Consider the following 72,089-nt stretch of genomic DNA (forward strand, 5'->3'; position numbering starts at 1 on the left):
TGAAATCAATGGTAATTAATGCAATAATTCATTGGTAGGATAGTATTCATTGCCCTACACCACTGACCCAGTTGACCCAAGAGCAAATCCTATCTGGGGTTGACCTTAAAAAAAATGGCTGACCTCCACCTGAGGTGAGTGTGACTTAGTGGAGAGGTCAAAGCCACAAAATACTCAGCTGCCCAAGAACCATTCATGTGACAGATGCACATTTGGGGATTCCTGATTACGCTTCACAGGTGCTTGTATTCCGCAGAGCGTGGTTGATACTGGGATAGTAAATAATTTCATTATCATAGGAAGATGGCCACACATCCAAATCATGTACCGGTAGTCCCAAACATGGAATGTGGTTTCTATGGCAACTGCACTATGCAATTGACACATAAAATTATCAGAAAAGACAACAGTGACATTTAATATCAGACACTGTCGTCTGGCACAAAAATATTTAAAAATTTTTTTAATAATGTTACAATTTGAATTCAAAAAAGTCCTTTTTTCTTCTTCTTTTTTGACTGTAGTTTGTGCTCTTCATCTGCAAGTCTTTTTTCTAGCGCTTGTCTCCTTAGCTGTTCACTGTCCTGTTATATAAACAGAAAATTTCAACATATAGGCTACGGTCTTGTCAAATTTTTGTTGAATCCATTTTGATAAACAATGACACTCACACATGTTGTACATACCGTACTCAACCGCTTTAGCGCCCAGGGGCCTCAACTCAGAAAATCACGATTTTGTAGGGGTGGGCGCTTACCCGAGCACCCCCCTCGAAAAAGAGTGCAAATGAAAAATTTGATTCATCAAGTGACTGATTACGCCTTTGAGGGAAAATCAAATTACGAAATTAGTTGAGTCGTCATTGATTTTCACAATGAAGAAACAGAAATGATCACCAAAAATATGCACATTTTATTACAATATTAATTACATACCACCAGAATTTACGAAATTAAAAACATTTGAGTCTGTTGGAACACAGTCGAAGTCAAAATTGTCATATTATCTCCACTGACGAAGGTGTTGGATCGTACGCAAACTCTCGAGGAAAATCACTTTCCGCCATGATGCATTTGAAGATTTTACCTGCAGCAGTGTCCTTTGACCTAATGGGTCAAGTTGGTTATTAACCAATCAGAATGCTGTGTTGTACTGATGCAATTCTTCGGAAATTCCCGAAGACTTTCCGGTAACGCAATGCGGAAGTGAATAATCGATGTTGAAGTACGATCTGTTGGAATTGATTTCAGCGAATAAACGACATGGTTTTTCCAAAAAAAGTAACTAGCCATTTTTGAGAGGTAAACTGAATATGGTATGAAATATATACCGCATCTTACTTGTATTAACAGGTCATTGTCGAAGCGTAGTTTACACACGGTTACCGTGTTCTACGCATTCACAACATGTTCACAGCGGTCTATATACACGCTGTATCATAAAAACGATTACCAAGATTTGTTACGCAAGACCAAGTTTTAAATTAGTTGCATTTTGAAGGGGTGAGCGCTTTGCCGAATGTCACCCCAAATATAAAAATTGCGCAAAAGTGGGGGGTGGGCGCTTGCCCGGGCATGGGCGCTAACGCGGTCGAGTACGGTACTATAGATACATAAACAAACCCAGTTGTAGTGTATTGAGTTTATAGAGGTCATGCCTTTTGACTCCACCACCCATGATGCAATGGGACATGTAGAGTTGTAATGGCTGCCACTAAATAGACATCCAGCGTTTGAATTAGAGTGTGATTGTGTGTATCAAGGAGAGTTTAGCAGTATATCATGACAGCCTCCCCTACACACTAGGTAGAAATGATGTAAAAAAGCTGGCAAAACACCAAGTTCAAGCCCCTTATCATCAAAACTTAACACGCACAATAATATGTACTTTTAAAGTAGTCTGTATAAGTGGCTTGACTTAATTTAGCAAATCAGATGACAAAGGGCGAGATGCAAATGAGGAAATGTGGGCATCCTGTCATGTGATCAGGCCATCTTGGAGGTGGCGAAATTTAAATCTTGTGTGGCCATTGTGTTCGGAGACTGTGTCAGGAAATAAATGTATATAACGCTGTAGAAATATTATGGTATTGATTTTGAAGGCCAGTAACTATGACGATTTGACATAACGTTAAACTTGTTGAGAGTGTATTTTCCTCTTACGAGCATTTACCTTGGGAGGGGATGGATTGAGTGATGTAACTTTAGATGGAGAAGGTTTTGGTTTCCTTGGTGATGATGCTGGAGTGGATTTTCTGGATGTTGCAGCACTGTCTTTATCGCTTTCTAGAAAAACAAACAAAATGTATCTCAACACCATTGTTGTTGCCATGACAACACCTGTCATTAAATTGTCTGAATCAAGTACATTGCACTGTTGCTCCTATGGCAAAAACTCTGATTTTGTAGTGAGTCAAATGAAATAAAAAACGAGATGAATTAGTTTGTAGACAACTCTTCAAAATCGAGAATAACTGAAGGACTGTAGAGAACTGATTATATGACCTTTGACTTCCTTTAACGCTTATTTTGTCTATAAACCATTTCCAAATAACAAATTTCATAACTATACAGTAAGATGTTTTTATTAAGATCATTAGTCAGTGTATGATTTTCAGTTGCACTAGGTAATTAGCATAATTAGTTGCATCACAAAAAATCTCTGTGGGTCTCTGACATGTTAAATCGGCTTGGCCTTATAAAACAAATCAGAAATCAGATATCTGAAGAGAGAAATCAGGGAAGCCAGTTTGTATGGCTGCCTTAATTTTATCTGATAAGATTAATCTTGATGTGTGAGTATAAGAAACTAGAAATATCAAATACCGTAAAATCTGTATTAAAAGCTACATTCTTAATAGAAGTCGCACCAATCGTTTTTGAATAATAACCAACAATTCATCATGTGTAGATGCACTAATAGAAGCCGCATCCCCTCTGTTGCATTGTACTATTTCAATAGAAGCCGCGGCTTCTAATACTGATTTTACAGTAGTTTTTATTTTACAACTATGTGAAACACATACAATATTTTCTTTATTAGTAGCGCATATAATTACCAGTACCTAAATGACAGACTTGTTTTTATGGTTATTAACTTTTTCACCACCAGCCTTCCATGCCCAAATTTTTCTGCACTTTTTTCTTACATTCTTCAATATTTCTGGAATAGAACCTTAAGTTTGAAGCCAACAGACAAAATTTGAATAAATTTTTAGTTTTTACTCAAAAATTTGGCTATTTTTGTCTCAATCTTCTGAAGGAAAGTGCAGACTATAAACGGAACTATTTTGTGATGAGAAGAGGGAACTGGTGGTGAAAGGATAAATGTTCTAGGATACAATAGGTTTTTTAAGACGTGATTCTAGTAAAGTAAATAAAGTACAAATATTTTAACAAACGTATTGATAATTTACCTTGTCCATCATTTTCTTCTAAGTGAGCCTGTTTTATCATAATACTTTTATACAAAGTCTGACCATACTTATTAAAGGCTGATCCACCTTGAGCTTTCACTTCGCTTACAAACTCCTATAATATCAAAGAACAGTTCATTTTTACAATAAACCATAAATGCAAATACTGTAAAACATGTTGAAAAAAGCGACATACAATTTTAGCGAATTGTGGTTAAATGACGTAATAGCGAAATGTTGATTTAGCGAATCTCTCTTGTCATTGATGATTTTCTGTTTTCACAATACTTGTCTGTCGCTTGCCAAAAAAACCTCCATAAAAACAAAGAAAACCTGTCAAGTGTAATATGGAAGCACCCCAGATTTTCATGTTTCAGATTAATGTATACAAATCCCGAGGCCTTGGTCGTTTTTAATTTATAATAAAGTCATTAGCGACATCTTGAATTGGTGAATCAGTTCTCTCGCTAAATTAGCTAAAAAGACATGTTCGCGAAAACGACATGTTTTACAGTAGTCACTGAGGTTTCAATTACAGCGAGACAGTCACATGACTTGTTGTTACCCCTAAAATTGCATTCTCTTGATTGGTAAGTGAAAAAACAGTGGATGCCATAACCGGGGAGCTAAAATAATTTACGATCACAGCTCAAGTTGATAGAAGTTTTGCATTACAAACTACTGTGCATTTGTAAGTGTCACTGAAATGTAAGTGTCAACATCGATTTGTACACATCACACAAAACCTAGCCTGACAAGTTGGCGTAGGTGGCGCCCTGGACTGCTGCGATCCCCACCAACAAGTTGGCGTAGGTGGCGCCCTGGACTGGTGGGGATCGCAGCAGTCCAGGGCTCCACCTATGCCAACTTGTTGGTGGGGATCGCAGCAGTCCAGGACGCCACCTACGCCAACTTGTTAGGCTACACAAAACCAAGTTCAATTGCTGTATAGTCACTATGCTATGAAGTCGACAAAAGATGACAACTTCGTAAACAAGCAATATAGTTCCATTGTCTTCGTAAAGTGGCTTCTTCAAAACAAATTTGATAATGTTCTGTACAATAAGATATTAACTATTTTCCATCTTACAATATCACAACCATTTAGCTGGTATATGAACACTTCTCAAAGCTTTGAACATATCACTACATACCTTGCATTTAGTCATGTCTTTGAAAAATGTCTTGGCATCAAACGGAACTGTTTCTAAATGTTCTGAAAACGCATATCAAGATTCATATATTAAAATGCAAACTCTTTCATAATTATTCAAAGAATTCAATCGCATAATTAATTTCCAGTAATTCAATCAGACTTTTCAATTGAAATTAAAATTGCATATTTTTAAAAACCTAAAATTTTTTTGATTATTGATTGATTAAACTTGAGAAAAAAAAAATGTTGACTAGAAAGTTTGTTTTGTAATGAAAAACAAGTTGTTACATGGACTTACTTCTAGATACTCTAGCGCCACCAAGTTTATAATCTTCAATCTCGCTATCCTTTGTTTTTATTATTCTTTGTAGTTGTTCTGTTCTCCTTTGTAACTCTGTTACCATGGTGAGTAAAGGAATGGTGACGTGAGACGCTAACTAGGAAGAAGTAATTTATTGTATAAGCATTTACAGTAAAACTGTTTTTTTTTATATTTTTAACATGTAAATTTAAAACAGTTGAGTTGTCACCTGCGCATGAGTCAGATGGCTATAGTGTTATTGTTTACAAACAAGCATCTACCCATGAGCCTTTGTGTTTTTAGCATGTGATGTTATCATCGCTTGGAACTCAATTCCCGTGCGTGCGCAAGTGACGACCCTCCCGCTTTAATACGTTTCTCCATTAAGTTGTGCTTAATTCTGTCAGAGAATGTGCATTTCGCTTTGCACATACATACATGGATATGAGTGGAAGCACCTGCAAAACATACATCCAATCAGAGTTGGTGTAGATTATGACAATGAACATAAAAAATGAAAAAGAATATTCAATTAAAATAAACTGATGATGTCATCATGAATGGAACAAATCTGATAAAGGTCCACCCAAGGCATTTATCAGAGTCAGAGAGTTTTTAAAAATATAATTTTTTTACCAAAAATGACAAAAATATTTGTTTGAAACAGAGAATTATTGATATCGCTATGAAATGAACAAATCTGACAGAGGTCTACCTGAGGTATCTACGTAAACATATCAAAACAATCAGGTTTGTAGTTTTCAAGAAGAACAGCTTGCACGCATGATGACAGCAGAGCTAAGAAAAACGGTAAATTGCATTCTTCTACATTTATGGAGATCTTTCTTCTGGGAGAGTTATGCTAATAGTCTAGACTTAACTTCAAGCTTACCATTGCATTAGCTGTTTGACACTGAAATTGCCATGTAAATGGAACACCCTTTGTTAAATCAGAATCCATGGATACCACTAGTTTATCATCATCAGTTTTCTGGACAGTATACTTTACTGTATCCTGTTGTGATTCTATTGTACTCTCCAAGTGAGTCAGTAACCTTGGTAATGGCATTTCAACTGATGGGTTTAATTTCTAGAAAGGAATATCAATATAATTTATAAAGATCAACTTTTTTTCATGTTGCTGTCATTTTCATAAAATGTTTTTTTAGCATAAATCTGTTTCCTTCACACACACACTTATAAATGTATTCAAAATTTACCTTAAACATGCAAACCAGTTTTAACTAGTACCAATCAGTATCAAATAGATCTAATCAGTTTAACTAGTACCAGTTAGCATATGATAGCATTATTAGTATCAAATGGTACCAATCAGGTTCAACTACTGGGTAGTACCAATTAGTATTAAATAGTAACAAGTACTAATCAGTTTCAACTAGTACCAAATAGTACCATTCAGTTTTTTAACTAGTACCAATTAGTGTCAACTAACTAGTACCAAATTGTAACAAACAGTACCAATCAGTTTCAACTAGTAACAATTAGTGTAAAATACTGAGTGTCAAATTAGTTTAGTACCAATTACATAAGAACTAGAACCAACTATTATCAGCTAGTAATAACTAGTATGAAATAGTATAATTTAGATTAAACTATTGGGTTGTACCAATTAATATCAACTAGCTAGTACATAATAGTAGCAATTAGTATCAAAAAGCACCAATCAGTTTCAGCTAGAACAAATTATTATTGCCAAACATGATATCACCATTCTTCTATTGTTTTGAATTCTGTGATACTCTATGATATTCAATTTATACTATGTTGTATCTTCTGACCTTGTGTCATTAAAAGACATCAATATTAAAAAATATTAAAGAAGCAACTGCAACATTAATCTTTCCTGTGAAACAGAGAATAGGTTATATCCATTCAATCCATGCTGACATCCCCCTACATCAATTAGCATAGATGCCATACCATGTGACCACCCCATTATTTATGACATACTGTAGAATACTTTATTTTCACTGGAATTCATTTTCGCTGAAAAGGCTTGTTGGGCGTTTTGTATGGAATTTATTTTCACTGATTTTTGATGAGTTTAATGTGAAATATAGGAAAAAAAGTATATTCGCTGGATCTTATTTTCACTGAAATAATCATCCCTTCAGCGAAAATAGCGAAAATAAATTCCAAGTGAAAATAAAGTATTCTACAGTAGTTAATAAGCATAGTCTTTGCGTCAAGAGCAGACGCTTTCCAGAATTACCCTAGACTGACAAACTGAGTGTATTTAAAGACTTTACTGGTTGACATACCTTGGTAATTTTTTTTAGATTCTTCATATCACACTTTTCATACCACAATGTGGTCATATCATAACATAATATCTCATAACTATCTTCAGTGAAAGCGCTTTTCAGCAGATAGTTGTGGTTGTCAATTTCAAATGGTTGCCATGGTTTCCTTCTCAAATCATCACCAGCCATCTTGTTTCTTGAAATAAACACAAATCAGGTGGTCAGATTAGAATAAAAACTGCTTGCCAGAATTAAAGAGCAGTGGTCGTCGCACAGCGAGTGATCAATTTCATGTAAGCAAACAATGTATTTTTAGATAAGCGTTGTATACATCGCTATGAGTTTCATGTCCCGACGATCACTGCCCTCTAATTTAAAGTGTTTTTTTCTGAACATGGCAGAATCAGGAGGTGATATTAAAAAACTATCACCTGGTCTTATTTGACCAACAACATTTGTCGGTTCCCCTTGAGTTAGGTTACCTCCCCCAAAATATTTTTTAAACATTCTTGGTAAAATATATTTTAGTGACCTTCAGCCCTTCAATGAAAGATGCATGTCATTAGAATATATTGTGAATAGATGCAATGATGAATTTAATCTAATGTCACCAGGACAAGGCAATCGATATTCCTGATATATTTATGCTTGTTGTGGGCTTTATTTTTAGAGTGACAAGCGAGACTTTTTTGTGAAATCACGGTTACCCAGTACTTGTTTAGTAACCGTGGTGAAATTGACATGCAAACATCAACAGCCACCGTGACTCCTTCGCCTGTGTACTCAGTCACTTGGCATAAAAGGCGAGTGTGATTCAATTCATTTCGATTCTGACATGGTGGATTATATTAGTAGAGCATGATGTGTAATGGGAATACTGTCTCATAAGCAAGGTAAATCAATCATTATCGTGATTGATGTAAATACTACACTTACCAAACGGTGCCAACTTTAAAACGCGATCCCTTTCTGTTGTTTATACTTCCGGGTTAACATTTGACACTATGGCCAGTGGCGGCGCTTTTTGCTATCCTTGAGAATTCATGCCCGGATTCGCACATATAAAAACTACTCGAGCTTGAACAACATAAAACAGATGGTTTGAACTGAATATTTTTAAAATGAAGGTGGTAGACAAATTTGCGCATTATTTTCTTTTTCGTAGTTTTGAGCTAGACTTTTTTTCCCTATGTAATTGTATTTCTTATTAAGCTAACTAATAACTTTATTAAACAACCAAAATTATCAGAGGGTTTGGTAAATAACAAAAGACTGAAATATATAAAACTAACTAAATACCGGTAAAAGTAAAACATTGGTAGGACAAAATAGAAAAAAGTATAAAATACTAGAACTGACATTGCATAGAAAAACATTGGTTCTCTCATGGATTAGATCAATCTGATTAAAGAAATAAGATCCTAGTTTGTTTGTTTTTTTCCTTTTTTGTTTGTTAATAAATATCATTCATATTTTTTTCATATATTTTATTATTATTTATTTCAATTTATTTGCTGGTATTTTTTTCAACTTAAAACAATACCAGCAAATAAATTGAAAATAAATAAATAAATAAAATATATGAAAATATATATTAACAAAAAAAACGGAAAAAAAAAGCCCAAACTAGGATCTTATTTTAATCAGATTGGGATTAGATGCATATTTATATAATTAAGTATTTCCATTGAATAATGTATTTTTCAAAAAATTTAGAGAGGGCAAGGTCATGCTTCATTATTTTAGGAAAATTTATTATTTATTAAAGGGTGGTGATAGTCACGCCGTGTCCTGTTCGATATGGGGGCTCATATGACGCACACATCGTGTGTGAAATAATTGTTTGTTTACAGTAAATTCGAACTCTCTCTGCGCGTCGACCACCACGCTCTAGGGGCGAACCCTACTCACAAATGCAAATACCCAGAATATTTTCATTTTGCAATAAATTGTACTCTAAGGCAATTTGAGGATAGTGACAACATAAAAAGTTGGGGTAACCAGCCTAATTTTCGAGAAAAATGATTTGTGTTTCTCAAAATTATGCTATTTCATGGCAACTTGTTGCAAATTGTCTTTATTGTTTATTCATATTTGTTTTTGATTTGTTTTATATTTTTAAAATAGTTTTTAAATTTCCTTTTGTAAGACCCTTTTTATCCTTTCTTGTGTCTAATAAATATTATTATACATCTGTCACCGTAACGCTATAAGTTACAGTGTGATGTATTTTTGCGGTATTTTACGGGGTATTTTCATCTTAGCATATTAGGAAATGCGAATTCCAAATATGGAAAGATTACGCGCGTAAGCGTCCTTTAATAATAAAAATAAACATGGCTGCCATCAAGGTTTTGCCGGACTCCATACAAAGAAGTTTGCTGATTCTGTTCTAAACTTTTTAGATTTCGGCATTCCCATGATGTATCCTTGGTAGGAAAAGATGTATAATAATAAGGTTATTGCGAAGATACCTCAAAGTATGCACGAAGACAGTACAGCGGCAGTATCGACCGATGCGACAGCGTGCTGTCTGATATTATTATTATTATTGTGCCATGGGACAATAGCTCCGTGATTTTATATAATAAACTAATGAACATTGTCATGGAATTTATGACCAACATCCTTCAAAACTATGAGTAGACTTCTACCTCAAATAGTGCCAAAAATTATATAGCAACAGCTCATAGTAGAAATATAATTATAGATACAGTCAGAGGTACATTACTTGGGGTTTGTAACTACGGTGACATGATACCAAGATCCCGTCACAATCTCGCTCTCGCATAAGCGTTCCAACTCAGAAAAAATGCGAATGCGCATGCCCGAGGTAACTAGGATACTGGGATGTCCAGGTGGATCAAAATAGCTGCCCACGATATGACGGATTACGAGAACTATATTTTCTGTACATTTTCGATGTATTACATTTTTCACTATGATAGTGACAAGAAAAGTTTATTTTTTTCATTACAAACCTTGAACATTGATATGCGTCATGTCAGAAGGTCGTAGCCTCAGTCTCGCTATCTACGAGAAGAGACTTGAATGGGATCTTGACATGATGTCACCATACAGTACTATTGCGAGTTGCAAACCCCAAGTAATGTACCTCTGATACAGTATAATGTATTTTCATATGTTGCCAGTGAATCCTTGTAAATGCAATCCTGTTATTTGTGTACTTTTTATCTTTCACTGTTAATCATTGTTTTTATTGTCTTGTAGTTTTAAGTGACCCTACTTCTGTACTTTTCAAAGTCATTGTTGTGTCAATAAATAAAATAAATCTGATTTTTGTTTATTCAAACTGAAATGATTGGTTTCTATTGGATGATTGAAATAACGCCAACATTTTTTAAATGATCTTGTTGCGCACAATATTTTTATTGGCTTGTTTGTTTTAACTGTTATTAAAATTTATAAATATTTATAAAGATGAAGGGGGAGATCTAGCGTGAAATTCAACATGAAAACAGGACAAACAATTGTCTTCAAAACATCAAGGGGATTCAAATAATGTGCCATACAAATTAGATGACAATTTTAATATGGTGAAGATATGTCAACGCCATACTCCTCTCTGATAAATTAGCATGGAATACTGAAGAGAAATTAAAGTTCAAAATATATTTTTTGATTTTTGCAGCAGATGTTCGATGCACATCTTTCCTGTATTACACAAAATCTCGCAGCAAGGGGAAATTCATCTACTGCATAAGCTTAAAGGTAATTTTGCATAAACAATGCATTTTATACATGTTATGTACATCATTATGGACATGAGATAGGATGTGACATATAAACCATCACACTTTAAACTCCTACGAGTATAACCTCAAAATAGCAGTCAGTTTTGTAATTACTAATCTGTGGTATTTTAAAACCATTTATTTTCACTGACACTTAATTTCACTATTTTGATCATATTCACTGTGTTTTAATTTCACGAATTTGTCTAGGAAGCAGCAAGTTTTATCGTTATTCTACATGTACACGTAGATTTATTTTAGCGGATTTTACTTATCAGCAATAATAGCGAAGTTAAAACCCAGTGAATAATTAATACATCTACAGTATATGTTAGGGGTAATGTGCATATTCAAATTGTTTGATTTACTGTAACTCAAGAAAAAAATGTTACATCAGAGCCAACGATGAGATGAAAAAAACAGACAATTTTCAAAATTACTACCGGTAATCTACATAAATGAGATAAAAAACCAAATGTGGAGTTGGAGAAATAATCACATGATCAGGATAATGGGTCACCTGATTAAGACCGATGTAAGAACAACAAATAACACTCAAATGATAAAATCCACAAAATGATATTTATTATTAAATTCACAATTTCAACTTTTAAAAATAAGAGATCAGTACAATACTTTGTTCATGTATATACAAAATTTTCATTAAAATAAAAATTGCAAATATGAAATTCAAAGACATTTTTGAAAACAAAATAGTTGATAAAACTGGTATCACATACTACACTAACGTATTGTTGTTGAGTTTCACGTTCACAGGTTGCTCCGTTACTAAGTGCGACAACAAGAGGGGATCTTTTTATAATGAGTCGTTGGGGGGGGGGGTTTAAAATTTTGGCCAGTGAATATGTATGGATGTTGTTTTCACTCTCTTAGTGGCAAATATGCTTATATTGATGAAAGATTTGCATGTGGTCATAATAAGTAGATTTTAATAAACCGGAATACACCCACCCCCACCCCCGGGGACAGCCATTATTCATTTACATGAAGATTCATTTCTAAAAGAGAAAATACAGTAGTTTTATTTAGAATTGTTCCTCAGAGATGTATACACAGCTACTAATATGGTATAAATTATACTCTTATGCCTCATTGTGTGTGCATATAAATAAAAAAAACACATGTTTCCCATATAAACAGTTAGTAAACTTAGTCAGTACGAGTTTTGATAATAAAATAGCTGCCTAAAAATTCACACACCTGCCGACAGGTAGTGAATCAATGTTGATAACTCCCTTTTCCCTTTTCGCACATATGTAAGTAACCAGAAACCGAAAGTCTTATTAACGGTTTTGAAAATTAAAGAGTCCTGCAATATACCACATGTGAGTTCTTGGGAAAATCTGAATGACCATTATTGCAAGTTAATCATTTCAATCTTCCCAGCGAGTTTAATAATATTTCTTCTTTTTGACTACAACAATAGTTTGTTTTCCCCCATAAAAAATATAACAATAAAAATATGGTAATCCACCAGTAATCAAGCCATTATTGATTTGCAGTAAAACATAAAAATTATATATATAATTATGTAAAAAACATTTGTTCTCTGTCTGTGTACATAATATGAACATTGTCGAAACATGACAAACCAAATTGTATTTATTGCTTAAAGGGGAACCGCTCAATCCCATGGATTGCACCGAAGAATCATGGGACACTTTTGTTTACAAATGTATGTCCTTTACAAAGTTAATCTATCTTTTGTTATCCATTGTAATTTTAATCCAGAAAGTAAATTTGTTGTGAGATTAGGCTTAACTGGAAGTGCCCCTTTAAAAGAGTTCTACTGTGGTTTAAATAGTGTTTTGATTGATAGTTTAAATACATTGCAAGCAGTGTAGTAACATTATAACATTTTCATGTATCAAGCTGTTGTAACATTGTAACATTATTGATTTGCATAATTTTATCTAGAATGGGCTTACAATATACTTGCTTCACGTATGGGAATCAAAACACAACATTTAAAACCACTGTATTTTTCCTAAAAAACAAAACGAAAAAAAAAAGACATCTGTTTGCACATTTCATTCCCACAAGGGTCTAGTTCCTTGAAAGTTCCATTTGTATCAGTTATATCATGGAGGTAATAATTGCCTTCATGGTTATATACTACTCTTCATTTCTAATGAAAAAGAAAATGTAGGTAGAGGGCGCCAGTCGCTTTTGAATTCAATTTACTATGCCTGAACTGCCGATGCAATTCATGTCAACCAATTAAAGCTTGCCTTTCTAAAGAATGACATGTGACTCAAGTTCTGATTAGTTTCTGTTGCTGCAAAGTGATTTATATTAAAGGGCGGCAGTCGTTGTGCCGCGACCTGTTTGATATGGGACTCGTAGCGACGTATACAACGCGTGTAAAATACATTGTTTATTTACATGAAATTTGAACACGCGCTGCGTGGCAACCACCACGCTTAATCTAGGTACCTGGTTAGAGACATACAGCGATGATTGGTCAGAATTAAAATGACTGGAGACTCTACCCAATCAGATTGTTGCTTACACAAGTGAAAAAGCGAGGTAGAGCACAACCTTTAACAAAGCTGACAACAAACTCCTTTTCAAATTGCATGTCACATTTCCCAAACAGCGTTTTGTAAAATAAAAAATATTTCTGCTCAGAAAGAAATGATGAAAGTGACAATAGCTGTGATTTTGAACTTTTTTTTTGTTTAAATATAGATGATCAAATCTTACCGAAATATTGTTTTCGACACAATCTCATCGGCAAAGTGACCCTACCAAAGACTAATACTGTGGAATACTTTATTTTCGCTGGAATTAATTTTCGCTGAAAAGGCTTTTTGGGCGTTTTGTATGGAATTTATTTTCACTGATTTTTTATGAGTTTAATGGGAAATATAGGAAAAAAAGTATATTTGCTGGATTTTATTTTCACGGAATCATCCCTTCAGCGAAAATAGCGAAAATAAATTCCAAGCGAAAATAAAGTATTCTACAGTATCATATGAAATGCGATGTGGAAACTAAGAGTTGAGTAGTCGTCATTTCATTGAGGTACACTTGTCAAAACTTGATTACATCAGATGGCGCCCTCTGGAGGCCTGGATGCAACACAGCAGCCATCTTGGCGATGGCGATTTCAAATCGACACTACAAATGGAAAAAAAGTTACAGCTGTTGCCACTTTAATTTGTAGTGCTTTTAAGTTTTTTTAGCCAAGACAATTCTCGGGTAATAACACTACAAACCAAACTAACAATCCAGACATTTTTTTCTTTTACTCTAAATTTCATTTAAAAAAAAAATATCTTTATATTATCATTATAGTGTTATCTTTCAGACACGCAGTCAAGCATCTTCGGCAACTACCGTATATCCATTAGGCCACAATTAAATACTGAAATTAAAATACTCAGAATAAATAAATAAATATTGTTCATATCATCACAGAAGAAAATTCTTGACTACCATTTGAATCGGGCGTCGACAAACAGGACATGGTTTGCCATGGCGACGTAGTTTCTTAGCACACGAATAGCAACAAACTTGGTGGCCAGTGCGACCATGGATAATACTCGCAGTCTTTGGCTTGGATGAGCATATCATACACAAATCGTTGAATGCTCTCGCTTCCGCAGACGATGAACTAGCAGCAGTCATCGAGGGTAATCCTGATGTTACTGATGATGTGGTGGCTGTTGATGTCGATGCTATGCTTACACCAGAATCATCTCGACCTTTCATGCCCATTTTTTTCGTCACATCATCTTTTCCAAATGCATGCTGGGATAACTTCTCGTCTGGTGAATCTGCTAAGAGGGTATCATGGGAGGACTGTCTTTGTAGGGACGAGGATGGAACGCACTCATCATGCTTGGCATTTTCCTCCTCCTTTTTCTCCTCAACGGAATCTCCGTTTCCATGATCGGTTTCATCCCTCCCAGGTTTCTGACTTTGACTTAACGGTGAAAGATTCACAGGATATGGAGGACATTCGACAGTCAACAGTGACAAATCTCTCGCATCTTTTTCAGTAAACGCATCACAAGGAAGAAAAGATGCCGTATTTTTCTCAGGAGAAATGCTATCACGGCTGCTTTTTCTCTTTTTCAATGGCAGTCGTTCTGGAGAGTCCTGATCTGAAATTGGACGCTTGACCACATGGTGACTACCAGCATTCTGAACGATGGCTGCCGACCCCGAGGCTACTCCAGATGGACCAGCAACATCAGATGGATCCGTATCAGGTACATCGTGGCCATAAGCGGCGTATATCTGAGGTTTCCCGGCAACATCTTTGGGATCAGTATCTGGGACATCTTTCCCATCAGGAATCAAAGGTGCCACTCTTCTACGACGGGGAGGTACATGGAAAGCCGGCCATGCACCAGCGTCGTCCTCTGCAAGACGAATTTCACGGTCACGTACAGCATTTTGGTTCTGTATCTCGTACGGATCATCATCTCGTTTCGGTGAGCTATCTAATAAATCTTCACCACTTTTTGTAACTTCACGCTCTGCACCAGATGCAACAGGAAATCCTATGAGAAAAGATACACAAACAATCAAACACATTTTAAGTCATAGTACACTGCTCTCTAAGAAACCCACCAGATATTTTTTTTTTTATTTCTAAGTTTGTTTCAACAAACCTATACACATACACACAATATGGGACTATAATTTTTTTATTTTACACATACACACTGTATTAAAATCATGAAATCACTCACATAATTCGCTTCAGTGGTTTCAGGGGAGCTTTTCAGCCACTTTCAATTATATATTATATATTGTATTTTTTTTGTTCAACTGGGAAGATATGAGTGACTTAAGAACCTTATCTATGCGTTTAAAGGCAAAAACGACTCACAATTATTTTTGTCCATTTTCAGAACTGGGACTTGGTGAAAACAGTTTTTTTGTCTTCACAGAATCAATGACACAGAGACAAGGTTTAAAAGCTGTATTTTTGGTTTAACATTGAATAACTTTATATGTGCATGTGATAGTGTAAGACATACTACTCACCTATGTCGGTTGCATCAGTGCCCGTAACAGCCACGTCTCGTAGCGATGATGTTAAACTGGCAACCACACCAACTGAAACAACCATGTGAATAACTTGTAAGTACATAAATAAATGGTTTGCTAAAGTTATTTCATGGAGATGTGCTACAAAAAACAGAGACACTTCATGAATGTGAATCATCCAGGGATTTTGTTAAGAGCTGGTCGCCGGCCATATGGCCTGCTACAAGCCCAAATCGGTCGTCTACTTTCTGGTCTACACCCCCCTCCCCCACCTAACCACCAACACCAGTTTCGCTGCAGGGCTTTGCACTGCCAAGAGCCTTTTTTATTTTGTTTTGGCCTGTTATAGGATGATGGCCTGCTATTAATATGAAATGTGTAAAAATTGCTTTTGCTAAAAAATGAGAAATATTAAAATGTTCATATCGTGCTCTGAATTTTTCACACATTGCAATTTGAACAGTGCTGGAGGATCTCATCAATTAAACCACAGTCAGCTGGCGCATAAGTGCAATATTTATTATATGAGGGCTGCCATCTTGAATATGGCATGAAACTAAATAAATAGACAAGTTGTGAAACATGTTTTTCAGATTCCTACAAATCTGGAAAAAAATACCAATCTTTCAAAGCCAAACGAGCCGTTGGGGTAATATTAAGTCAACTTCTAAGAACACTTTCGTGGGGTATTTGAAAAATATATATACATAGAATGTAATACAATGTGTATAAGTATAACGGAGATGTGACGGCCGAACAAATGGCCCCCGGCTGTTGTAACTACAAGTTTTCCCATAATGCACTACATTGCATGTACTGACATGCTTACCTGGTTCTGATATGGATCTTTTCAACTGTCTTGGACCTCTCGCTAGCTTCAATTGAGATTTATGCACCAAGTCTGGCAACCAGCCTTCCCTAAGTGAGCAGCACTTTACGCAGTAACGAACGAGCGGAGAATTAGCAACATCACACTTTGTACACGTCCACTTGTCCTGAAACAGCAATTACATAATTGAAATATTGATACCTTGACCCTGAAGAGGTCCATTAAAATAAATGGAAACTGTCGATTACCGTAAAATCTGTATTAGAAGCCACTTCCATAATATAAGTCGCACCAATTGTTTTTGAATAATTGAGAACCAAAAATTCACCATTTCCCATACATGGAGATTTTCTAATAGAAGCCACATCTCCTCTGTTGCATTGTAACATTTTAATAGAAGCCATGCCTTTTAATACAGATTTTACAGTAAAAATGTAATACATTTTCTTCAGTTTTATTATTAATGATTAATGCTATCAAGACACCAAAAATTGTCAATATTTTTATTTTCACACTGGTTTCTAGGGAGAAATTATTTTTTCATATCTCACAATTTTGATCCAAAAACTAGTACATTGATTTTCTATTGCTATGACAACAGCTGAGAATGTCAGCGGTCAACTCACCTTATCTGTGAAATCAGAATCAGAATCACTGCTGTCATCATCGGCAAAACATGACTCGCTGTCATCACAAAGCTCAAATTCATAAACTTCCTAGAAAAAACAGAACATGTAAAAGTGTATTAGCAATCAGCCACTAACAGACTAAAAATGCAGCGATTAATTTTGGTCACTGTCACTCGTTTTGAACATGAACACATTAGACATAGTTAAGGAGGCCATATCACTTTCAATACGGCCCTATGTGTTATATACAATGTCTGTAGTTCATTATGGGGTCTGTGTTTTGTATATAACCCATGCAGTTTGATATAGGTGTTACATAAAATATACAAGGTGTGTAAGTTCGATACGAGTATGCTGCTTGACGGCCAATCATATTGCTTGTTACATACATCAGCAGATGAGTCAATAGATTCTGATTCCGTAGACGTCGCTCCAAATCCATATCCTTCACTCTCGTTAGATTCTACTTCATATTCAACCGAGAAACGTGCATCCTCTTCTAGAAACCAAAGATCATCAGACGTGTCAGCCACGGTCGCTGTTTCGTAACCCTAATAACATAACAATATAAGGTAGATATGAAAGTAATTAATATGCATAAACTAACAAGTAAACAAAGATTTATAAAATAAAAGGATGCAACTCCAGGACTTGAACTTGACAGAGGCATCAAATACAATTGCCTTGGTGTTCTTTGATATTGTATATACTATTATTATACATCTGTCACCGTAACGCCATAAGTTACAGCGTGCCATAATTTTGCGGTATTTTACGGGGTATTTTCATCCTACCATATTAAAAAATGTGAATTCCAAATATGGAATGATTACACAGGTATTATCTTCTAACAATAAAAACAAAGATGGCTGCCACCAGGGTTTGACCGGACTCCACACAAAGAAGTTCGCTGATTTTGTTCTAAATTTTTTGGATTTCGGCATTCCCATGTATCCTTGGAAGGAAAAGATGTATAATAATAAGGTTATTACACGGATACCTAAAAGTATACACTCAGACAGTACGCCGTCGCATCGACCTCCACTGTGCGTCGGTCAATACTGCCCACTGTACTGCCTTCATGCATACTTTGAGGTTTCCTCGTAATAACATCATATTTCAATAAATGCCGAAGAAATTTATATATTTTGGTCGTGAAATGAGTGCCATCTTAATTCCGAAGGCAACTGCTAAACTGACATTGCTTATAATTTCTGTAATCTGTTGTTAAGCCTAACGAGTAATAAATGGAATTTATTATTTCCACGGACTTTCTGTTAGGTGATGTAGTACGGTAAACTAACCCTTTAAATCTGATAATTTTTCATGCCAAATATTATTGCAGTATTTTTCATAATTTTGGATATTTTATTTTCATAATTATGGATCTTTCTCATTGGCTATAGATGATTAGAACAGATTTTATTTTGTCAAAGGTCGCTTGGAAGTATTGATTTATTGATTATTTATTAATTAATTGGAATGACAAATACCTGGATACTGTGTGTATCTGTATCTTTATGGGTAGTGATTGAAGACTCCGTGGAGGAGTGCGGTTCTCTATCTTCTGTAAGATATGGAAACAGAATGGTCGGTATTAATTAAAATAAAAAAAGAGCCAGTTTTCTCTTTACAAGAATCTGGTTGGAACTGGATGCAACTGGATATGGGCTATGGTTGCAAGAAAAACAGGAATTCATGAGGCATTTATCATTGCTGAAATCACCAAGCATCTGAAAAAAATAATTTCACTCAAACTACCAATCAAAGTATTAAATGCACCACACACGTCCAAACACGTACACCGAATCTTAAATCATTCTACAGGCTTCCACAAATACTTCGTTGGTTGCCCAATGGTGAATAAATTTTAGATTGGGACATAGCACTAGCATGAACTTCAATATTTTGATGCTTTGAGAAATTACAATGTGTTTTAAGTTCACAAATTTTCCAGAGAAAACAACGAGTTATGGGCCATGGTTGCAAGAAAACAGGAATTCATGAGGCATTTATCATTGCTGAAATCACCAAGAAACTGACAAAAATAATGAGAATATTGTTATGTCACATGTTCAAGTGGACTTAATTCAGCAACTTTTATTTATTGGTGGAAATAGCGAAATTAAAAAACTAGTAAATAATTAATGCATTTACAGTAATTAATTAATTAATAATTAATGCATTTCACCACCGATGGTTACCCTCCAGCAGAAGCCCAGTACTTGTAATAAAGGTACTCACCATTTGGTCTTTCACTGAGAAGATCAAATCCTGGCAATGCTGTGAATTCTGTGGTTTGCTTACCAACTGTTGATGTGACATTAGAGACTGACGACGGCGCAAATGATACCGGCATACTCAGCGGGAAAGTATCAGGGATACTATTGCTGGTTGTTGTAGCACTTTTAGGAGATGATGCTGATGTGGATGCTCCATCACTACCGCCAGGCAACTAGAAAATAAATGTATTCAGAGTCTGTCAAGAAGCAGTAGCACCAATAAATAAGAAAAATATGTAAAAATGAAAACGTATTTTACTGCGTGCATCTATATACAGATGGGGGATCTCCAATGTTTTTTAAGAGCTCTTTTCCCCGAGACTACCGTAGTGAAATTTTGTATGTAAATCAAATAGGAAAATATCTAAATCTACACACACATGAATACAGTAAATTTCATAAAGGCGTGAATGTTTGTTTTATAAATGTTTATATATTGAAATGACGATTGAATTAAATCTCTTCAATCACATGTTAACGGATGTATGGCAGTAAATTGGCTAACGATTGACAGGAACCTGCAAAGACTGATGGGTAATGGGCATTACCAAATGGCTTCTATCACCATCACTGTTCCCTTTAATTTGTTTGAATCTTGAAAATACTGAGAAAATTTGGCCATTTTCCCCTTGAAATGTTTTTACAAAATTTCACTGCAAAACTACAATTGAATCTGAGAAAATTGAGTGAAAATAAGGCTTAGAGGGAACACTGATCACCATTGAAAGTGTATTCGTTGAATTTGACTGAATATGTTCATTTTATAAATTTCCATAAAAAACATTTATACGTTTATAAAATTTGCTGTAAATCTGTAAACCAAAAATTGCATTTATAATATGGATAATTAAAATATGACTTATTTTGACCATAGACACACATCTGTCATTTACAAAAGCACATGTACTACTAATAAATATATGGTATATGATAATATAAGGTTATTATGAAGATACCTCAAAGTATGCACGAAAACAGTACAGTGGAAGTATCGACCGATGCGCAGCAGAGGTTGATGCGATGGCGTACTGTCTGAGGGCATACTTCGAGGTATCATCGTAATAACCTTATTATTATACATCTTTTCCTTCCAAGGATACATCATGGGAATGCCAAAATCCAAAAAAGTATCAGCGAACTCCTTTGTGTGGAGTCCGGTCAAACCCTGGTGGCAGCCATGTTTATTTTTATTATTAGAGAACGCTTACACGTGTAATCATTCCATATTTGGAATACACATTTCTTAATATGGTAGGATGAAAATTACGGCACGCTGAAACTTATGGCGTTATGGTGACAGATGTATAATAATATGCATTATGCTCCTTAATGTAACTTGGGAAATCATTCCAAAGTCAAGTATATAATACTGAAAATTGTAGTTAGATTTATAATTTTTTTTAAACTTACCGGCTGTGAGTAATGCCGTTGTTTGAACAAAGACTCCCTTTTATGATGTTGGAAACTTGCATCATGCTGTTCGGCTGAAAGTACAATACAACGTGAAATTATTACAACCACAATATGAACAGTAGGATTATATTATCACTACTGTCACCGCCATATTGTTTCGAACACCAAAATAGCAACATTGCCAGCTAAGTTGCTGGTTCGCAGCATGAATGACTGCTTCTTGCCAACAAGTCACTACACACATGTACATGTGCAGAACATGCAAAGGCCTGTACAATATAAACTTATAAAGTACCGTAAAATCTGTATTAGAAGCCGCATCTCTAATAGAAGTCGCATCCATTTTTTTTGAAGAATTGAGAACCAAAAATTCATCATTTCTCATATTTGTAGATGCTCTAATAGAAGCCGCATCCCCTCTGTTGCATCGTACCATTTTAATAGAAGCCGTGGTTTCTAATACAGATTTTACAGTAATTTTTTTTTTCATTTTTGTACACTTTTTATTTGAGCTGCGTTAAAATCAACTAATAATTTGGTTATCTTTCACAAAATCAACACAATTTTTCTAAATTAAAAAAAAAATTGATCAAGATTGGTAGCCAGTGTAAAATTATTTTAATTTGGTTCAAAATTATTAAAAATTATGGAAAATGCGAAATTTTGCGGAAAAAAAAAATGCTGGAATTTATGAGCTTAAGCTCAGATCACAAGGACACTACTTACCTAGATTTTCACTGGCTACAGTCACATTGGCAAACAGGAGATTCCTTTAAAACAATAAAAAAAAAAATTTCAGATCAAATTTATTAATAATGGTTACACAAATGGCAAGCTGATATATTTGTACTGCTGTAAGACTTCAATTCCATCCAAAAGATTCAACACTACTGATGATTACATTAAATGGACGATATCAAGAGTTTATAAAGTATAAGGGTATACAACTAAGGTGATTCGCAAGGTCGATCACATCTGAAATCATGCAAATAGGGGATTTTCAGTTCAACTACGAGATCTCGCGAGATGCATGAAAGACGTGCGTCGAACATCTGCCGCAAAAATCAAACAATTTGATTTTGAACTCGAATTTCTTTATTTTCGTAACTCACATCGACCGGCCATTCTTCAACAGATGAATATTGCTTTCAAATACCCTCACTTAATCGAAATTGTCTATCATCAAATGTATACTGCACATTATTAAACATGGAAATTCCCCCCAAAATATGTTTGCATTTTCGAATCCCACGCGATGTTTGATGCCACTATGACTCTATGACCTTTATTTGTCCTGTTTTTACGTTCGATTTCATACATAACGCGTGATTCTCGCAGTGAACGGGAAAATGGTCTTTTGTACGGTGATCACTGATACACATCTCTAGAAATTCCCATGCAAACGAGTATGTGATAGAAAAATTGTTCATGACAGGTTGTTGCATCCTAGACTTGCATAAAGCATCTCGTTTATTTTTGGTGGTTTTTCACATAAAATAAAAAACAAGAGTGTATAAATGACGAAAGATGGGTTACCACGAAATAAACAAGAGACTTGTGACCCTGAACCCAGACTGGCGACAATCACACAAGAGGACGTCTACAAGAGTCACAAGTTCCTTGTTTATTTTGTGGTAACCTAGGCTTTCTCGCCATTTACACACTCCCATAATAATTTAAGTGATTTAAAAAAACAACAAAAAAGTTAACAAGTGACGGTATGCATCCTGGCGTACTCCCAGATTAATGTTCAACTTCCAAATGCTCAGAGTGTTAGTATTAAAATGTGATAATTGGGAAGAGAAACAACAAATAGCAACCATTTCTACTAATTCATTTTGAGATTTATCCTTGGGAGCAGAGATATATAACAAGACGTTCCACGTTGCTAAGCTCACACCACTGTACCATGCATTTCTATGGGCTCTGTGCGCGCTGCTGTGGTACGCCGGTCGAGCCAGTGAAAACAGCTAAATTTGAGAAAACAACACAAACTCAACTGTGAAGCAATTCTGAATAACCAAATTTATATTCGTTACACACGCAGGGGTAATCTTCTTACACTGTTCAGGGGAGTCTCAACAACCATCCCAAAGTACAGTTTTCTGAGAGTTTTCGGCCTTTGTCATTTTCAGCGCCTGGCAACCATCACAGTGAAAATGCCCGGATGTTCGCCCCAAAGAATAGTAAATTTTGAACGAAATTTCTAATTTACTACTTTTATTACGATACTTACATAGAGAACATAGGACTAGGGGTCCAAAAAAATACACAATTGACCAGTGGAACAACCACTCTGACAAAATGGTATTCGTAGGCAAGCAGCAAACTTAAAAACTTAAAGACAATTTCCAACATTGGACTTACCTCACATCTTTGATTGTAAATTCTTTCACACCAAATACCTTTCCCAAAGGATCATCCGAACAATAAACTCTCCTGGGATCTAATTCATCGTATAAATATCTACTACTGATATATTTTATCAGATACGAGAGTAACTATAAAAAAAAGAGAGAGAGAGAGAAAAAAAGATACAAATTAATTATATATTTACAATTTTTTTTTTATACCTTTTTAATTTGAAATTTAAATTTGTAAAGACATTTTTAATGAAATCCAAAAACACAAGAAAACTGACCTGTCTTGGTGTGAAAACTTGCCCATTAGCTCCCACGGTTGCCAGTAAGTTGAGGAATTCTTCCCTTGGGCGAACCTAAAATTAATAAAATGAAATATTTAGATACATAATGAAATTAATATTAATAACATCCACCATTGAATCACCCTAGCCTGGTAACTGGACTAATTTTGCAGGTTCAACCCACTCAAGAATCTAGAAATGCTTAGATTTCGCTCTTCTGGTCAGTAAGTAATTGTGTTGTTGATAAAAATAACACGCCATTGATAGGTATCGGTAACAGTTGTACACAACGCCCTCTATTTTCACTTTCAACAGATCTTGGTACTGTAAAATCTGTATCAGAAGCCATGGTTTCTATTAAAATATTACAATGGTACAACAGATGGAATATGGCTTCCATAAGAACATCTACACATATGAGAACTGACGAATTTTTGGTTGGTTTATTAAAACTGAGTATGTCTACTATTAGAGATGCGACTTCTCTAAATGTTGTGGCCTCTAATAATAACTTTTTTTTTACACAAAAGCATGTAAACTCAAATAAACCATATATATACATGTAATATAATTTTTATAGGAATCACACGTTCATAGTCCTACCTGTTCGCAAACATCAAAACAATAAACTTTGTATTCAAATGCGAGCTATTGTAATTTGAGCAACCGTAGTGAATGTGTTTTATTGCTACAGTAACAATAAGAGACTTCGGACAATCAGATACGCAAATGATAATCATGAAACAGACATGAAAAGACATGACGAAACATGCTGTATTCGATTTAAGATATCTAAATAAACACTAATGGGTATAATGAGTAAACTAAACAACTTATCAGGGAATTTGAATGATGATATCGCTATCTTGGGAATTTGAACAAATAATATCTCGTATGTTGATTTCTATAATTTTTACTCTGCAGTGTTTAGAGATGTTGGCATCTGGCCAAACTTCAATTGTTAACATAAAAAAAATATAAATTCGGATTTTTAAAGATAACAGTTTTCATAATGTTAGATGACTTTGCATGATTGTTGTGTAAAGTGACTCTTTTTGTTTAATCACCACCTTAGATAGATAATAAATTTTAGGTAAGGTCCGGTTATCGGATTTTGTTATTTGCCCTAATGAAGACAAACAATGCCTGAATTAAATACACAGCTATAATTTAACATTATCTGCAATTTAGAAAATTTAACAGACAACTTTATTAATTTAAGATTTTTAGCCATTAATTTTTCTTAAAGTTATAAATAATATTATTAATTCTATAGAGAAAAAAAAAAGTAAAATCTTCATAAATATACATGTGTGTGGATGAACAAAAACTTTCAACACTTTGCTTCAAGTTTTATCGCCATGCCAACTACTATTGCAACATTCGTATAATGAGGAGGGGTCAAGAGTTCGTGTGAAGAACGGTGAGAATACATGACTAGTTCTTCCAGTTGATTCAACAAAGTCGGCAGTCTGGCTACCACGTAATGCAAAACATTAGTTGCTACCAAGAAATCATCCTATTAGCATTGCAGTTAAAAAAAAAAAACGACAAAATTGGCTTTTTGTAAATCACCTCCACAATTCTCTCAGCACGATTTCATGGCCCATTTATCACAAATATTATACAATTTGTTTCAGATAAAATTAAGATGTTTAGTTGATTAAAAAGAATCATGGTATGTTTGGTCGATCCCTTATATCAACGACAGACGAATGTTCACATCAAAAATCACACATATAAATCATTAATGCGACAGTGTAAAATGACATTTCACTTTTTTGATTTTTTGAGCATTTTCACTACGTTTTAATTTCACAAGTTTGTCAAAAAAACAATGAGTTTTATTGTAATTTTACATGTTCACATAGATTTAATTAATTTAGCGAATTTTACTTATCAGCGAAAATAGCAAAATTAAAACAAAGTGAACAATTGCATGTAATGTACTTACAGTATTTAGTTTACTGGTATATGTACCGGTACTTCTAATATAGCAAATATACTACATACTGTAAAACACTTTGTTTTAGCTGGAATTAATTTTCACTGAAAAGACTTTTTTTGGGTGTTTTGTATAGAATTTATTTTCCCTGATTTTTAACAAGTTGAATGTAAAATATAGGAAAAAAGGTATATTCGCTGAATCATCCCTTCAGCGAAAATTAATTCCAAGAGAAAATCAAGTATTCTACAGTAGATTTCTGTTGGTCTAAATGTTGGATGAGCCCATGTCTATATCCTAGCTGTTGTCATGACAACACAGCTTCGTCTGTCAGAAAGAATGCCATTTACAATGTTATGTCATCCGATTACAAAACGTTAATAGCTTAATTTTGTATTGGTAGGAGTTTCCATGGTTACACCAAAAGTAATTGTTGACTTGCATCATTTAGTCAATGTAGCAGTAATCAAAACGCACCTATCAACTTTACATTGCCATGGCAACTACAGTTCTATGTGAGCTGAGAAACTTTTAAATGTTGTTAAAAAAATGTAATCTCTAAAGTGCTTGATGTCTAATTAAGCGACTATAAAACCTTTTTTTCTTACTAGCATTTAATTTCACTTTTTTGATGTTTTGAACAATTTCAAAGGAAAATGGTTGGTATCGGTAATTTGTAATGTGATCTAGCTGATTATATTTCTATTTTTGTTTTACTACATAATCAGGAATTTTTTTAAACAAGGGAACAGGGGCGCAGTGCCCTCATGCCGTGGCCACATGCCCCATTCCCCTGGGGAACAGATCCTCTGGCAACTGTGACCTGTCTGATAGTAATTTTAGCCCCAAGGAAGCCATAGAATGCTCCATTTTAACTTAATTATCAAAAACTCCTAACCCTGGTAGGGAGAACCCTATCTCCCCCCACTTGGTGGCACCGCTGAATTGCAGTGCTCCCTCTAGCAGTTTTTTTATAGAAAACCCCCTGATAATTATAATTACAGTAACAACAAAGATATTACAAAATAAGTTGTCAGAGAGGTAGTCCCCTCTCCTCTGACATCATCACCTCTATGTTGTCATACATGTAGTGGGTAGTAACAGGTGGTTGTTGAAACCCACTCAATAACAACAACATTATCCACACTGGCTTAGACACAATAGACATTACTGACGTGTGACTGGACACATAGTGACTTGTTAATACATGATCACACACCACTTTATACTGAGCTACATTCCAATACACACATTCCAAGCAAAGTACTTGTTTCGGATTAAGAACATTCCACATACTGGTACGAATTTACCAAGTTTATGAAAATCAAAATAACATTCTTGCATTTTGAGCATCCACAACGAGTTGGGCTCTTTCTCACGGCTCATTTAACTGTTGCAGGTCAAAGGTTGGGTAGAAATGGCTTTCATAGGGAGCAAAAGGTTGTGACCTCGCTTGTAATATTGTGAAAGCGTTGGACAATATAGTGGTAATAAAAGCCATACACATCTATAGCCAATCAATAAACAGCTGGTAATGGCATGCTCTGAGCTGTTACAATCAGTTTAGTACTTTAATAAAGGCTTCAAAAAAGACTATTGTTCTCGGGCAATTCATGCTATTGAATAAGAAAGATAAAAACTATCACGTTCTTATTTTATTTTTTGGCTTTAAAAATGATACATAATTGTTGATTTACAGTTGTCAACTTTTGAAGAAAAACTTTCCGAATAAACACAAAGATGCCCTTTTTGAAACTACTACCATAAAAATTCAGGATAAAGCATTATTTTATGAAAATTAAAAAGTATAAGTATTTGCCAGAATTTTCTAATAATTCAGGACAACCATCTTTTAAATAAAAATTATTTTTTCATCATATGTTACAAACAAAATTTTGAGTTATGACAAACATTTTTTTACAATAGAACCCAGTGTTTTCAACAAGACAAGAGACATGTAACATTTAGGACATGGTTTAATTTTTCATCCCAGGTTCTTAACTCTCATTAGACAAATTGTCTCACAAAAATATTAGAAAATATAAGTGACGCTGGCAATTCATAAGTGTAGAATAAAATTAAGACATAATAAACATTTGACTACACTGTCTCCACTATAAAGGGAACAAAATCTGTTTCTAGATTCACATGTATGGGGAAATTGCCACATATTTTCGAAACTGACGGCACAATTCAACCCTACTACGTATTCCTGGTGAGAACTCTGACGACTCGGTAATAAATGGCATTTTTGTAGGTATTTGACACATTTTTGGGGCTAAAAGAATCTGGATTTTCACAGCATAGAATAAAATCAAGCTGCATAGTTAATCTTGCAAATAGTTTTGACAAGCAGCCTCTCAGCTGAGATAGCTCCACTGTTAGCAATGTACTTTTCAATTAAAGAATTGAAGATATAGTCAAAGAATGAATAAATCTGAGAGAGATCCACCTGTAGTACTTTTATGTATTGCAGTTTTTAACAAAAAGTCAAAAATATTAATTTTTACCAAGAATGAAAAAAATATTCATCAAAATTAGAGAATTGAATATATCATCACACAATGAACAAATCTGAGAGATGTCCACCTAAGCAATTGGATCAAAAAGTCAAAAATATCACTTAAGATTTTTTACCAAAAATTACAAAAATATTTACCAAAATTAGAGAATTAAAGATATCATCATGAAATGAACCAATTTAAGTGAGATCTACCCAAGGTACATATATATCAAGTAACAAAGCAATCAGGTTTGTAGTTTTCAAGAAGGAGTAAAAAGTTGATGCGGGCGACAGACAATCACTGATATGATAAGCTCCGTTTGACAAAGTCTACAGCGGAGCTAAAAATTATTAAATGCACGTTTAGTAAATAAAATTTAAAGAAATTCCAACCAAAGTAGTCCTGCTTGAACATCAGTGGAGAAAAAAAAATGTGCACTATTTGTCAACATCTACCTGCCGAGGTTTAAATATTAAATTATTTTATTTCCACAAAATTTTTAAAAACATAAAAATACCTTTGTTTATAATTATATGTAATGTAAATCTTGCAACAGTTAACAATTTGAAATGGAGGGAGTCTGGAGATATTTAATAGCAATAAAATTAATTTATATTATATGGCCACGTGAAAAAGAAATGTGGGAGAAGAATCATATAGAATAATAAAACAAAAACCATTTAATTAACTTATAGGAAACATAAAACTTTTTTTTATTTGCCTATAAAGAAAATTTTTATTTATTTTTGTTCTCCCCATAACATTTTTGTTTTAAATAACCACTAGTATTCAAATCTGGAATGTCTAATCTTGGTATGCAGTTCTTGGTAAGCTGAAGAAGGTATCAAATGAGGTTTAAAGAATCATAAGACCATGGCTCAATGCATGTTGCATGATACCCAAAAATAGGAAATGAGTTGAGACTGGAAAAACTTGCCAAATGTGGATATAAAAGCACCTGGAGTTTAATTGCTGACACACCTGATACCGACAAAGACAAATCTGAGTGTATTAATAGCAATGATGAAACCAGAGAAAACTTGTTGAGACTTGTCTCACAATGTTTACAATCTTGATTCAATAGCGCCCTCAGCAGGCAGAAAATGATTGAACTTTCCTCTTTTAAGATTTCTGATTTAAAAGTAGATTCTTAATATATAAAGTATTTAATATTATAGGAATTTATAGAAAATTATTACTGAGATTTGACACCTAGTCAGTCGGATTGGCAAACTAAATTTGAATAGGGAGAAGAAGGCCCCCCCCCCCCCTCCCCATAAAAATATAAAATCGAATTTACATTATTATCAACATGGTACACTCACCGCAATGTCCTTACTAGGCAACTTGTGTTCGGGTTTCAGTTCTTTGGCAAGAATTGCTGCCATTGCAAATGCGGCACTCTCTCTTTCAGATCTCGTGTTGACCGGTGCGGTTGCCGTAGCGATAATAGTTGGCCCTCCATGTGATGATGTTGCCGTGGCTGTTATTTCAACTGAGCTCTGGGAACTGGAGGAAAGACGAAGGGTGGCGTCATCCTTACATCGACGCTGTCTTCTTCTCCTCTGCCCTTTCGGCATGCTGTAAAAAATAATGTGATAATTTATGATTTAATAAAATACTTTTTCAATAGAAATGCTCAGATTTTAAGCTCCTTCATTTGATTGGAATTAAGCACATGGATCTTCCAAGATAAATGTTTCATAAATATTTCATAAATTTCTACAAAAGTGCTTGGTTTTTCATAAAATAAAAATGATGTTTCGGTATTCTTCATTGAAAATAATGAATAATATCTTAAGCTTTGTTTTCATTCTTGCCAACCAGCATGCCTGCTGTTAACAAATGCCTCACTGTTTTGAAACAAACTCACGATCTCCTGTAACAACATATCCTGTACGTTGTCATATTACATACATGTATACTGTAAAATACTTTATTTTTGCTTGGAATTAATTTTCGCTATTTTCGCTGAAGAAATGATTCAGTAAAAATAAAATATACAGCAAATATACCTTTTTTTCTATATTTTACATTCAACATGTTAAAAATCAGTGAAAATAAATTCCAGTTAAATAAAGTATTTTACAGCAAATAACGGCATTATTTTATCTTTAGGTACGAATGACCGTCAGTTACTGTGCACACACAGACGTGCAAAATGTAAATAAGTGCGATGGTTTAAATCAGGAAAAAAGTATTACTATACTAAGACATGCTGATGATAAAAACACACATACCCAAGTTTGTGAAAAGTCAACTACGTGATTTCAAAACTAGTGAAACTCCTAAGAATCCTTAAAATTGATAAATACAGTTTTAAAAAAGTATTTGGAATTTGTTTTATATTAGGCGTATAGATTTCTTATTGGTTTACATGTGAAAAAAAATGTACAAAAAGGAAAAATTAATTGTATTCATCAACCTTAAATGGAAGTAATATAATATCTACAAGTATTTTCAACGCAAACCTTCTTACAACCTCCTTATTTTTCACTGGAAATTTAACCCTAAAGTTCTGTATTTAAATATTTCATTAATATTGCAGAAAGTTATGCATTCTTTGTCATTTATTATAAAGTGAATTATTATTATTATTATTATCAAATTTAAAGCATTTCAAAATTTAAAAAGCTTTTATATAAAACTATTTCTCAATATCAATATTTGCAGTTCTCACAAGTTTTCAAGGAGAAACAAATACTACAAACCGTCTGAAACTAAATGAATTTGTAATGGTGATGTATATCTCTGAACTGTCATGTCGCGGGTCTGTATGTATTTAGACAGTGAGTTGTTTTGCAGTACATTGCAAATACAAATACCACCATACAAAATCTTTGTGAAATACACAATAATTGGATAAATATGCCAACAATTCCACGATTTGACATTTTCTTCAAGGAGTAGCAAGCGGACTACTCTCGAAATACCAATCATATAATAGTCCCATTATTGGTCTAACTGTACCTGGATTGAATAAAGGCCGGGCATGCTGATGGACATACGTTGGTGTGAAACGGAAAAACTGGCCTGGATTTATCACCGCTGATTAAACGCATTTTGGTGTCCGTATAACGACGTAGAGACTGTACACCTCCGACTCTGGGCAAATCTGATTGTCATATGGGCATTTAAATAGGTTGAGTCTGTGCCAAGTTATGCGAATTGGGCGATCCCCGACAAGTCCAAACATGTCCGCCATTGTTGCGTTGGACAGCTCATATTGATATGGGGGTTCCCTGTCATTTAAAGATACCTAGATACGACCTGGCATTTAAACACATCAACATCTGAGTTACTTAAACGGACAGCATAGATACAAATTAAACTGAAGCAAGAAATTAGATAATTTAACACAAATTAATTTCATATATAAGTTCAAAGTTCACGCAAGTAAATGGTACAGTGACCTTTATTCGGTGTCACGCCAAACGAAAACAACATGAAAACGTGCACGGATAAGTCACATACTATACGTCAAATTTGCACCAAACCTGAGCAATATGGGATGACACTGCGGTCTTCTATCACGCCATAGACTGCGCCATACAACAGACACACTCAATAAATTCGTCTGTAACGTGCGACGGGCGGATTCAGAAGCATCGCGGAGAGCACGCCGCTTCGGATCGTCAAATTTACATACAGCTGAGATTACGTCAAAAAGGCGGGAAATTCGCACGCTTTCGCGTTTGTTTTAAACAAATTTGCCGAAAAGTATAGTTACAATTCCTTCAACAATAAAAGTAACGATGAAATTATAAACACTCACCGCATGTTGTTAGTGAACGGTACTCTGAATATTTGCTCCATGTTTTCGGTTGCGAGTGACGGCGAACAGTTTTTGGTTCCCAAGATATGGCTATCAACATAGACATGTCTAGACACGAATTGGATTGTTACAGCACTTAGGACAATGCACACAACACTCGCCAAGACATTTAAACATTTGGACCAGGTCCAATGGACAGAGTAATATCTAAAATTGGAAATCTAGTCGGAGCTTGTGTGGGACTTTTTTTTTAAATATAAAAAAAAGGAAAATTTAAAAATTGTATTCAAATTTGTCAAATTTCAGTACTAGGGTATAAAAGCTTTTGTATGGATTCGTTTACAAGAATTTTACAGTGAAAAATATCGTTTTGCTTGTCATTAAATGTTAATCGTTTAATTTGTTACTGTTTCAGAAAAAGTTGTTTTATATCTGACGGAAAAAATGCAACAGCCTGCTAAGTGCACTGGCAACTGTTTTTGGACCCCGCCCTGGGCCCCACCCCATCCACTAAACAAATTAAGATACCAATGTTATAACTTCCCCCGCTCCCGTTTCCTGTCTCGGAAACTTAAGGTTTTCACTATACTAGTACTGCGTTGACATTACCTGAAGTGTGTCAATGAGAAAGGATGTGCACCATAAACGAAAGAGTTTACATGAACTTTGACCTCAAACTTCAAGCAGGATTCAGTTCGGTTATTTCATCTTTTCTAGAGGGGCGCCCAGGTTCTTTCAACTAGAAAGAATATTGGTTCTTACACGACTATAGAGCAACTATAATATAATACCCCACCCACCCCCAAGAACTGCAACATAACACTCCCATCATGAACTAAATTTCTACCAGTGTCAAAGTTGCTAACCAATCGTAACGTGAATCGAAGTAGTATTTATTTATTTATTTATTTATTTATTTATTTATTTATTTATTTATTTATTTATTTATTTATTTATTTATTTATTTATTTATTTATTTATTTATTTATTTATTTATTTATTTATTCGTATGATATTTATTTGCTTTATTTACAAAATGTAAGTGTAAACTTTGTAAAATTTGTGTTTAACCATGTAACTCTATTTGAGTTGTATTTTTTTGCATCTTGGACTGATTATTGTGATCACCATGATAAAATCAGTTGCTATGGCAACAATTAAATCATGAAATATTGCAATGATTTATTAACTGTTTTTCATAGAAAAGACGATCGATACACGATAAAAAAAACAATCCGCCCGACTGCCGCCAGTCACCGTGACAAGTGGAGCAGCACGTGACTCTCTCTGGAAACTTCTTCCCAGTACGGTGACGCTGTGTTGGGTTTGGAGCACCGCGGAGGGCGCAACGCACGCGACCTCGTCAGGCTAGGTGACGCCTTGAAGTTCAAATAAGTTAATCTCCGTTTGTTGGTTTTGGTTTGTTTGTTTGTTTGTTTGTTTGTTACGGTGCTCTCGGACCCTTGAATATTGATATCTCTAGTTCGTTGGATGTGCGGACGCTTTTCATACTGTTTTGGTCGTCCAGCTGTTTCAACAATAGATAAATTTTAACCGCGGGTACTCACTTTCTCCCCCGGGGGTGTAATTCCACTTTAAGTGGGTAGGGGTGTGCAGCCCACCTCTCGTAAACCTTACTCCTTTCTAAACCATTTGTTTTCAGCGACGGACCACATGTATAGTGTAGCGGGGGGGGGGTGTCACTGACGTGAAATAAAACAAATGTCTGTCAAATGTATCGTTATTGCCCAAATGACAGTGGATTTAAGTTACATGTGTATGTTTTACCATGGTGCTGTTTCAACAATAGATACATTTTAACCGCGGGTACTCACTTTCTCCCCCGGGGGTGTACTTCCACTTTAAGTGGGTAGGGGTGTGCAGCCCACCTCTCGTAAACCATGTGCCATGTGCACTATGATACGAGACATCGGACGCGAAAAACAAAACAAAACACACACACACACCCAGCTCACAACTTTCGCAACCAGTGAGCGTATTTTATTCAGCCGTTTCCGGTATCTGGCTTTGAATATAAGAAGGACCTGTGAAAAAGTAAACAAATGTCGTACACTTCTAAATCACTACCCACTTCTAAACAAAAAACGTGAAATGACCCCAGTATTGCACTTGCTCCGTCTGGGGACGGGATGGGGTACACTCCCTATAAATTAAGTTATGTATGATTGTGCGGGAATCCGACCTGATTAAAATGATCCGATGTGGGTGTATGCTCTATTTTTTAAAATAATTTTTATATTTTTTATTGTTCTTTTCTTGCATTTTACTTGTTTTGATAAGGTTTTTACGAAGATACCTCAAAGTATGCACGAAGACAGTACAGCGGAAGTATCGACCGACGCGCAGCGTAAATGGAACTTTCATTGTATTTCCCGTAAAAACGAAAAATGCCTTTTTTATTTTCTGTATCCTGTACCAGCTACCCCCTTGTCCCCTTCTTCCAAGGGACGGGGGGTTGTAGTAGGACGCCAAGAATGGGGAGGTAGACATTATCACACCCAGTTTTTTGTTTTTGTTTTTTGTTTTTTGCCCGGGGTAGGGTATACAATAGGAGTCCGGGTATCTTTAACAAAAAGTATACCCATTTTTTTTCCGTCAGTCATTTCCCTTACCAAAAAATGCTTTCCGTGGAATTTTCCCACCGGAAATAGCAATTGTTTATACATGACTATTGCAGAAATTTTTATGTTGATTTCCAATGTTATTTTTCAGATACACGTACTGTATTTAGACCTCTTCCCAGACTGGAGCAAACAAACACCCCCTCCACGAGACACGGTACCGCTATTTTCAAGATCGTCTCCTCTCACGGCCACTAGGGGCGCTATGAATGACAGAGCCACTAAAACGAGCAGGCCAACCAAGTATGTACAGGTATCAACATTGATCGTTTGTACAAACACATTAAGTACACGTAACGTGTCAATGTTTTTATAATGGATCTAGCGACTGAACTCGTAGTGTAGGTCATGGTGCAAGGACCACTACTGGAGTGGTATTTAAGTACGCCGGTAACTCGGCATGTAGTAATTCTGATGGTGTTCAACGGCGACGTTGAAGGCCAGCTCAGTCCGCCACAAATATGGTTACTATTAGAAGTATTAATTCCGTTCGCCGGTGCACGAACGAACGAAATAAAACGAAGAGACTGGAGTCTCGCCCCATTCGTCAGTGTACGTCGTTAGCGGCGAACGGGGGAAAACGACTCGAGACTGGGGTCTCTAACTACACTGAATTGTAAGTGATTGCCCCCCCCCCACCACACCTATTCCATCGAGGCCCTTTGCCCGTCATATGGCAAACTATATAATATGTTATGCAGTCTATGACAATACACACAAAATCAATTTAAACAATCTTTTTCTAATTTTGAAACCCTGCACGTACTTACGACACCTTGTAAATAAATATTACCACCAATAAAACAATAATCCACTCATAAGAAACAAGTTTCAAGGCCGGTCTCTCATACAATTTATATCATGGACAGTGCTTGGACTGTGATCAAACTCACGAGTCGCCGGTACCTCCATTATTCGTCGTTGCATGTTTAAAAACATTATGTGTTCGTATTTGTTAATCACCTAGCACAAAAATCGACCGAAACAGAAGTGAACAAGTGAAGAAGAAGTGAATTCTTTAAATCCGCCTGTCTGGCAATATTTTAGAAAAGTCATATTTTTCAGAAATATTCATATAACATGTCAATATGTATGGCGGGAAACTTATTAACCGATTATATATTTAATAATTTCATTGGCTGACTGGAAAAGTTCCCGTGATGTCATCGGTACCTGTAGTCCCATCTCCGATATTGTCAAAATCAGTATCGATTCGAGTATTCCAGAGCATTTACGAACACACGTCAAAATGATTATAAATACAATTGATATTGCACATAGCAATGAATTTATATAAAAAAAAGTCATGAAAAATCTTGTTCGGGATAGTCAAATAAATACAAACTGTTCTAACACGTTAGGTCGCCGGTTGGCATCTGGCCAAATCGGGCGGTTGCAACATCATAATCTGCAACGAAATCAACAACGAGTGATATCAGACCATACAATGACGCAGTTGAAATTATTTTCCTATTTTGAGAGTAATAAAATTATTTCACTTAAATTAAATAATCCATATCTCCGTATAAATTATGTTATTATTTCACTATGATATCAACACATATTAACTCAAACACCGGCCCATTCCTGGGGTGTGTGCCCCCGAACGTGTTAGCATACCATATGTATGACTCACGATAAATATGGGTTTTATTACAGTTATCCGACGCTTTCAGTTTTAAGGATTTGGGGCGCGTTTATGTTGTTGTCATATTTATACTAAATACACACACATACTCAGAAACGAAACACACCAATCAATCAGTACGTCCTAGCTTACCGTCGTCCTGTCCTGTGGCGGCGCCGTGACGACATCACACGGCTCGGTAAAGTTCGATGCTGAAAAATCATATCTATAATCGTCATGTTGTTGATTTCCAGAAACTTTGATAGTTTGGATAAATTACCGGCGTGAGCGATCACAGCAGCCATGTCGATGGAGGCGTCGATACTGGGAATGTGACGCACAACGGTTGCTACTACTCGCCAACTGTGTGTTGAAGGGACATGTCTGTGGTTTCGACCGCATGCCGAAACATGACCTCATTTTAGTAAAGCGTACTAAAGCTGCTAATCAACGCCTTATAACTAGTGCCGATGGAAGTCACAATTTATCTACAATTAGAAACTAACGAGTAAACAGTCTTTATCATATTTTGGGCCAGAATCGAAATTATTATATTCGTACTTCGGGAATATACTGGATATTGAATAGTGACACTTTTGCCGATAGAGGGCGCTTGTTTCGCCAACACGCTGATTCACGTATCAATAGTCAAAGAAAAGTACATAACAAAAGACAGTCTGTTACGGCCGTTGTCTAAGTTGTTCTAAATTGTCGCTCGGCAATAAGCCTCTAAATTAACCAACAATGTATTGCAAATTAAGAATTAGTATGGTGCGTGCTTCGCAGCGGGAATAAATGTGTCGGTTACTTTAAGAAAAAACCCTTCACCCCGATACCCCTAGGGCTATGACTGTCTCATTAAGCGCTAACAGGTGTAGTCACCTTTGACCCGACTATTTGCGTTTGCGATTACGATCCTTTCTGTCCCTGTTTCTGCCTGTCAGCGAGAGACGTGATCACGATCGCCTGAACATTATCCAGCTGAATACACGTTATGTTGTTAAAACATGTACCTTGGTGTCAACGACATGTTGCTCACTGAGCCACCGGGACTGACCGCAGATTATGTTCGACGGCATGTTCGGAAATTTGTCAAATTTTGATACTATAAACAGCATACGAACACGTTGGTCGATTCCCTGGCGCCCTGGTTAATTCAGTAGTAGTTTTTCGCGTACATGTACATGTTTTTTTTCATAACCCGTCACCGAAGCGTGCGGTTTCCTCGACAACGTCGGTGCACTGTTACTAATAAAGAACCGGGGTCGGTGGCTGACTCGCTCTCACCTGGCCACATTCAACACACCTACTCAGACCACGGATCAGTTTATTGTATACTGGATATAGACTCACAAATACACTGGTAAATCTGATAATGTGAAATTAAGTAGTCATATGCAAACACATCATTGGGCTTGGACCTTTGTCGTAACTTGTATTAGGACATTAAAACGAAAATGAGTTCCTTCATCACTTGGGTCGATGTATGGAAGTTTAGTGTTCTACTAAAAGGGAACTAATGTTTTGGCGCAAAAAAACATGTAAATGCCTGCCTCGGGGTACGAGTAAATCACGGGCGCTAGTCAAGGAGGCCACTATTATATATATTTGTGTGTGACCACTACCATGCAGACACGGTTATTTCAGTCTGTGCTCGCCGAGAAGGGATGGATTCAGGCACGCATATGGTCTCAATAAACAAAATCTGAAATAGAAAATAAATCAAAAAAAAAAAAAAAAAAAAAATTGACTCTGCTCTTTGAACTGCATTTATTTTGCACGAATTAAGCGACTAGAATCTTTAAACACTCATAAGTACTTTTTCTGGCAGGTTTACAAATTTAATAATATATCCTCAAACTGAGGCATCTTTGTCGATTGTTGGCAGTGCATGATGTAATGAGTACTTCCTTTGTTTTGCACAGATTGCAAACATGTACGTTACTTGTGCGCATATGAAAAGGTGTCCCCCCTGAACCAGGAAATCCCCACCCCCACCCCCAATCTGGAATCACATTTGACTTTTCTTGTTTATTTTTCTCATTTTAAATATAAAATATATGCGATTTGGGGATATACGCTTGTGCTTGTTTTCGACTTTGCGTGTTCATTTATGTAGATAATCATCAATGTCGCTTTCGTCATTCTCAGATCTTTTTTAAATCGAAGTTTGAGGGGCAAAGAGGGGACAAGACACACATTCAGAACCGTTTTTAGATTTTTACAAGAACAGATATTCTGAAAAACTTGTGCGTCGATGCCACTCCTAAAAATCAAGAGACCCGCCCACTGATGAAGGCTAAGGCAATATGCATTCACTAACGGGTGCAGGGGAGCCTTGATTACCCCGATGACAAGTACTTATGTTTGGGATGGCGTGGTTGACACTGGTATACTCAATGATATTGTCACTGTGATGATGGAATATATTTTTGTTTTGGGGAATAGAGTGACGATTGGAAAAAACAAATATTGTAACCGTACAGCTGCGGTCGTATATTCGGCACTGGTCGGCATTGGCACGTACTATCATCATTAACAACCGACTAGACTGGGACAGACGGGATTTTTTTTTTTGTGAGAAAAAATGGCAAATTTTCAATGCTTTTAGCGTGATTTCGGGAACCGACAACAATCCCAGTCGACTGCATGGGAGATAAGCTCGCGAGATCAGAGACTATGTATCTCGGACACCGTTCATATTCTTCTTGAAGAACGAAGTTGAGGGTCTCGCCTGGGCATGAATGAGCGTCTGAGGGGACAGTATGGTAGTATGTGGGGGGTGGGGGTGAGACCTTTGCAGAAAGACAAGGAGGGACATCCCATTTCGTCACGGTATTTCTTCAGTCAGAAGTAGGAAGTGAGAACTAACGAGTAAAAAGTGGGAAATAGAAAATAGGACCAAATGGCTAGCACGCCCCTTCCTTCCCCATATCCCTATATTACAGTATAATAAATTGTTTTTCTGTAACTAAAAAATAAATTCCTTTTTGTTTAGAAGCTTTTACATACACCCCATTTTGTATGGCCCTTTAAATTTAAGTGAGAAAAGGCGATATGTGATTAACTTTTAGTATCACGCTAAAAACATACAATTTTTTTTTTCACAAAACAAAAAAGAAGTATCGACTCTGCCAATCTATTCGGTAGTCAATAGTAATAGTGCGCACACCAATGGTGACATCACCATGGCAACAAATCACAAGAACACATATACCTATCTTTGCATGGTTTTACTCTACTACATAATTCAATAAACATATAAAAAGAATATACAGATATAAGTTTGTGTCACGTGTCCCCGTGATGTCCATAGCAGACATCTAATGCTATGATTTGTCGAAATATTCGTGGCCATACGAAACAGCAATGTGATGCCTTTCAACTCTATCGTAATACCGTTTATCTCTTTCGAAAACTCAATCTTTCTACCATGACCCTTCGCTTCTAATGACATTTTTACATGAGTTGTATACGTCGCGTGGGTCCCATGATATCGAACACTACTCGTGGTAGGTGACGATTAAAGAGCCACACGTGTTGAACGGCGGCGTCGCGGCCGTCTTCGATATGGGTTCCATGGCAACGCGTCTAGAACACATTGTTTACACGAAATCCGGACGCGCAAAGCACGTCGACCACCACCATATAATTTGCTCAACAAAAACCAAACAAATAATGTTTTACGAATTTTGTATAAACAAAGTGTCGGTTTCCCAGATATGACACAGACCCGAATATCTATATTACGTGACAAGGACACCCGTGTCATTTATATTATTGTGTTACATCACGGTAAGAATCACATGACGTCATGTTTCGTCATACTTATATATGGTTCTATCATAGAAGTAAAAGACGGAAAATTAATAGGCTTAAATTAGTTGTAACTCCTTCAGTCTGTCTTTTACCTCTATGGTTCTTTCAAATACATGTTGTGTTATCAACGATATATACTGTCAACAAATTAACTTCGAGCACTTTAAAGGTATGTACACAAACTATACAGTTATCGATATATATATATATATATATATATACACTCGCATGCAGAACTTACAGACTGTAATATAAGCGTAAGTAACACTCAATTATTGCTTCGTCATGTTATTTCATGCCAAGGGCAGACGCGGCTAATTGGCGGAATGACTGAGCATTATAAAGCACAATTGATTTTGATATTTTCTGAGCGAAAGGACCAAAAAATAAATGAAAAAGAACCGTAATATAAATAGATGGTTCCCGAACTTGTTTTTAATGGAAACATCGACTTTGTGATTTCTTCATTGCATTATCACAACGACCATTTTTCAATTGAAAATTAGACAACAAACAAACAACTCAAAAAATAGTTCGGTTAAGTTCAGTTTTTCAAATAGCCAATCGTAAAATAAAAAAATATTGTGTCAGAAGAATTTTAGCCTCATCCAGTTCCTCTTGATTTTCAGTTAAACTATTGCTTATAATTGCATTGAGAATAAATATTTAAATCGAAAGTTAGGTGTTCTGATTATTATAATACTATTATTATTATTTTTATTTGACAAATCCGGTTAACCGGAAGTGGAACTGGTATTAAGACTGTAACTTCTCCAACGCGCTACTTAAAACGCTGAGGTCGCCCTTCAACTCGTTAACGACGTCTGCTATTCGTCTCACGTTGCTCAGCACCTCCACTGAATGGGTGTATGGATTGTACCGTACTGCAAACGGACGCTTTATCGTACAGGCAAACTCTCTGTGGACGAAAAATAGTATACAATAGTTATGCTAATATCCATGTTTATTATTAATAATAATAATATTAATTATTAATAAGTATATTAATACTAAGTCTGTGTTCATCGAACTGTATGTTAATGAACACAGACTTAGTATTAGTTCGACGAAACGATAGAACACTCTAATACGCATGCGCACTGGTGTTTTGGTACGTACAATATTATTCAGCGCGCATGTGTATTAGGACGTTTCATTAATCATCGCACCAATACTGAGTTGTGTTTTGGAACAACAGTGTGTCCATTTCATAATCAATCATCATTAAAACAACAATATTCAAAATTACATGTCCGTATTTCATCGTTACCATGGCAACGGACAGTTGCGAACCAACCGCCGCATTAGGTTGATTTATGTTACATACATGTCTTGCTGACAACGGGAGAGGAGGTGCAAACGTGTCGGATAAAACGACAACTTACCTCATCTTCTCCTTAGCTTCTTCAAAACTGTCGGACAGGAAGTAGCAGTTCTGGTATGTCGTAATCATACACTCTTCTTTAATCGTTTCTATTGGGTTAAACGACTTTATAATAGCCTTGTCGGTGAGGGCGTGCTAGAACATATACATATTTATGATAAGTACATCTATAGTTATATTTACGAACGTATTTTTTTTACGGTGTCCGGGGACTTCCGATAAACGACGCTTTACCTCCCGTTGCGGCCCGAATATAGATGATATGGTATGTTAATAAATATGCATGACGTCATGATGATGGGAACCAATCAGCTCTTACCTTCAACTCCCCAATTGAAGACAACAGACCAGCTCCGTACACTCTTATTTTTCCATTTTGCTTGCAAAGTCCGAATTCCACCGTGAAGAAATAACACTGTTGAATTTAAAACAAAATACACGACCGTCAGTAAATCTAGCGCAGTTCTAGCACTTATTATAAAAATTGATATACATGTTCTCGACCACTGAGACAGTATACTATTACCCTCGTTCACGGGCTCAATTCAAAGTTGTGACTCGTTGTGGTCGACGCTTTTATCATGTCGGAGTTTTTGTGTACATCTTTGATTTATTTTTTTCTATGATTAAGAAGGAAATAAATAACACACAAAGTCCAGGTTTGAAATTGTGTGTATATTAAATTTAATATTTAATATTTCCAGTTTTATATTATTATAACTTTGTTGATTCGTTCCGACTACACACAATTATATTGGCCATTTTGTACACATGAATCCAAACGAACGCAACTGAATCATTAACTTTTCGGAAAACCGAATTAAACTTTCTCAAAATAGACCCATCATAACTTGTTTTTTATATACATGTAGTTCCAATAATTTGCATCGAAGCATGTAGAAAATGAAAAGTTAAAACTATCTGGTCCGAAATTAACAAAGAATTTATAGAAAAGTTCATAAAAAGGTGCAATAAAAAATTGTGCGGGAATAATGATGTCTTACAAAAAGTAAATCGTTACATAAATTATGTAGTGTATTCATAATTTCTTGTTCTAAGTGATATTGTTACTTACGGTTGCCAGTTTCTGAACTTCCTCGTCCGATGCCCCCAGCGAAGCTAAGCCAATCTCCTAGAAACATAATACATAGGGTTCAATTCGATATACCGTACACTCACAATTCTATCGATTAAAACAAGCACCATTAATATTCGGCTTTCGGCTTAAAACTGTTTGTCTAATGTAGCTAATTGAGCGGTAAAAAAACAAAATGTCAGCAGTACCGTCATACTATTATAAACAGCCACAAGTAAGCGGCGATAATTGGTAATCCAAGTCTTAAGTAACTACTAGTATTTAATATAGCTAAAGGGTTTGGGCAAAGATCTTTCAGTTAAAAGTGAAAAGGCGTGTATTGTTATCGTTAACAGAACGTCTTTACTGTAGTGTATAAGAATGGAGTTATTGTTCACTACTCGTTACTGCGTTCACCTGTCTAAACATACACCTCCCGAAGCCTATACTTGGCAATGTAATGGACACACATTCAAAATTCTTGAATGAACTCCATTGTGAAGACTCGGGCGTACTGTTTAACTGTTTAACACCTCGATTTTGTTGTCGTTGTTTTCAATACCTATTACTCTCGCCACATACTTCGAGATTGAAACTAGGATCGTATTGTAATCACGTTGGTACACATGTACCCACGAAACCACAATGGCACTAATACTGGCGTAGCACTGAATTGCATTATCCGATTCGCTCTCCCATCCTTATTTATTTCACAGTCTCTCAACAGTGTGCAGGGACTGTGGTTATTTACCACGTGTTTATAATCTGTGGATGGAAAGTTTGTGGATTTGACCTGCTTGAACTAAATGAAGTGACAACCTCTCCTATGTACTCACCCGTTAAAATCAAAAAGTTTATTTTAAGGCCTGGCACCAAATTTTACAGAATTTTGGTGAACAACAGTATTTGTAGAAGGTCAAAGAGGGCGCACTACATTTACAAACTTACCTGTGAAAACTGTGCAAAACTCTTGTCCGCTAGAAGCGGCACGTGACCAAGTAGCTCATGGCAACAATCTCTGAAAAATAAACCGAAAAATAATGTTGAAATCTTCGCTACAGACACAAATATTTTCATGTCCCTGGGCGTCGCGTGCACTAATTCAATGAGCGCGTCACAGGTTTAGTTTCAAATTTAATGAAATATCAAAATAAAAACAGAATTTTTGAAATAAAACAATCATAATCGATTTCAGAAAACATTTTTTTTCTGAGCAGCAATAGTAGGAAAACTGATGAGAACGCGACAAGCGTATTTGACACCGGATATACAATTGTAGTGTGGGTAACTTACGGTTCTTTGGTGTACAGTGGATCCGAGCTGTGGCGTATATACTGCGTACAATGGAAAACACGGAATGCCAGGCCAGCCAAGAAGTCACGTGGTGAGAGATATCCGGCAACAGGTCGTAGTTGAAAACCAGTTCGAGCTGGAATTGCAAAATATAGATTTATAGAGTTGCACGTGCGTCATCATAGTTGTAATATTTTAATATTTGTCGAAACAAACATTCCCGGGAAATTGACACCCACCCCTTTCCAGACAGTCAAAAGACGAAAAAGATTATTCATTCATATCATTTTGTGAAAATGTTTACTGCGGTTCTTTGTTGGTGCTAGTTGTGTCCAGTGATAACGCTTTTTTATATTCAAGGGTGGATTCCTCTCAAATATTATAGGTTGAGAAAGAAGACTTCTTTTTTGACTCAAAAATCAACCTCATTTAGCGGCATACCACATTTTGTATTGAGGCACCCCCTCTGCCACAATCTTCTTCAATATATATATACACGTGACCTAACACGCAAAGGCTCATGGACAGACGCTTGTTTGTAAACATCGACACGCTATGACTATCTGCCGCATGCGCAGCTTGTGATTCTGTCGCTTTAATGATATTTATTAAAATTGGAATTCAATAAACTGACACTCAGTTCCACATGAAGGTTTTGAAACGTAAATTAATTTTGTATACACGCGTTAGACAACCAGAAATGAAATGGGAGACAGTAGAACAACTTCGAGACTTTTCTTTTTTTAGTATTGGGTCGAGATTTATTTTCAGAGTGATGTTGATTTCATCTGTCAGATGTGATTTTGTCGCCAAAGTAAATACGCCGTGAGCAATGGTAAAATAATTATGTAAAGATATACAGTGCCTTTACCTTTAAGAAACTCAGACACGTCTTGTAGTTGGGGTATGGAATCCTTCCTAGATGAGAAATTAACAAGAACTTGAGTACGCCAACAATAAAAAAAGTCGGAGAGAAATACTTCATACTTGCTAGACGTGCAAATACGTTATAAAGAAGAACAGCGATGAAATCTCGTCACACGGCTTACCTGTAGATGCCTTCCTCTACCAACACTTTGAAGTTCTCCAGATATTCCCTGCAAGCATGGGTTGGATACAGTCGACTCAACTCCGTGAAAACAGTGCCCCTAGAAACACAAATGAATCACATTAAAACGGAGGGGGTCATCACCTGCGCATGCGCGGGAATTGGATCCCAAGCGACGATGACAACGCACACTAAAAACGTAAAGACTTATGGGTAGACGCTTGTTTGTAAACAGCGACGCGCTATGGCGTATGCCGCATGCGCAGGTGACGACACCCCCGCGTTAAACATCTCCGGGACCCAACCCAGTACATTGGCAAATGGCGTGGCGTTCCTTACTGAAAGTAGTCCTACTATGTAATGGTATATATCCGTTTAGAAATGACTACTAGTATATGTATTTTAATTACTGGTTATAAACCTAGATCTGTTATTAGTCTGCGTGTCCACACGTATAACGACCTGTAGACTCATATTGCCCCCTCGTGACTGTAAATAGCTTACCATGTTTTCGTTTCACTTTCGCTATATTCCACTCTTTTCATTGGTTGACCGCTATAAATTTGAACAATAAAAACATAGTTTAAATATCAGGACTGTGAAATATTAGATATAGTTTGACACAAAATAGATTTAATCCTAATGAATAATCGGTTTCAAAGTCGTTCGAAACACCTATTTTCCAGATGGTCATTGATTCAAAGTGTTGTCAGGTGGAGTAAGTCGCGCCCTCTAGTCAACATGATGGTGTAGCAATATCGATCAAATAAACAACTATGTTGTGAAGTAATTCGTCATTTAAAATACAGCAAGTCTTAAAGAATAGTGCTGGGCGTCCATAGATCAAAAGAATAATGGCGAATATGAAACACACATGTCACAGAAGCGGTTTGGCGCTAGAGGGAGCTCGGTGTATCGTATTGACTATTTTACTTTAAATACAATGTACGTACTGCCTGTATTCGTACCCCAATTCTGTGAAATACTTCCGTCTTTGTCGGTACTCGGGATCCTAAAAATCAAATAACAAACAAATATATTAGGAATCCTCGGGGGCGGAGCTACGTCACAGACGTTCCACGTTGCTAAGACGCGCACCACTGTACCATGCATTTCTATGGGCTCTGTGCGCGCTGCTGTGCAACCGCGGGTTGCCAGGCGGTGAAAATGCCCGGATGTCCGCCCCCGAGGATTCGCTATTGTCAATACATCTGCAGGCGCCTGGTGAGTTGTGTTCCCTGAAAAATGAATGTCCTTAAAAAAGAATGTAATTCAAACATTAGCCATATACGTAACCCTTCATGGTCCAGTCGTGACAATTTATTTATTATATGCTAATTAAGGTTAAAAGCCTATTTATTTTTCAATAAACTGTATCCCAGGACAATATAATGAAGTTGACTTCTTAATAAAAATTTCGGCTCACCAACCTATTTTTCGAGTAAATGATGGTTGTATTTTGAAATTATTGAATATTAGAATTAGAACATTTTTACCCTCGTTTTCTATGACAAGAATATTGTGGTATATATATCAGAGTGTAGGCATAGAAAGAACAAATTACTAGTATATATCGTGACTGGGAGTCACTTTTTGATATTTTGAATTTCAAGAATCTAGGTTTTAAAAAAGTTACAATATTTAGTTTTAGCATTGTGTTCCATGGAATTGTTCTAAAAGATCAGTCCGGTAGCAAAACAAAACACACAAAAAAAAAAAACAAAAAAAAAAAAAAAACGTTTTTTCGCATTAACATGGAACCATAGCCATATGAATGGACATGATAAATCAATGAGCATGCGATTTACGACTAACTTTCTACCTCAACAATGAATTATCTAAATTTCTGACTTGCCAACAGTCGTGCCAATTTCGTGTCGGAACAGAAATAAACAAAATAAAAATTACAATATAACATATACCACAGCTTGAATCTCTTTTGTTATCATGTTGTTTTCCGACGTTTTTTTAGGTTGCTTTATTTGTAAACAGATGTAATAACGTTGTAGTAGTTTACACTAACTTACACAAAAAAACGCCCACAACAGTCATGGTACCCGCTACGTACTATGGTCAGATTACTCATTCGATAGTCGACAAACACAAGACGACCCTTTATTTCAGATAATATTGTTTTCAATAAATATCAAAATCAATTTAATTTTAAAAAATTCAGTACTTTTACATACATGTTTGCTATTCGTGTACTGGGCACAAACTACTAGTATATATGAACCAACGGCATTACACGTTCTTTTCGGCCAATCAGAGTGACTTATTCAATTTAAAAAGTTGAGTCGAAGCATATATACAATTTGATACGTCGAAAAAACTGTTAACTAGAAAGCTGCTCTCTGATTGGTCCGAATGTTAGGTGTTAAGCTGGGGTAGCCAATCAGGTACAATCTTGTAATTAACTTCGCAATGAATCCGTTCTTACCGGGTAATCAGCATCCAATTCAGCTCCAAGATGCAGTACACGATTAGCACATTTATCCAAATCAGAAATTGTATGCGGAAACCACGGGATTTCACTCAGGATCACTGAAAAATAGCCAAAAGTAACGTAACATGTAAGGGACTTCCTGCACGTGTAACCCAGGAGGATAATTTGTCTCGCGGTAGATATATATAATTAGTGATCACGATAACTATCACGAGACTCGGTGTCGTATGACGTACCTTCTGGGGCGACCGATTCGGCTCCATCCATATCAGGCATATTGATAATGTCAACGTGGTTCTTCAAGAGCGCCATCAATTCATGAATATGCCCGTCAGTACTGTCACAATCCACGTAAATCTCATATTCCGAATCTCCGCGATGCAAAGCTTTTCGAGATTCAATATGTACTACATTCACGTTATTCTCCTGTAAAAAAAATAAAATATTTGGTAATATCTTGAGCATAATTTTGGCTGATATGTTATCGTGGTGGTGTCAATGTAGAATAAAAAGCGTTGCCATGGCAGCACACTTAGCTATACTCGTTCTAAGAAGTAACGCAAAACTTAAATGCGCACGCGCTTCGGTACATATACGTAATGAAAGCGCACGCGCACCAGCGCTGTCAAGTACGAAGGGGGGGGGGGGGCAAGGGTTATTTTCGTTCAACGTAATTGCAATATTTTTTTGTTCGTACAACGTAAATTGAAAAAATAAATTCCGTAATTCTCTAATCACAGGCTAGACGTACAACGTAATCAATCAAATATTTTTTTCGTACACTGTTAAAATCTGTCATTTTTCTCGGTACGTACAAGAATTTACATCAAAATAAAAAAAGTCGTAAAGAATAATCCAGGGGAATTACATTTTCGAAACTGTAAAACGACTAGATGACACAATTCACTGTAAAATTCAATTTTCACTGTTTCCTTGTAAATTTTAAAAAGCCCTTTTTATTTCCCGTAAAACTGTACCAGCTACCCCCATTGCCGTCCTCAAGTACAGCTTCGTATTGAGCGAAGTCTGCTATATCTGTTTATTAACGATAAATCATACAGTGTGTTTTTTTATCAAGATTGTCCAAGTTATTCATATTGATTTCTATAAAGGGTCGTGTATGGTATGAAAAGAATCATGGACTGTAGGAAATTTATATTTGCTGTTTATAGAATAACAGTATTATCGTTGTAGTGAGATATACGAAAGCCGATAAGATACATTCTATTTCGTACATTTTTACTTCTCACTTTCTACTTTTTTCTTGAATTAAGAAGGACGACTTTCAAGCGGGGTGTCTCTTTTCGGCATTCGAAATTAAGAAGTAAATTGCTATTATGTTATAGCGCGGTGGTCGGCGCCCAGCGCGTGTTCGAATTTCATGTATACAAACAATGTATTTGACACGCGTTGTGAGTCCCATGTCGAACAGGACGCGGCGCGATGACCACCGCCCTTTAAATGTCGGCAACGCTCTGACTCGCACGACTCACCAGTCCATCCGCTCACCCATCCACCAATGGAGACTCACCTTAAACACCTTCAGTGCCCTAGCCAGTCCGCCAACTTCATTCTTCAAAGAGAATATGACTGGTGTGGTCGAATGGGAAACGCAGTCGTTGAACGAATCTCGCCGGCTTATCACCAAGTTTCGGTTGTTATAACGCTGTTAAAATAAAAAAAATTATCAAATAAATACTGTGTTGAGGGTGGAAACAAGTTATACAATAAGTTTTAGCCATGAAATTATTTTTAAAATCTAGGTTCTAGAAATGAGAAGAGTTATAATGTAGTATTTTAGCATTGTGTGGAGAGTCTGTCTGAGAAAATTTCACTTTTTAGTTGAACGAATACTCTGGAATGTGCTACAAGGAGGGTGTTTTTAGTCCATGATTAATCGTAGTGCAATGTATCTGTATATATACAGCATCAAACAACAGTTACGTTACTTTTGGTTATGACCAATTTTGTCATTCGCATGACAATGTTCATTAGTTTGTTATGTACAATCATGAAGCTAATACCCCATGATAAATTGAAATATCAGTATTTTGTGCGTTACAGTTAAGCTTTTTGAGAAACGTGTCCTAATATTTCTTGAAAATTGCTATTTTTAGAACAATTCCATGTTTTTAAAATCTAAATTTTTGAACTAATTCAGAACAACTAAAAGTACTCCATCATTAACAATACATGATTTTCTCAGCTTATATCACCAGGCTAGATTTTGAGAAATTTAGCAATATCTCTGCCATAGTAACCTATGGTAAAAGCATAATAATACTGCCAAAATGGCGACTTTCCACTAAAATACAACCATCAATTTTTCGAAAATAAGGCTGGTGACCCCCAACTTTTTTTAAGTCAATATACTTATATGAGTATGCTTCTAACTTTAACTTAAACAGACAATATATTTTACAGGCGTTGCTTACGTCGCATATCGATCACAACGCGCCCCGACGACAACACCCTTCAACATAATAAAATATGCTAATGAATCGCACTGAAATCAACACGTGTTTAACGCTTTGTGACATAGCCGCCAATTTCAATTAATCCAGCACTTCTTGAAGTCTACCACACTTATAACGTCACCAATTTTCTCACTTAATTGCGACTGAAGTTTGCCACTTCACTACAAACTCTGACGTCACGAATGCCCGGTCACATGATACCACGCCTAACCAACCAGAACTACTATCACGTATTGTCGATTTCTGTTCAGTAGATTGTTTCCGTATTTCATTTCAATATCGCAATTATCGTCTGCGCGTTTCTATTCACGTCAATGCTTTTAACCCTTCGAACGCCACAAGCCTCGTACCCCATTTTTAGCGAAACATTTGCAATTTTTTCCATAATGTCTTTGTTAATTTTGTCTACAAATCTTGTCTTGATCAAATTACTGACAAAATACGAAATAAGTTGCACATTCGGACTCAACTCCGACAATAAACATGTCGCACATTCGTATTATCCGTCAAATAAGGCGCTGTAAATGTTACATTTCTCTCATTGCTGTAGATCATTCACTTTTTGTTATTACTTTTCCTTAATTTATGCTTTTGAACAAAAAGAAAATAACAGGAAATTTGTTTTTTTTTTACAATAGAGGCCTCCATTGTTTAGTCTCAGACGGGACATTAACAGGGTTCCGATTGATATAAATTGAAATTTTCTTTTACTGACTTAGATCTATTGTGTTAGAAGACATTTTTTATGGCAGTGATGACGAAATTACCTATTTATTTATTTATTTATTTATTCATAATTAATATACACACTTTTTGCGCCAGGCGCATTCCCTATATGTTATTAGTGTTGTCGTTCGTGATATTAGTATCAAATGCTGGCGGTAGAGCATGAAGAGCATTTTGCCAAATAAACCAAATCCATCATGAGACTACATGACACGGGTTGCATATATATCGTCATATTATATTGCCAATACAGTAAAAAAAAAAATGCAATATCAGCCAGGCCCGGAAGAACACGAGCACTAGCGCGTGCCCGAATTCCGCGTAAAATACAATGTATTTTACACGCGTTGTATACGTGGTTATTAGTCCCATATCAGTACAGGACGCGACGCGACGACCACCGCCCTTTAACCAAGATCACCCAAAGTTAAAGTCGCACCTGTTTCATTGAATGATTCTCAAACAGCAATTATAGTCATTAATTCATCGCTACATGATTAATCATTAATCAGTCACCGCAATACTGAATATATCGCGTATTATTGTCCAATGTATCCGAGTCCGGGTCAATTAGATACTTAAAGTACATATGTAAAAACGGACCGTTTCTTCAAAAGTAAAAATAGTTTAATAAATCTAATGAATACAAAAAAGTATTCTATCGCACATGTGTAATAAAACAGTCTTGACATACACCATGGAATAAACAATGAGAAAAAAACTTCACCCCCAAATCTTTCGTTTTTTGAGAGACGTGAGTCATGATCATGTTTCCGAAGCAACACAGTTATTGTAATTTTACGGTGCGTATCAGGGAATTTTACTTCACTCTTTCGGACAATGGTCTAAAATGCGAATATCTAGACCCATAATTCAAAGAATAGAGCGGAAAATTAAAACATCAGACATGGGGAATACCCTTGTTAAGATTCTGAGAATTTCAGAGTCAAAAATATGCAAAAAGTCTTGAATGTTGACTGAAAAAAACAACCTCATAAAGTAGAAACTGAAACCGATAGAACTGTACCGGGCTTTACATGAAACACTGATCAGACAACTACGCAGTTACGAATATGAAGAATCTCGACGAGTTACGCCATCAAAGTGAATTGTCGTTGATATTCGAATAACGATTTTACTCGAATGTTACTTCGCCTTGCAAATTAGTTGCAAAGCGTACAATGGACGTACAATCAAACCATGTATGTCACCCTTATACAAGGATGAACATTCCCTCTATTTTCAAATCTGGTCAATTCATCAGGTCGGACTTCGAAGACACACGGAAGACAACTGTTTTAACAACACGAGCATGCACAATTTACGTTAACGTTGCCCGTGCAATAACAGCAAACTTGACTTTTGATTTTCAGATGTGTAACCAATAATCCAAAACAATTCACCTTGATCATATTTCATATAGAGAAGATAAGTGAACATCTCCTGATAGGGAGATATTCTCCCAATATTTTTATTTTATTTTAACAATTTCGCGATAAGAATTCAAAGAGTTACTTACGTTGCTAAAAGTCATGTCTTTCTTCGCGGTCAGCATCTTTATTTATATGTCCTAGTCCTAAGTCACGGTGATTTATTCTTTTATCAAAAATATACTTTTTCTTGATGATATTCTGGAAACTGCGGCGGCGAGAAATCGTTCAAGCTTAAGATAGATTTTGTGCTGTGTTGGAATTCGAACATGAATGCTCCTCGGCCCTCGTTGAGCCTAACTCTGGCGAATTCTGTCGCGGAGACGATAAGGCGGTTCTGATAATCGCGGCTGTCGGTGGCTGAGTGGGGGTCCCTTCTCAAAAGACGGCTTTTATAGTTTTAGCTTTATAACTTATACGTAGTACAATACACGTAGCAGGTCTCTGTTAATACAGTTCCCTATGAAATTAGGAAATGACCCTATTACGCTGATATATGAATTAATATTGTCAACTGCACACTTTCTTTATTTTCAACCACACTGCGGGATGCCGTCGCGTTTCCTGGTAACGGACACGCTGTTTGCGTCACTTGTAGTCATGGAAACAAAATATTTTAATTTTCAGTCGATTTCGTTGTTCTTTACTTTCATTTAAAACACTGATCCCAACAAAACACTAATTGCAATACAGTAGATTATATAATGGTTTTAATTTATTTATCTTGCTGCTTTTTTGAAGAAATTGACTTCGTATCCATCACTTTCCCGATGCATTCTGGGTACAGGTTAAGTCAATGTGGTGAGAACAAATGCAACCAAAAACAATTAAATTCTTTTTCATATGTTTTATTTTCGGAGAATGTTATCTTTGCTGAAGACATCATCTAAACCCAGTTAATTTTTTTTGCAATAGTCACAAGTTCAAGATGGCGTACACGTTTTTTTATTTTATTGGATTTATATACCCCGAATAAACGATAAAAGTCTAAGCGCTAAATTATCAGTTCAATCCTAATCTAATTCACACACACATAAAAAGCATGTTCAATGCTGACGGAACATACGCTACTAGTATTGAGGGAATTGATTTCGCGTGTTTTTTCCAGTCGAGTTTTCGATATCAAATTTTACTGAAGTCTCCCCTGGCTTTTTATGCTTAAGTTGCAAGCGCAACTTCTGATGGCACTTAGATGTTCGCCTCAGTCCAAAACATTACGTAATTTTAGGTCACGTGAAAGGGCTTATGTAATCTTCTGCTTCGTTAATCTACCAAACAAAATCTTTTGATTATTAGTCTTTTGAAATTTTAATTTTTTTAATGTTTTTCTCATACAAAATGCTACCATAGACCCTCCAGTAGACTACTAGAGGGTCTATGATGCTACCAAGTATTGTAGCCATTCGGTCAAAAAATATATTAATTAAATAGGTGATTTTCCGTACAATTGCGAGATCACGCGAGATGCATGAAAGACGCGCGTCGAACGTCTGCCGCAAATATCGAACGATTTGATTTTGAACTAGAATTTCTTTATTTCGTAGCTTACATTGACCGGCCGATCTTCGACAGAGGAATATTGCTTCCGAATACCCTTACTTAATCGAAATTGTCTATCATTAAATGTGGACAGCACATTATTAAGCATGGAAATGTCCCCGAAATACTTCGCGTTTGTCGAATCCCACGCGATGTTTGACGCGACTACGACGCTATGACCTTTGTTTGTCCTGTTTTTACGTTCGATTTCACGCACAACGCGTGATTCTCGCAGTGAACGGAAAATGGTCAATTCACATAAGACATTATGGAGAAATGCTTATACAAAATGTGTCTTCTATGCTATCGATAAAGAGCCATTGCTTGAGAAGTCTAGCTATTTTGAAAAGTGACAACGATTATCAAAAACTGTATATTAATACTAAGTATTGCTCATAACGGATTAATATATACGAGCACAGCATTAACTTTTAAATAGGTTTTATTTTCACGTATTTCTCAGATATATGACAATTGTTTCACCACACACAATATATGACAGAGGCATTCCATCACATTCTATTATTGTAGCAACGTGACTCGTATATAAAGCACCATTTTCAATAAACCCCAAAGAACGATCGCCGTCGTGACGCGCAGTGTTCGGTATTGGTCCCATGCGACGTGTGAACATTTTTTTGTCAAACCTAGACGTGGGATTCGACAAAAGTAATTGACATGTACATAAACAGCATAACCACCATCATAAATAAAATCACCAAAATCCCAAAGTTTCAACAATCACATTAACACTATTTCATTATTGTTATCAATACTCGGCCCATCGGAGTATTTCAGATATTCTTTCACAATAGACCTAAGAAGCGATGGCCGCCGAGGTCTCGTTTAGAGTGAAATGGTTACGAGACTTGTTTTTGTCCCGCAAACAGCGTCACATTCTCCCCCGCCACCATGTCCGCTGTTCTTCTGACCTATGTAACCATGGTAATTGAACAGTGGACGCAATGATGAAAGAGAATGAAACATTTTTCGAGAAGCAAAAACAAGTCTCGTTGTTCTCTCGCTCATGACGAGATCTCGGCGGCAATCGCTGACATTTTTCGTAGATACAGGTCTCCTACTACAATTAGACACCTCATAGACGACATACTAACAACTTTAAAAGCCAGACTATTTTACACTTTGAGTCGATTATCCAACATTTCACAAATTTAAAAGGGAAGAAGTCAAGACTGGCTGCATGATACTCCCAAGACAGAGCTCAACAAATACAGAGGAATGCAATTTACACCTTTTCTATATTACTTTTTTCTTTTAAATTCGTTGACCACCATTTTGATTTTCCGGCAAGTCAAACACATGATTTCATTCACAACTTAAAATACGGATGCGAATTAGTTCAAATAAATGTTTATTTTTGGTTGTTGAAAATATAATTATTTATTTGTCCCCCTTTTACGCTCAACATTTTTATATAACATGTATAAGTTTTCCTCATCTATGAATCGTATAAAATCTAATAAGAATTGAGAGTTTCGTATAAAAATGAAAAAAATATTTTTATTTTTTTTCACTTTGTTGCCATGAAAAACAGTTTATATGTATAGTTGATAACAGTATGCTACTATGTTCTAAACCATTTTGAAGTCCTACTTTAGAAGTTATACATGAAATCATTTCCTTGTTTTTTCACAACAGATTTGACTTTACCGATAATCCTTTGCCGAAGAAACAAGATGGTGGAGTGCATATCTTTTGGTGAACTAGTGAACACAAAAAGTGACAACAAATGTAATTTGCACTCTTCTGCATTTGACGAGTATTATATTTTCAGTCTAGTCATACAATTTAGAAAGTGTGATTTATCTCTTTTTTTTTATAAAAAAAGAACACAAACAAAATGAAGCTAATTTGGCAACGCTAGTATTGCAAAAAATAGAAAAGTTGACATATCTAAGGCTTCTTTGTTTTGGTATCATATTAAGGTAGAAGGCTACTCATGAATTTATACATTTTTTAATATATTGTATTTCTATGCAATATGAAAATATTGACTTAAAAAAAGTTGCGGGTCACCAGCTTAATTTTTTCGAAAATGATGGTTGTATTTTAATGGATTGTGGCCATTTTGGCAGTATTATGATGCTTTTATAGATTTCTATGGCAGAGATATTACGCCATATCTCAAACTGTAGGCTGGTGGCATTAGTAATATTAGTAAAAGTTTCTCAAAATGCGTCACAGACTGTTAAACACAACAAGAATGCTATTTTATGGTGCCATGGGACAATAGCTTCATGATTTTACACAATAAACCAATGAACATTGTTGTGCCGACGATTCATGACCAACTTTCTTAACAATTATGAGTAGGCTTCTTTGAAATGCATGACGTCAAATCAAAAAGTTATTTTCTTAGTATAGGAGATTTAAAAATTCGGACGACCGTGACGACAGCCTTGATTTTGAAAATTTTTTTGTTTAAATATAACCACTGAAATGACAAATGACATTAGAAAAGTGGCCATACACAGGGCCAATGTCATATGTAAAGCAATGTGAAAACTAAGAGTCTACTAGTCGCCATTTCGTTGAAATCGCTCGCGTGAAAAATAATGACGCACTACGCCCACTATTATAGGAAATGACATAGAATGATGAGTGAGAAACCTTTTGAGAGACACTCAGCCTCTAAAGATGGCTACGTGTTTGACATTTCGCCCACGGCCACCGGTAAGTTGTCATCTAGGTGCAGTAATTCCCTAATAATAAAGGAATGTTTATTAAGATTAACAATCGGTGAATACAAATAGATAGTTAATGCATGCTATTGAGCAAACCGGTACATCTCATATGAAATCATTTCTGTCATTCGGATGTTCCAATTTATTGAGAACTTTATATTAAGTTTTATTGCATTCCAAGTGTCCACACGCACGCTGATGCCTCACAGAGATCGAGTTTCAAAGTTACCGTAATTTCCGCTACTTTAAATGACTGAACACAAGATAATAACTCGAATTGTATTCAATGCGCAGGTACTTACAAGCTTGTGCCTGATTGGCTAAACAGCACTAGCACCTAACAGTCGGACCAATGAGAGAGCAGCTTATTTGTTGACAGTGAACGCTATATCATTGGACAGCTCTTCATCGCCAGAAAAGGATTATGTACTGTTTTATTCTTGGTACCTGAATACAATAAGCTAATATCACATGTAACAATGCGGGTGATAATCGTCTTTGTAAAATTAATACTAACATAATTCAACGGCGGTTATTAAGTCCTTCACGAGATACAATAAACTATCAAGTAACAATTCATACTCTAATTGAAATAATAATTAGAAATTCTTTTATTTTTTTTAAATTTTCAAATACCAAGTTGAATTGAGAACACTCAAAATTACCAAATCTACCCGCTCGCCTCGCAATTTTGGGCTAGTAACTGTGAACTATGAAACGACGATGTCTGGACGAAGTTAGCTTATTATATACCTTATGTGCCCAGGAATGTGTACAATGCATTTCATCTAAATAATATGTTCATATTTTCAAAGTATGATATTTGCGTGAAGCGAATGATGAATAAGTGTGTTTATTCGTGTACCCGCATCTTCAGCCCGCTATCGCAAGACTGCGGGATAATTACTTCATGTTCGACTTTCTTTAAATCGTAATAATTTTATCTTTTATAAATTTTACAAGTTCATTTCATTTTTAAACATTATATTTGCAGAAAAGGTGTGCGTTCTTCGAATGGCACGCGTCCATAGATACGTCTTTTCTGTATCGCGCCGCATTTCGAATGAAACGCACGGCATAGTGCTAAATTTCGACTCGATCTCGTTCCGACAGCATTCGTTCATCTCAAACAGTTCACAACGTCACTTAGATATTACGAGTCTATAAACAGGAACATTAAGCCATGTGATTATGAGCCTAACAAAGAAAGACATTTATATTGATAGCGTTTACCAACCGACATTATTTTAAAACCAACTCAACGAAACGGCTATTATTGAAGCAACGTAAATCATGTATAGAACAAAAGAAAACCACGCGAGAGTTCTCTATAAAGTCCAAGACTTACATGCAAGAAAATGACGTCACCGCGCACTAACACAGTTGGTGGGAAAACAACCTTGTTAGAAAATCCATGAATACCATTTAGCCTCCATATTTGGCATTGTCAGCGTTGATTGAGTTGCACGTATTTATATACTTTATAGAGGGCTACACAATGCTACCGAATATTGTGCTTTAGTGTAGCGACCTTAGAAATACATTAAAGTGTCCCATTCGATTCAAGTGTTTCCGTCTCACTGACTCGTTCAATGATTGCTTAAGTGCATTATGAGCGTGCGTGAAATTAAGCCACTTCCGCATGGTTGCCACAGAAACACTTCCGTCGCGAGGAAAACAATACCACGTAATATATACGCAGAGCGCATTGGATTCTGTTTAATAAATAAATTGTATCTATATTTAGAATGTTTTGTGGGAAGCGTTTTCGTTTATCACGCATTGGCGCCGTTATCCATACAACGCCGAGTTAGGTATCATGATTACGTCATAGCAGAGTACACTTGAATATAGTTTAGACTGAGCTTGAACAATTTATTGAAGCGTGCATGAGTGATCAGTCATGCATGTAAATCTTATCAACACAACATAGATCGTATTGACTCAGTCTTATAATGCTTGAATAAAGTAAACGCTGATTTAAGCAATTAAAACATTAGTAAACAGTAATTGCAATTCCGATATTTTAAAGGGCGGTGGTCGTCGCGCCAAGCATGCGCGAGATATGGGTCTCATAGATGGTGATTTTGACTATTGCACACACAAACGAGTACAAACTGACAAGTTACCAAGCTTTAATTTGATATTTTTTTGGGTGATTGAAAGGAATCGAAGGAGTCATCGGCGGTAATTAGTGCAAGTGGCGCCCAAGATAAAACTCGTACTTGTGATTTCATTAGAAAAGCGCACTGCACTGTGGGAAAATCAATGTTTAACAACACAAATGTCGCACATGATAATATAAGAAATAATAAATGAACCATGTTGACTTTCACGTACGTGTTTTAATGGAATTTGCAATAACGCATGCATAATGGGCTGTTGATGAATGAATAATTGAACATGCAAGCTCCTAAGACATAACTGTTTATTTTTTTTAGGATGGTAGACATAACTCTAGCGCCCTCAACACTCCCTCTGAGCAAACAACTGCAGGATATTGCTGGTTCCCGGCGTCCCTTGCGAATGTAGTAAAGTGACGTGACTAAGTAACGTAATTTGAAAACATTTCAAGTTCCGTTCTAGGTAAACAAGTCTTCATTACGCCATGTCCATACATTCTGCCTGCTTAGACTTGCATATTTGAAATGTTTCTAGCATTTCTCGCTGTTTCTGTGCAAATTTATAACAAAGGAAACAGTTTTATATTCGCCCAACTTTCGAGAGTATGGCCACGAGCGTAAGCGCGCTGACGTCAGGTAACCAAGGGAAATAGAACAAGCAACGAAATAGTGACTACCAATCAGAATGTCGGATCCGTTACAAGTTACCGGCCTCTAGTGGCTTGGTACGCCATGGCACTTGAGGCGGGAACCAGACAATGCGGGATATAAGCTACTTCGTCCCATGCTTCTTTGTGAGTTGCAGCAAGAAAACGTGAGGGCGTAGGACTTACTATGGAAGGTTTATATGGCTCTACTACGCACAAGAGTGCTACTAATGCAGCGTCTGTTTGTGCCATACACACTACTGAAATCTCACGTCCCCGCATTCTCTGTGAGATGAAAACGTTATTATAGTACAGCTAACAGTTTTCATTCACGACGAGTTAGACTTTCTCCACGGAGCATTAGAAGGGAGTGGTCGTCGAGTAGCACGTGTTCAACACAGTTACAGGATTCGAGCAAATGCGCGCATTGGAGAACTCGTAGATGAAAATCCCCGATGAAAATGCAGAACTCAAATCAAAACGACAAAAAAAAAAAAAAAAAAAAAAAAAAATGAACTGCAACAAGATCGGCAAGAAGGTCAGTCAAAGCAGAATAATCTTAGTATAATTTATGACATAGAGCAGTTGAATAAGAAGACGTGGGAGAAGACGGAAACCAAAGAAACCATTGTAGACGCGTACACCGCCTACCAACCAAACCCAGATAACAACAAATTATAATTACACATTGCACCAAAAATGAAGACAGAGGCCGGTTTAACCGCACTGGAAAAAGACTGAAGGACACCGACTATGACATGACAGAAGGTTACTCAATTATCGTGGGAGAAGAAAAATGTGCTCAACTTAGAAAGGCTATCGAGGAAAGTAAAAAGGCTTCGGTACGAGAAACTGATAATTGATGGCACAACTTACATATATGACGATGGAACAAACAATATAAAAAAGTAATTCTAGATAGGGTGGTGGCCATAGCATGTTAAAGCGGAGGGTCGTCACCTGCGAACGTAATCGACCGAATTGTGGTATCGGTTGGCTTAATATAGCCCCAACGGATCGTATTTTTGTGAAAGATTGGTATTTTTGTCCAGATTTGTAGTAATCTGAAAAACGCATTTCACAACTTGTCTCTTATTTAGTTTTATGCTGCATTCAAGATGGCGGCCCCATATAGTAAATAGCATATTTATTTTATTATCACGTGTACGCCAGCTGACTGTGTGTAGGTTGTACTTAAAGCGGGAGGGTCGTCACCTGCACACGCGCGGGAATTGAGTCTCAAGCAACGATTACAACACACGCTAAAAACGCAAAAGCTCATGGGTAGACGCTTGTTTGTAAACAATGACACGCTATGGCCATCTGACGCATGCGCAGGTGACGACTTACCCGCTTTAAATTATAGTCTTTACTAGACTCGTCACATCCGACAATGTACAACACACACTTACATAAGGTAAGGTTCATGCCAGGTTCGGCCAGTATGTGCAGTCGGTCCGGCGAACCATTTATTTAACAAAACATACTAATAAAGCCGACTAAAAACGGCTGCCATTACATTGCATGTAGTGTTCAAATTGTAATAAACTAAATGAGAGAAAAAATAACTTACATGAACTGCAAAAAAGATCGACTATTGATGCTCGAAATCAACATTACTCGGTTAAAGAAACATTTAAAATAACTGACAAAAAACATCGACAAAATAGTAACCCCCGTTACTGGCACGCCGACCGCCCAGGAAAAACCAGGAATAAAAAACCCTTTGAGGAAAAAATACCTGGAAACCTGTACCCGTCGCACTGTCGATCGTGCCCAGGGGAAGGTGGCGGGTGTCGCCCTGTATTATACAACAAACTTACAAAACAACAAGTTGAAAACTACACTGTAGCGAGACTGGCCTAGATTGACATTCAACCTTCTGTCCTCCACTTAAATACCCCTTGTCACATAACCCCACATACCATACCCGTCTGTTAGCCATCTCGAACAGACAATAGTTACCCGCTATACTGCGAAACGCGGTTAACAATATGTCTTTACTAGACTCGTCACATCCGACAATGTACAACACACACTTACATAAGGTAAGGTTCATGCCAGGTTCGGCCACGTAGATTAAAAAAAGAACGGGCCCGTACGTACGCCTACAAAGTTTGTGAAATTGACAAATGACTAGCCAGCGAGTAAACAGCGTCGCCATCTTGGCGGTGTCTGATTGGCCCTGGCCGTAAACGTGCATTAGATGCGGCAGTTGCACCTCCTGCCCGCAAAGAATGAATGCCAAATCTAAAGCATCATCACCATGCACTGCTCAAGACGTTTGACAATCGTCTCCTTCGCTCTGGTGTAACATAACGGCACACAACTCAATCGAGTCTAGAAATAACGACTGTATTACCCTGTTTGCACTGCTCAGCTTTAACCGAGAAAATAAAAAATGACTTGTGGTTTTCGTAAATAACATAGCAAAATAAAAACTCTTCAAATTAACAAAACTGTACATAATGAGTATTTCATACAAAGCGACTTCTCTGAATTCAACAACAAAATATGCTGGGATAGACTATCCGTGAAAAGATGGATGGTTGGATAACCGTAACCAGCTGTAATAGGTAATTGTGTAAACATGACTGTTGGAGACTAAGCAAACATTCAAACAAATAAGAAAAAAAATACAAAAGTGACCCTTTCTTGCCGATAATAGTGTTTCCATTATTGATATACGCGAAGTTCTTGATTGTTACCGTAGTATTTTCGCTGCGTGATTCACAAAGTGATACTTCGTCAGCCTAATAGGACGTCGTCCAGGCTCAGACCTGAAACAAAAAACACTCTGTTAATAACTCTTACATCATGGCTTCTCATGCCAAAACGTTTAAACAAAACAAATGTGTAACGCCACCAGATAGAAATTGAAAGTTTCATTAAATACGCCATTGTGGCATACAAGTATTAATCTTACCATTCGTTCCACTTTAATTGCATATATATTGTCAGCCGGGCATATCACTGTCCGAAAGAGGCCGACTGCCACATGGGAATGAATAATGTGCCAAGAGCTTGGTCTCATCTCAACTTCGCACATACCTTGTTCATTAATTTTGTAAAGCCATTTTTGAGTGCTTGTTTCCCATCCCAACTTTGGGAAAGAACATCAATTGTCTCAGTATTGGGACATTTTCAGCTAGGGTTGAACCTCGCATAATGTACTAATGCTGTCAAAAGCATCCTTATCCACTGAAATGTAGATCTCGGAGCATCCAGCTTCTGGGCAGCATCACTACTGATGTGATAGTCGTAATTTACTGTTGCTGTCAAACGCGACCCCATTCACTGAAATGTTGATCTCACATAGCTTTAAGCTCCTGGAAAAGCATAAATATTGATGATCTTGTCGTCGTTGACTGTTGCTGTCAAAAGCAAACATATCCACTGAAATGTAGAACTCACAGAGGATCAAGCTCCTGGACAACATCACTACTGTTGCTCCAGTCGCAATTTACTGTTGCTGTCAAAAGCAAACATATCCACTAAAATGTGGATCCCACAGGGCATCAAAGCTCCTGGAAAGCATCATTACTGATACTCCTTCCGTAATTTACTGTTGCTGTCAAAAAGCAAACATATCCACTGAAATGTGGATCCCACGGGGCATCAAGCTCATTGAAAGCATCATTACTGATACTCCTTCCGTAATTTACTGTTGCTGTCAAAAAGCAAACATATCCACTGAAATGTGGATCCCACAGGGCATCAAGCTCATTGAAAGCATCATTACTGATACTCCTTCCGTAATTTACTGTTGCTGTCAAAAAGCAAACATATCCACTGAAATGTGGATCCCACAGGGCATCAAGCTCATTGAAAGCATCATTACTGATACTCCTTCCGTAATTTACTGTTGCTGTCAAAAAGCAAACATATCCACTAAAATGTGGATCCCACAGGGCATCAAAGCTCCTGGAAAGCATCATTACTGATACTCCTTCCGTAATTTACTGTTGCTGTCAAAAAGCAAACGTATCCACTGAAATGTGGATCCCACAGGGCATCAAGCTCATTGAAAGCATCATTACTGATACTCCTTCCGTAATTTACTGTTGCTGTCAAAAAGCAAACATATCCACTGAAATGTGGATCCCACAGGGCATCAAGCTCATTGAAAGCATCATTACTGATACTCCTTCCGTAATTTACTGTTGCTGTCAAAAAGCAAACATATCCACTGAAATGTGGATCCCACAGGGCATCAAGCTCATTGAAAGCATCATTACTGATACTCCTTCCGTAATTTACTGTTGCTGTCAAAAAGCAAACATATCCACTAAAATGTGGATCCCACAGGGCATCAAAGCTCCTGGAAAGCATCATTACTGATACTCCTTCCGTAATTTACTGTTGCTGTCAAAAAGCAAACATATCCACTAAAATGTGGATCCCACAGGGCATCAAAGCTCCTGGAAAGCATCATTACTGATACTCCTTCCGTAATTTACTGTTGCTGTCAAAAAGCAAACATATCCACTAAAATGTGGATCCCACAGGGCATCAAAGCTCCTGGAAAGCATCATTACTGATACTCCTTCCGTAATTTACTGTTGCTGTCAAAAAGCAAACATATCCACTAAAATGTGGATCCCACAGGGCATCAAAGCTCCTGGAAAGCATCATTACTGATACTCCTTCCGTAATTTACTGTTGCTGTCAAAAAGCAAACATAACCACTAAAATGTGGATCCCACAGGGCATCAAAGCTCCTGGAAAGCATCATTACTGATACTCCTTCCGTAATTTACTGTTGCTGTCAAAAAGCAAACATATCCACTAAAATGTGGATCCCACAGGGCATCAAAGCTCCTGGAAAGCATCATTACTGATACTCCTTCCGTAATTTACTGTTGCTGTCAAAAAGCAAACATATCCACTAAAATGTGGATTCCACAGGGCATCAAAGCTCCTGGAAAGCATCATTACTGATACTCCTTCCGTAATTTACTGTTGCTGTCAAAAAGCAAACATATCCACTAAAATGTGGATCCCACAGGGCATCAAAGCTCCTGGAAAGCATCATTACTGATACTCCTTCCGTAATTTACTGTTGCTGTCAAAAGGCAAACATATTCACTAAAATGTGGATCCCACAGGGCATCAAGCTCATTGAAAGCATCATTACTGATACTCCTTCCGTAATTTACTGTTGCTGTCAAAAGGCAAACGTATTCACTAAAATGTGGATCCCACAGGGCATCAAAGCTCCTGGAACGCTTCATTACTGATACTCCTTCCGTAATTTACTGTTGCTGTCAAAACGCAAACATATCCACTAAAATGTGGATCCCACAGGGCATCAAAGCTCCTGGAAAGCATCATTACTGATACTCCTTTCGTAATTTACTGTTGCTGTCAAAAAGCAAACATATCCACTGAAATGTGGATCCCACAGGGCATCAAGCTCATTGAAAGCATCATTACTGATACTCCTTCCGTAATTTACTGTTGCTGTCAAAAGGCAAACATATTCACTAAAATGTGGATCCCACAGGGCATCAAGCTCATTGAAAGCATCATTACTGATACTCCTTCCGTAATTTACTGTTGCTGTCAAAAAGCAAACATATCCACTGAAATGTGGATCCCACAGGGCATCAAGCTCATTGAAAGCATCATTACTGATACTCCTTCCGTAATTTACTGTTGCTGTCAAAAAGCAAACATATCCACTAAAATGTGGATCCCACAGGGCATCAAAGCTCCTGGAAAGCATCATTACTGATACTCCTTCCGTAATTTACTGTTGCTGTCAAAAAGCAAACATATCCACTAAAATGTGGATCCCACAGGGCATCAAAGCTCCTGGAAAGCATCATTACTGATACTCCTTCCGTAATTTACTGTTGCTGTCAAAAAGCAAACATATCCACTAAAATGTGGATCCCACAGGGCATCAAAGCTCCTGGAAAGCATCATTACTGATACTCCTTCCGTAATTTACTGTTGCTGTCAAAAAGCAAACATATCCACTAAAATGTGGATCCCACAGGGCATCAAAGCTCCTGGAAAGCATCATTACTGATACTCCTTCCGTAATTTACTGTTGCTGTCAAAAAGCAAACATATCCACTAAAATGTGGATCCCACAGGGCATCAAAGCTCCTGGAAAGCATCATTACTGATACTCCTTCCGTAATTTACTGTTGCTGTCAAAAGGCAAACATATTCACTAAAATGTGGATCCCACAGGGCATCAAAGCTCCTGGAAAGCATCATTACTGATACTCCTTCCGTAATTTACTGTTGCTGTCAAAAGGCAAACATATCCACTAAAATGTGGATCCCACAGGGCATCAAAGCTCCTGGAAAGCATCATTACTGATACTCCTTCCGTAATTTACTGTTGCTGTCAAAAAGCAAACATATCCACTGAAATGTGGATCCCACAGGGCATCAAGCTCATTGAAAGCATCATTACTGATACTCCTTCCGTAATTTACTGTTGCTGTCAAAAGGCAAACATATTCACTAAAATGTGGATCCCACAGGGCATCAAGCTCATTGAAAGCATCATTACTGATACTCCTTCCGTAATTTACTGTTGCTGTCAAAAAGCAAACATATCCACTGAAATTTGGATCCCACAGGGCATCAAGCTCATTGAAAGCATCATTACTGATACTCCTTCCGTAATTTACTGTTGCTGTCAAAAGGCAAACATATTCACTAAAATGTGGATCCCACAGGGCATCAAGCTCATTGAAAGCATCATTACTGATACTCCTTCCGTAATTTACTGTTGCTGTCAAAAGGCAAACATATTCACTAAAATGTGGATCCCACAGGGCATCAAGCTCATTGAAAGCATCATTACTGATACTCCTTCCGTAATTTACTGTTGCTGTCAAAAAGCAAACATATCCACTGAAATGTGGATCCCACAGGGCATCAAGCTCATTGAAAGCATCATTACTGATACTCCTTCCGTAATTTACTGTTGCTGTCAAAAAGCAAACATATCCACTGAAATGTGGATCCCACAGGGCATCAAGCCATCTAGCTCCTGGAAGGCATCAAAAGTGAATACTAAAATCGTTGTAAACAACATGTTTACTAAGCCCATCGGCTAGAACATTCTGCCCCAGGGGCGCACACCTTGGGCATACCAGCGTATATGCTATCGCATAAATCAAATTGCATAACACTATATCCCGTAACTCAGGCACTCTACTTTCGACTCTCGTAATCTTCGCCACGATTTAGTTATTTGTGCACAATTGCACGTTTAAGCCTTCAAAACTTTTACTGTTTCATAATAACATACGGTGAACTGCAACGAGTTCCTTCCAGGTTGAACTTCCAACGTGTCCTTATAGAGACCACTTACCTTCTTGGTCAATATACCTGCCATAGCCAATTGAGGACGTGCCAGTATAAAAAACACACACGGTGTATGAAAAAACACCTTCAAAGTATTTACTGTTACATACAATCCTCACTACTTCCTGGTTATCCGCATATCCACTGAAATGTGGATCCCACAGGGCATCAAAGCTCCTGGAAAGCATCATTACTGATACTCCTTCCGTAATGTACTGTTGCTGTCAAAAGGCAAACATATCCACTGAAATGTGGATCCCACAGGGCATCAAGCTCATTGAAAGCATCAAAACCAAATACTACAATCGTTGTAAACAACATGTTTACTAAGCCCATTGGCTAGAGCATTCTGCTCCAGAGGAGCACACCTTGGGCATAGCAGCGTATATGCTATCGCATAAATCAAATTGCATAACACTATATCCTGTAACTCAGGTACTCTTCTTTAGACTCTCGCAATCTTCGCCACGATCTAGTTATTTGTGCACAATTGCACGTTTAAGCCTTCAAAACTTGTACTGTTTCATAATAATATACGGTGAACTGCAACGAGTTCCTTCTAGGTTTAACTTCCAAGGTGTCCTTATAGAGACCACTTACCTTCTTGATCAATACATCTGCCATAGCCAATTGAGGACGTGTCAGTATAAAAAACACACACGGTGTACTAGTATGACCTTCTAAGTATTTACTGTTACATGCAATCCTCACCACTTCCTGGTTATCCGCTCAAATCTTTTCTAATAACAAACAGTGAGCTTCAACGAGTGCTCGCCAGGTTGAACTTTCAACAATGCTATACAGAACACTTACCACATACACTCTTACCTTCTTGTTTAACATTATAAACCACTATGGCCGTCATGGCCGACATGTACGGAAGCATGGCGTAGTCCCATTCATGCGCATTAAATTCCTAACTCGCTTATCTAACATGATGAAAACAGACACAAATATACCTATTGTGGAATTGCAGTGTTTTACTGATTCCTTCAAACATGCACGGTTTGAAAGAGCTCTAGATTTGAATAAATCGTTACCAGCTTTTATTTCATCGATACGTTGATGCAAGCTCACCAATAACCAAGTCACACACACGCAACTGACCAACAACAAACCTTCGTTTTGGTATTTTTGTGAATAAACATGGCGCGATGGAAATGCCAAATTCCAAAGTAACACGCCTTGGACACACATCTACCTACGATCGTAACTAGAATCTTGGGAGAATCCAAAATAGCCCTGATTTTTCCACACGAACGAATAATTGTCAAGCGAGAGACGCGTCTTAACAACGAACGTTGAATTTGAACAAGAACAAAAAAAAAAATAACGTTCCTACAATCTAACACCAGTCAACGTTTACCTGCCTTATTATATCGACAATCAACTAATAACGTGGGAGAATACATATTTCTTCAGTACTCTAAGATCGAATTATCAATTTCGGTTGACGCAAATACATAGCGTGGAGAAGTAGCCATAACCGGCATACACATCCAACACTTTAGACCAAGTGGTTGTCACTTTACAAACAAATTACCAAACTCTAAACCTGCTCACAATAGTCCCTGGCAAAGGGACGCAAATCTCAAAATAGTAAGTCAGCCAAATAGTGGAGTGACTGTAACACCACTCACATCGTACAACTCAATGCATACAGGAATTTTTTTTTTGCCGCGACAATTGACACCCCATAAATTAGGGATGCTACCTCACAAAAAACGAACAATCAAGATCGGCATAAGTGTTAAAATAGTTACATAAAGAGTTACTTAACTTAATGTTCGACATCTTTGGATTGGAGAACACGTAACGAATACGGCACGTGAAAGATGCTCATGGTTTATTTGAATTCTCCGCTCTCGAAACAGTACTCGATGCCATTTGTAAGCAATCTTGCTGTGGTGCCGGATATGATGCCAACGAGGCTGCATAGTAAATAAAATTAATGTTGCAGTCTGTTTCTTCTCGGCTTCAGAATGTTTCTTGCCTGCTTTTTAGCCGCCCAAAACATAGGCCGAAATGTACGTCTTGTATGTTTTGACATCTCGTCCAAGGTCTTCCCAATCGACTAACCGAAGTGAACGTTGTCGTGCATTCCCGACAGTACTGGATCTGCTAGTTCTATCAACCGTCTTTTCTACTTGTACTTGAAAAAACATAGTCGTGATGTTAAAGGTTTACTGCTGGGCTGATAGTGCCGCACTGCCTGATCCATGATGATTCACACGAGAAGCACAGGAATGAACAAAGTGTGACTAAAAAAGGAAACCGCCGAAAACTACACTGTAGCGAGACTGGCCTAGATTGACATTCAACCTTCTGTCCTCCACTTAAATACCCCATGTCACATGACCCCACATACCATACCCGTCTGTTAGCCATCTCGAACAGACAATAGTTACCCGCTATACTGCGAAACGCGGTTAACAATATTTATCTACTATTTGTATACGACCGGAGCTTGCCAGTAGTTTACAGCATCTTATAAATAACTTATTTTTCAGATGCTTCTAAATGGAAAGTGTCTGTTAATACCTGTAAAATTAAAATTATGCTACTTCGGAAAGGGGGACCTTTATAACAGTTAGAAAATGGTTATTTAATAATTCATATATTGGGGTTGTATCCAGTTTCACCCACCTTGACATGAGCATTTTATCATATGATATATGGTATATGTGTATTAAGGCTAGATTGTAAGCCACTCTACGATTCCGAAACGATGACAATATAATCGTACGTAAAACGTGCAGGGGACAGTTGGTTGGGTTATTATTTAAAGCGGGAGGGTCGTCATCTGCGAACGCACGGGAATTGAGCCCCAAGCGATGATAACAACACATGCTTAAAACGCAAAGGCTCATGGGTAGACGTTTGTTTGTAAACAATGACACGCTATTAGTATCCCTAACTAAAGGTTTATCTGTGAAAAAAATTAAAAGAAGCTAATCAACTGATTTTGATAGATATGGGTATGGACAACTACCAAAAAAAAAAGAAGGAGAGATAGGGGTTGGGGAAACTTTTTTATCGGAGGTCAAAGGTCATTGACCTTTGCTTCAAATAGCTATGATTCTTGTATGAGTCATATTTCATCACCAGAATATGGTATATAGATAAAATTGGTGTCAAAATGTGCAGAATTAAAAAAGGAAGAAAACTTAGAATAAAAACAAACAACTTTGGACCAAGTCTTACCCTTAGAAAATGAGGTCAAAGGTCAAAAGTAAAATAAAAATTAACTCTTTGCATAAATCTTGACCTCCAAAAATGAGGTCAAATGTCAAAAAAGTCAATTTTTCCACATAAAATGGCATATGATTTATATTTCAGCAACAAAATATGGTATATAGATGATATTGATGTTAAAATGTGCAGAATTAAAAAAGGAAGAAAACTTAGAATAAAAACAAACAACTTTGGACCAAGTCTTACCCTTAGAAAATGAGGTCAAAGGTCAAAAGTAAAATAAAAATTAACTCTTTGCATAAATCTTGACCTCCAAAAATGAGGTCAAATGTCAAAAAAGTCAATTTTTCCACATAAAATGGCATATGATTTATATTTCAGCAACATAATATGGTATATAGATGATATTGATGTTAAAATGTGCAGAATTAAAAAAGGAAGAAAACTTAGAATAAAAACAAACAACTTTGGACCAAGTCTTACCCTTAGAAAATGAGGTCAAAGGTCAAAAGTAGTCATTCTATCGTGAACATGCTATATTAGTGATTTTTTTTGATTTTTTATAAATGAACAAAAATCCCCAAAATATTGAAGATGTTAATTTTGACTTATTGAGACGGTAAGGGGTTATTATTTAAGTTAAAACATGTTGTAAATTGATGGTGTCAAAACGCACAGAATGAATGGGTCAAACTCTATTTGACAATGGCTCTTATACCAAGTCTTGACCACCAAATACAAGGTCAAAATGATGCTGATAATAACTTGAAACTTACAGTAACTATCGCCAACACAAAAGAAATAAATGATTATAGTGCTTCCTCTTGATCGCTGTCAATTAGTTCTTCTGCATCTGTGCTATCTGTTCCATTGTCGCAATGTTCACAGCACACTCCACATGCAGATACACATGACATGCCAGCTTTCACGCAGCTGCATCTCATGGTTTGACATTGCCTTTCGCCTGCCTTGCAGTTGCAGCAGATTCCTTTGAGAAGGATGTCTGACGCAATACCACCAGAGAGCATCTTTGGTTTGAGTTTTCTGTTGGAATCTAATTCCCATCCTCTTCCTTTGGGTTCAAGAATGGAGGTGTTCAGATGCTTCCATATCACAACTTGAAGATGAACACGTAGGGAATGTTGAGCGGTTGCATTTTCCGTTGGTGGTAGACGGTCAGGATCGATCTTTCCCTTGGCTGCTTGCTTCGTGAACTTAAGATAGCGAGACTTTTCGAGAGGAGTATCCCTACAGCCATATGTGATCTGCAATGCTTTTAATCCGGCTGTTCGAATTTTGGAAACAGGTGAAGTGTTACTTGTGAATGTTGTGATGACACTGGCAGGAAATTTGCATTTGTAGAGAGCACATTTGGTATGTCCATGAATGCATAAAACAGTGCCGTTTCCAGACCAGCCATACTTGAAGAGGAACTCCTCACGGTCACTGTTGTCTATGGTAGAGATGTCGTAAAGACCACCAAAGTCTGCTTGAAGATACAAGCCAGTACAGTCAATAGGTCTATGATAGCAGAACAAAATCAAAATATCAGTGTCCTGGTCGACAACAACAACTGGGGAATTAACACCTACGACCAAATCCATTGCAGATCTAACAATCAGTGTGTCACCATCATCCTTTGCTTGGCGTACAGTGATATGCTGTCTTGCCATCTCTGTAGATAACATCGTGAATAAGGCTTCTTTGTTCTTCTCATTTGCCAGGCATACCTCTCTATCACATGACACAGTCAGGTCCGGTGTGACACTCAAGTCCGGAGAAACCTTCTTTCCATCCATCCGGCGTATATGCTCATGGTCTTAAATTGATGATTCCTCCCTGTAGCCATCAAACACGACAGTAGCATTCTTGAATTTGTTGTCAACATACCTGACATAAGAATGAACTATAGCCTTGACAGTTGCTCCGCTGGCCCATTTTACCTGATGAAGAAGCCATCCTCCATCAACCACATGCACCTTGCTGTTCATGTCTACGTCGAGTTTTGTAGCTTTCTCCTTTAGCATCTTGCCAAATTCATGTTTTTTGGGTTTCCTCATCATGCGGTCCATTGTGAAGAGAGATGTTGGGACAGGGGTCAACTCAAATTTGAATATGTCTTCTATGCCTTCATTTCTCTCTGCCATGATGATCAATCAATATTGAAGAATAGTGTCTTCTCAATGTAGATTTTCTTGTCCCCTACCTTTACTTTCTTCTGGAGGTCAGCTAGATTTTTGCATTTCTTCGATGTCTTCATGATTGTAACAGTTGACTCATCATCAAGATCCTTCTGCATTTCATGGCCTACTCTCACTGCATCATCACAATTGACAACTGACTTGTTGATGGTTATTATTCCACTAGACAGTGAGGCAATGGTGTTGACATCGTTTACCTGAAATGAAAAATGAAAAATCACTTTAAATGATAAGCAAAATATTTCAAAAATTGTTACTCAAATGTGGACTGTGGAATGATTTATCTGACACTATAAGTAGATGATACAGATCTATACTAACCTCTATGAATGGGTTGTGAGCTGAAAACCACGCAGATATCATCTTGACGCACTGGCTGTCTTTTTCTAGACGCTTTGCTCCAATGTCTTTGTGAGTCCTCTTACTCCGTTTACCAC

General features: G+C 36.7%; 3 protein-coding genes across 3 annotated transcripts in view; all 3 read right to left on the minus strand.

The window, feature by feature from the left end:
* Window positions 1-8,142, minus strand: part of LOC102803125 (non-homologous end-joining factor 1-like) — a 9,132-nt gene extending 990 nt beyond the window's left edge. Inside the window, exons 1-8 of the mRNA XM_085506200.1 lie at window positions 8,073-8,142; window positions 7,155-7,332; window positions 5,765-5,962; window positions 4,870-5,008; window positions 4,570-4,631; window positions 3,416-3,530; window positions 2,173-2,285; window positions 1-584 (exon numbers count right to left, since the gene is read on the minus strand). The exon at window positions 1-584 is cut by the window's left edge and continues 990 nt beyond it. Coding sequence (XP_085362326.1) covers window positions 486-584; window positions 2,173-2,285; window positions 3,416-3,530; window positions 4,570-4,631; window positions 4,870-5,008; window positions 5,765-5,962; window positions 7,155-7,325 — 897 coding nt within the window. The 5' untranslated portion in view covers window positions 7,326-7,332; window positions 8,073-8,142 and the 3' untranslated portion in view covers window positions 1-485. The remainder of the gene's footprint in view (window positions 585-2,172; window positions 2,286-3,415; window positions 3,531-4,569; window positions 4,632-4,869; window positions 5,009-5,764; window positions 5,963-7,154; window positions 7,333-8,072) is intronic.
* A 3,312-nt stretch (window positions 8,143-11,454) lies between these two features.
* Window positions 11,455-36,579, minus strand: LOC100375637 (uncharacterized). The gene is made up of 13 exons (XM_085506535.1): window positions 36,363-36,579; window positions 29,491-29,746; window positions 23,714-23,788; window positions 23,440-23,573; window positions 21,799-21,842; window positions 21,070-21,143; window positions 19,622-19,832; window positions 18,871-18,944; window positions 17,767-17,928; window positions 17,375-17,464; window positions 16,749-16,914; window positions 15,917-15,988; window positions 11,455-15,426 (listed from the first exon to the last, which is right to left on the minus strand). Exons 1-13 carry the CDS (start codon window positions 36,512-36,514, stop codon window positions 14,330-14,332), a joined length of 2,607 nt encoding a protein of 868 aa, XP_085362661.1. The 5' UTR covers window positions 36,515-36,579; the 3' UTR covers window positions 11,455-14,329.
* A 2,848-nt stretch (window positions 36,580-39,427) lies between these two features.
* On the minus strand, window positions 39,428-52,268 carry LOC100329006 (tryptophan hydroxylase-like protein). Its single transcript, XM_078012907.2, has 14 exons — window positions 51,997-52,268; window positions 48,806-48,940; window positions 47,511-47,700; window positions 47,269-47,372; window positions 45,782-45,840; window positions 45,333-45,383; window positions 44,830-44,928; window positions 44,652-44,698; window positions 43,781-43,916; window positions 43,436-43,505; window positions 42,488-42,544; window positions 41,732-41,827; window positions 41,414-41,547; window positions 39,428-40,947 (listed from the first exon to the last, which is right to left on the minus strand). The coding sequence occupies exons 1-14, from the start codon at window positions 52,030-52,032 to the stop codon at window positions 40,785-40,787; spliced, it is 1,377 nt and encodes a 458-aa protein (XP_077869033.1). The 5' UTR covers window positions 52,033-52,268; the 3' UTR covers window positions 39,428-40,784.
* Between the last annotated feature and the right edge of the window lie 19,821 nt (window positions 52,269-72,089).

The sequence above is a fragment of the Saccoglossus kowalevskii genome, chromosome 12 (genome assembly GCF_978046115.1).
Source record: "Saccoglossus kowalevskii chromosome 12, keSacKowa6.1, whole genome shotgun sequence".
Lineage (NCBI taxonomy): Eukaryota > Metazoa > Hemichordata > Enteropneusta > Harrimaniidae > Saccoglossus > Saccoglossus kowalevskii.

Bases quoted from the DNA above. Each gene is read 5' to 3' on its own strand.
- LOC100329006 (XM_078012907.2), bottom strand. From the start codon at position 52,032: ATGCTGACCGCGAAGAAAGACATGACTTTTAGCAAC. The intron at 42,545-43,435 runs GTAAGTTTGTAA...TTATGTTTCTAG, and splicing joins GTTTTGCACAGTTTTCACAG to GAGATTGGCTTAGCTTCGCT. The intron at 41,828-42,487 runs GTAAGTAACAAT...TAAATTCAACAG, and splicing joins AAGTTCAGAAACTGGCAACC to TGTTATTTCTTCACGGTGGA.
- LOC100375637 (XM_085506535.1), bottom strand. From the start codon at position 36,514: ATGGCTGCTGTGATCGCTCACGCCGGTAATTTATCCAAACTATCAAAG. The intron at 19,833-21,069 runs GTAAGTTTAAAA...TTTATTTTCTAG, and splicing joins AACGGCATTACTCACAGCCG to TTGCCTGGCGGTAGTGATGG. The intron at 15,427-15,916 runs GTGAGTAGTATG...CTTTTCTCATAG, and splicing joins CACTGATGCAACCGACATAG to GATTTCCTGTTGCATCTGGT.